At 36.4% G+C, this 72,089-nt stretch overlaps 1 protein-coding gene across 1 annotated transcript; it reads left to right on the top strand.

Annotated features, from left to right (window-relative positions):
• Nucleotides 1-24,114: 24,114 nt before the first annotated feature.
• On the top strand, nt 24,115-63,531 carry LOC147582055 (uncharacterized). Its single transcript, XM_086702984.1, is given in 8 exon segments — nt 24,115-24,248; nt 24,250-24,288; nt 33,778-34,532; nt 34,963-35,309; nt 39,372-39,408; nt 62,174-62,317; nt 62,400-62,522; nt 63,380-63,531. Coding segments are annotated over 8 exon segments (1,731 nt in total).
• The last annotated feature ends 8,558 nt before the right edge of the window (nt 63,532-72,089 follow it).

Raw genomic sequence — 72,089 nt, 5'->3', positions numbered from 1 at the left:
TTAACAATGAAACAACAGGGCTCTGGTACAATAGCAGGAAATACAACAGAAATAGCAGCAAGGTGCAAAAATCTCTCGGTGGAGTCGTGCATAGAGAAGCACAAAGTCAACATAAACAAGGACACTAGAGAAAATTGAAACTTCTGTCACCTATAGCTATAGCAAACAGTAAACACAGTGGAAATCTTCTTCATATCAATATAAAACCTCACAGTAAATGCCTATTTACCTCTAGTGATATTGCAACTTATAAGAAGTATATACACACACACACACACACACACACACACACACACACACATTTGGTCATTGCCTTCATTTCTGACACAGAGCTCCTAAAACACTTGGAGTTTCCCAAGTAATAAAAACAATGACAGATCTTGTTTTCTTTACACAGACACATACACACATACACACATACGGTCATCAAATAGCTCCAGAAGAAAGCCCCTCAGAATGGGGGCTGATTCCTCCAGGATTCAATGAAGTTCACCCTGTAACCTCAGTGGAGGGGAGAACGGTTAGAGGTTGAATCAATCACCAACCACCAATGAATTAATCAAGCATGCTTAGCAATGAAGCCTCCTTAAAACTCCAAAAGGAAAGCTTCAGAGAGCTTCTGGGTTGATGAACATGTGGAAATGAAGAGAGGGTGGCATGCCAGAAAAGGATATGGCTTCTCACCCCATAACTTGCCCTATGTATCTCTTCATATGGCTCATCTTTTGAATCCTCTAAAATCTTTTGTAATACACCAAGGATCCAGTAAGTAATAAGTAAATTGTTTTCCGGAGTTCTAGCCACTGTACAAATTAATCAAGTCCAAGGAGAGGGTTGTGGGAAACTCTGGTCAGTCTGAAGCATAGATTACCATCTGCATCCTGTATTCGTGATTGGCTTCTGCAGTGTGGGGTTGGGAACAGGGAGTGCTGTGGGACTGACGCTATTCCAGATAGTGTCATAATTAAGTTAAATTGGAGGACATCCCTGTGATGTTGCAGAACTGTTTGGTATTTAGAAAACTTGCACATCTGGTGTCAGAAGTGTGGTGCAATAGTATCAAAAGTAGGCAAGACACAGAGGAGCACAGTTTTCCTTTAGCTCTCCATTCCCATCGTCCAATACATCATGGGTGATTTTCAACAAAAAATTGTAAGTAATGCTAAAAAGCAAGGAAGAAAAATAGAGTTTGAAGAAGCAAAGTATCAGAAATAGATTAACATATGATAGATTGTGGAATTATCAGATAGGATTTTAAAACAACTATGATCTATGCTAACAGGACCTAAAGGAAAAAAATGGCAATGTGCAAGAACAAACTGGCGACGTAAGCAAAGAGCTAGAGATTCTGAGTGAAAATTCAAAAGAAAATGAGATAACTAAAAAAAATACCTCAACAGAAATGAAGAATGCTTTTGATATGTATATCAGTAGACTGGACATAGAGAAGGAAAGCATCAAGGAGCCTAAAGATAAATCAATAGAAACTCCCCCAAACTAAAATGCCAAGAGACAAAAATAAAAATAATACTAAAAAGAATATCCAGGAACTATGGAACAATTTTAAAAAGGGTAACAAACATGTAAGAGAGGCTAGCTTTCTTTTCAACACTGCATCCTTATTGCTTTAGTGAACAGAATACCCACTGCATCATCCCATCAAAAAGAGTAGTTGGATGGGTTTTGTTAGTATGTTTATTCTAATAACCCTACTTATCTGATTCTTATGATTCTTTCTTCTACCATCTGCTATGCATTTCTGGCTTATCAATTTTACTGTGGAAATTTGTTTCTCCAAGATTTCAAAAGTCCTCCTAGCAGGATGTTAGTATCGCTCCCCAAATCCTTGTTGGGGTGTTAAATCCTGTGTGATAAGAGAGTGCTGCCATATAAAGAATTTATCCAATTTTATACTATTTCCCAGCATCCTCAAGATCCAATCTGATTTGTGGTCCCCTCGCTTTTGCCAGAACATTTTGGCTAGGTCCTGCTGCTTCTTCAGTGTAGAGCCTCTTTCTTCTTTCATCAGCCTGAACACTTTCTCAGCCAGATTCGATAGTGTCTTGATCCCAGTTCCTTCTTCGGTGGCCAGGAGGGCAGGTGGGACTGAAGTAGTGCAGTTTTGTTTTAAAATAGAGATTTTGTACTGTCTTTAAATTTGGGGCAGGGATGGTGCACTAATATAGAGGACTTGGCCACTTTGGTAGACCCAAAGTATTTCCAAAGAATCAAAGGATTCATGATTTTTCACTGCATCTATCTGCATGCCGCTATTGCAACTTGGACAGTTTCCACTTTTTCTTATAAAACCTTAATCTTGGCATTAACATTTTGCTGGATTTGAGAATTTAAACTGCTTTGACACTTGCTACCCTTTTTTTTAAAATTTTTTTTTTCAACGTTTATTTATTTTTGGGACAGAGAGAGACAGAGCATGAACGGGGGAGGGGCAGAGAGAGAGGGAGACACAGAATCGGAAACAGGCTCCAGGCTCTGAGCCATCAGCCCAGAGCCCGACGCGGGGCTCGAACTCACGGACCGCGAGATCGTGACCTGGCTGAAGTCGGACGCTTAACCGACTGCGCCACCCAGGCGCCCCGGTACCCTTTTAACTAAATCCTAGGACTGCTTCTTATTTTTGTTCTGCCCTCTTGCTGAAGGAGAGGATTATCTCTTTATATGCTACCAGTTACTCCCTCTGTTTTTCACATTTTGCCATGAACTGGTGATTACTTACCTTCCATCTTTCATTTTCTTGAATGAGTCCATCAACAGGCATATAATTGCATAGTCTATACAATCACTAGTTCTCTTGGACCTTTCAATGTCCTGAGATACTACACCTGACAATTCATACACTTACACTGGTGTCTCACCCTATTTTGTCCCCAGTTGCAACTTTAACCTCTGGACCATGACAACATACCTGGAGCTATCCATATTCCACGTGCCATCAAAGACCGTGTCCTCATTGTCAACCTGCTGCAAAATCCCATATTATAACTTGCTTCCTCAAATCATTCCAGATACCAACTCTCTTGGTGTGAGTTTCTCAGGAAACAGATGCTCAGGGGTTTGTATACAGTAAACTTACTTGGAAATACTCTTGGGAACAACATCCCTAAAAGAATGAGAGAAGCAGATATTGACAGGACAAGTAGAATTGTGATGCTTTTGCAACAGAAACTTTAGCCAATGTCATAAGTAGCCGTGGAACAAGGATGACCTTTCAGAGTTAGATGCAAATAAAGCCTTGAAGGCCAAGTTTTATAGGATTCTGCATTGACCAGTTACCGTGGGGGGAATGTATTCATAATGTTAATGGTCAAAGATACAGTACTCGTTTACTCTCCATTGTTAACACTCACCACTTTTTTAAGTCTACACAATTAAAAAACAATTACACGTCCTGATTTGCAATGTTTGCAGGTTTCCTTGGTGTATATATTTCTATTATTGCCAATTTTAAGCTTCCAGTGAGATGTGGGTGACCTAACACAGGGCTGGAAAGAGTTGGGCAGCAACGTACCATTATGGACACACAAGAGGTATAAAGACAAGAGCACAAGTAAGGGAAAAAAATGTAAAATAAATGGGGCGTCACGAGTTTCAAGTATCTAAAACACTAAAAAATCTAATTTACAGAGCTGTGATACATACTTTAATTTTTAAACATAACTATGTCTAAAAACTTGTTTACACATTTTCTGAATATTTACAAATCGGCTCGTGCAAGCTGCTTACTACAAGCTGGCTTGAGCAAACGCCTGCATCCCATCACTGCATTCATATTAAAATTAAAGGCAGCATATTAATTTGCACTTTCCTCAATTGACCACTCATGTTGGAAAATATTAACAAGCTGTAAATCCGTGCTATGGGGACTTTTGAACCCCTCTATGTAACTGAGTGCTTAAGTTTTTTCCTGTAGAATAAAAGTGGCCTGAGAGTCTGCTCTGAACACTAAAACTTCTGTTTAATAATAATATGTTTTATTGCCTCCTCTCCCTATTTAAAGGTAACACTTGTATGATTACCCTACTTTTTTAGCTTTGGACTCTCTCTACTTACATCTTAGCAGTAGAGGAGGACACTTGCAGTGGGTCAGGGAAAAAGGCCACCACGGTTGAAGCCTGGGAAATGGGCATGAAAAATAAGCGTCATTCCTCTTGTCTGATCTCTTTGATGCTGTAAGAGCTTACAGTAATTAAGGAACTACCAAGAATTGCACAACACATGTTGCAAACATTATTACAATGAATGTTATTATTATCCAAATTCACTCATGAGGATGTGGAAGCACCCAAAATATTAAGCAAATTGTCCAACACACATAGTTTTTTGTTGAGTAGGTGAAACCAAGATGAAACCCAAATTTTATGAATTCAGAAGTTTACCAGTTTCATCTATTAATCACCTCAACTAAATATATCTTTTATTTAGGCCTCAATCATGGAAATGAGTATGTTTGTAAAACTTTATTTCACATAATTAAAAACAACATTGAGTTAAGTGGTGATGCTTTACATAGAAGCCATTTTTAGTGTATTATAGCTGTCTTAACATTTGGTTGATAGAAATAACAGAAAAGACAGTGATCTTTTGGGCTTCTAAGTATTTACAAATAAAGCAAACAGAACAAATAGCATTTCTACAGATACTATCATGGCAATCAGAGAGGAGACACCAAAGTTAGAACTGGTAAGCTGTTTACTAACCAATGGCTAGGACATTTTAAATAGGTAGCTTAAATAAATTTTGGTTGATTCAGTAGTTTAGGCAATATTCTTGAAAGGTTGGATTAATATCATTGCTGATTTGTTCAATTGCATAAATGGTGTTGATTAATCTTGTTTAAAAAAAAAAAAAAACTTGTTATGAGGCCGGTAGAAAGAAGGGGCATATTTTTTATGAAGATGAGTAAGACAGACAACTCTTACTTAATAAGCAATTGCTAAGAATTTATTTTGCCCTTGATAGTGTATTTGTGGGCGTATTTTTAGGTACTTGTAGAAATGTATGCTTTAATTTTAAAAGTGATATATTACCCTTTGGCACATAAAGCACTACAACATTTCACCATAGTGACTGATCAACGTGGTGATGACTTTTGAAACCAGTTAGTGAATAAATGAAATTAAAGTCACACCCTAAGGAAAAGAAAAAAAAAAAAAAAAACACCTCAAGTTTAGCTTTCCAAGAATTATCTGTTGAAGATAATGAGATGTATGTGAGTATAGAAAACTAAGTAACATTGGGGATTTTTAAGAACACTGCTATTTTATTTTATTCCTTATTCATTCTATCTGTCCAACTATCTGTTTATTGATAAAATACACAGTGTTATCAATGGATCAAGTGCAAATAGATGTCATCAACAATTGTCATCATCTTAAATATATAAATAAATGTTCATAGTATATATGTTTGTATGTATGTTGTATGCACGTTCACATAGATATTTTAAAAGTAACCATTAGTACTTTTCTTATTAAAAAAATAGATTCTGTGTTAGTAGTGTATGATGAATGGTCTTCTACATTCTTGTTGCACCTGTGGCTCCCTCTTGGGTCAAGGGCTCAGATGCAGTTCCTTAAATGTGGGTTTCCATGCCTTGGATTTGATTTCCAGAAGGATTTCCTCAGACTTGATTGTACTATAGATTGTTGCCTGACCAAAAGTCACGTTAAATAAAAGGAAGGCCAGTGGCTTTATGAGAAAGACCGATTTGGAAACTCTGTTAATCTATCCAATCAAATCTCTCGTCTGGGGTTTGATTAACATAAGACATACAAGGAATTTTTTCAGGAAGTTGAGTAGAGCAAAATCCAAGCGCTACATAGAAAAAGTATTCAGAGCAAATCATTTCACAGTAGAAACCAAAAATAAAAAGAAGTGTGAGAGGAAAGGAGATAAGGTAAAAACAAAACAAAACCAACATAAGAACATGAGAAACATGCAGTAGATACCATAGCAGCCATATTGCATGAATTGAGTCTTTAGATATTTTGGTGCTGTTAGACCTGACGTAGTATCATAAATGTCTTTGCATTTCATCTTAATGCTTTTATTTTATTTGTGGAAGATTTTTCCTGCATTTTTTTTTCTTTCCTGCATAGTTTTAAAATAAAAAGCTCAGACCAGTAGAAGTAAGCTTAACATACTCCTGTTGCTCAATATCTGGGTCAAACTAAAATAATATGGATAGACATACTTAAAAAAAAAATTTAAAATGTATACATGTACATAAGAATTTATTAAGCAATTTACATCCCCTTTTTCATCTTAAAATGATTATAGAGCACCTATCTTATGTTACTCATTCTTTTTTGTTTCTGGAAACGGCTTTAAGGTTCTTTTGAGAAGTTACAAAGACCACAGTTTTCATTTTTTTTTTTTTTTTACACAGTAAAGGGCAAATAATTATGTTTCTCTCCCCCAGATATTTATATTTACAGAAACAATTTTCCACAACCTGCTATTCTTGCTGAAATTCCAGGGCTTTTTCTGTTGGAGAAAGGAAAGCCATTATAAAGGAATATTATTGAACCTCATCTCTTCTCCATGGCAAGGAAGAATGGTTCTTTTGATGAGAGAATTAAAAAGCAATGTGAAAGCAAAGAGCAGAATGAACCTTACCAATGTTAACTGGCCCAGGGAATTCAGATTTATGAATACTCTGAGGAGTTTGCAGGAGACTTAGCATTCTGCTTGTGTTCTAACCTACTCACAAGCTTACAGATTATGTACACTCCTCTTGGATTTGTGGGACCAGCACAATCCTGTGATTGTATCAAGTGACATCATGGGAAAATGATCCAAGAATGATGTTTTATAAAGCCTAGCATTTGGAAAGTGTTTATGCCCTCAGAAACCATCTAGGCCAATCTTCTCATTTTTAAGTTGGGAAACATGAGGCCCGGAAACATTCAGTAGCTTAGTTCAAGGTCACAAAGTTAGCGATCTGATTATAATCAAATCTAGGACCACAACATGATTTTTTGATTCCCGTTTCAGTTTTTATGACACTTCCCATATTTTTCCCACCATAGCATAGATTCAATCATGTCTGCCTGATGATTGAAATCTTCAAACGATATTCTCAAGGTTTGTGTTTGTACTTGATTTAAAATTCAGGCTACTGAGACTTCATAATTCTAATGATTTTATTTAATAAACACTATTTTGGTAATGAGTACTATGTTATAATGCATTACTTCATGCAATTCTATAAAGACAAACAAGAACTCTAAGAAGCAACTATTACCACTTATCCCATTCTACAGAAGAAATTGAGTTTTAAGGAATTTAAATAAATTACCCTTAGTAACAGAGCTTAACAAGCTGGAAAATTGAAGGCGTCTATCGATCTGCTTCATGAGAACTATCTCAGTTGATATGCAGTTGCTACTTGGTTATATTTCTTCACATAATCCACTTTCACTGGCTTAGACTTAAAATATTGCCTTTTTAGTGGATTGACCATCATTCCTTATTCTGAATGTTTCTGTCCTTTGTACTTTTCTACTGCTTGCATTTGAGGGTGGTTTAGAACAAGAGAACAATAAAAAGTCTCTGCTAAAACTAATCCTTATTAGCACGAAGCTTTAGTATCTCTCAGTGTGGTCTTTCCTCTTTTGTGAAAGATCTGGTACCTCAAAGTGTTGGGGAGGGTTATAGAATCTTTTATGTAATTAATAGTATGCCTGTGAGGAATAAATATAGAGTTTGGAATATAAATTCACACAATATGCTGGAGAAGTGATAACTTGATGTGTTCCAATGCATAAATTCTCCAAAAGGACTGAAAGATAAAATTTATGACAAGAAGGAGAAAGAGTTTCTTTTCAGAGTTTATAGTATTGCTTCTCCTTTTCTGCAAATACAATTACATGAATAAATAAATAAAAACAAAAACTCAGTGAAAATATGGCACATTATTTTATTTTGTCAATCATGTATTCAATATTTTCTGAGCTCCAATGTATGAGGAACCTTAGGCTGAATGCTGTGGGATATCCGAGGTAGTGGTGTTCTGTGCAATGAATTTAAGAGATTATAAATGGGAATTGTAGCACAGACAGTGGTGATATGTGTAACAAGAGGGATGTAATATTTACTGCTCCCCACTAGAGAAGCATTACTGTAGATAGAGCAGATAGTTGACCATTAAAATCAACCACAATTTGAAGCATCCTTCCGTTGTACATGTAGCCTCTTAAAGTCCGAAGGTAAAGATAATAAAACAAGTAAAACGGAATGAAATTACATATAACCATGATTTGTATAGATATTTGGAATGATTTTTTTTCTCCATCCGTCTTCTTCTATTCTACTTTCTAAAATGATGCATTTCTCATCTAAGTGATGTTAAAATGAATAACACCTAATAATAACTTAAGAAGAGTTGGAATACTTTATTCATAATGTAGCTAAACATGCTGGATTTACTAGTTTATTCATGTAACTGATTTGTGTGGCCTGTAACTTTGAGGCGATTCACACAATAACAGTCAAAATAAAATAATTGTCCTCATAAATACTTAAAATGATGCCAGTATTTTGGTAAAAAATTAGATTACTATGCACTGATAATACAATTCTTACTTACCATCCTATAGTATTTTGATATTCTTGAAATACAGGAAAAAATGTGATTTCTAGAAATGGAAGGAAAAACGTTGCCTGTATTTTTTTAGAATTATTAAAAATTATGATTAGTGTAAATTAGTTGGCTGTGTCTACATAGAATACCTACTGCTGCACATATTTTGTTCCAAATATTGTTTGCAGTGATAAACATATTTAAACAAAATTTATGTGGGTGAGCTTTTCTAAATTCAAAAAATCTAATTTTGTATTAATATTATAAAGCATCTCTCCATTGATACTTTTGTATTTTATCTCTCAATTTACATCAACAGGTTATCAAGTAGGATACTTTAAAGCAAAGAAAAATGGTAGTTTATCAATGTGAACATATTAACACTTCAAATGTGTTCTACATGTTCTATCAACCATTATTCTTTCAATTATTTTTTCCCATTTAGAAATACATGCCAGTTGTCATTTTGTCTCAGATAAAATCTCTTCTTTCAAACAGTGTTCTGTTGTTTGTCATAATTACCCTTAGGGATTCTAATCAAAGGGGGATATCATGAGAAATAAAGCATGCATTAGAACCACACATGTTATTCAGTGTTCAGACTCCTGAATAAGGAACACCAAGCAGAGATATAATTAAGCACAGTAACAGCTGCGTTCATGACATAGGAAGAAAGATGAAAAAATAATCCTCATTATTCATTTAACTTTCTTTTTCTTAGACCAAATATAAATGTAATTAGAATTCTGTGATGTATCTTAATTTTAGAAATACCTTGAAATTTGATGTCAGCATAGCACCTAAAAAGATAGAGTTATACAAATCAGGGGCACCCTGGTGGCTCTGTGGGTCAGTTATGCGTCCATCTTTGACTCAAGTTGTGATCTTATGGTTTGGGGGTTCAAGCCTCGCATCTGGCTCTCTGCTGTCAGTGAAGATCCTGCTTAAGATCCTCTGTCTCTGTCTCTCTCTCTGCCCCTCCCGCCCTCTCTTTCTCAAAAATAAATAAACATTAAAAAATTTTTTAAAAGAGTCATACAAATCAATTACACACCTGAATATATGGTACACTATATAGTTTTGAACATCCATCCATTCATTTATTCATTCATTTTTTCATTTCCTCAATTTTTCAATATTTCCCTGATCTTTTATTGAACAAAAATATACTAGGTATTGTGCTAAATAGGTACAAAAGAGGAACAAGACATGGCCTCTGAAATTAAATAAACCCATTAAGGCCAAAAATGCTACAGAGAGAGGCTAAAAAAATGGACATGACTTTCAATATTTGTTTTGTTAATTAATGTTTTATAGTTTGGCCCTGAATTAATTAAATACTTGTATGTTAACATCTAGATTTACTATCTTGTAACATCTTGTATTTGGGGTGCCAGATGAAAATGTATATTTTAGTATTGGCAATAAATATTTTAGTAGAAAATCTGCTTTTGGCCAGCACTACATGAGTAAGTAAGATAATTTCTTTGACTTTCAGTTTACTCTTCTATAAAAAAAAAAAAAAGAGTAAAGGCGAGAAAAGTCAACCATGTAGTTTTAAATAATACTCTCACTTTCCCTGAAATAAAACATACAGAAACTTTCCAACTTCTTTTTCCAGAGTATGAAAATAATAGAGAAAGTTGCAGGTGTAAATATTCTCAAATTTACCATGAATGATTTGATGTGTAGTTTTTTGTACCCCTTGAACAATGGCAGAAACCTGACTGGTGTGCTTTAAAGAATTACAGTTTTATATGGATTGGAGGCAGGGTGGGTAAAGAAACCAGAGGGGTTGATCAGCTTTGATAAGGGGTTCATATGAAAGAGTAGGAGATGATTAATTAAAGTGGACGTGAGGCTTGGAAATGAATGTGATTAGCTTTTAGAACACAGCTGAAGAATTTTAGAAGAGGTCTAGAAGAACTATAAGAATGTTAGTGAAGTCAGTGGGAGAGACCAAGAGATGACAATGGTTTAATTAATAAAACAAATTCAGATACATTATTCAGTTCAAATTCAATAACTTTTACAAAATACACAAGTCATACTTACTCATCTAAGAAAACTCTGAAATAAAAAGCATGAAAACAAGAATAAAAGAAACAGTTGTAATCCTATCCCTGAAATATGACCTCCATTATTTTTCTCATATTTCCTTTTCCATAGATATTTGTATTCAGTAGAAACACATGAGCACTTTCCCCCTATGTTTTATAAAAAAAATGGCATCAGTCTTTAGCTACAGTTTGAATTCAGATTGTTTCACTTATTTTTCTCCAACCATTGTGTGTGTGTGTGTGCGTGTGTATGTGTGCGTGCGTGGCTTAACTTTGCTGTAACTGTCCCTTAAATTCTTTATTGGAAGACAGCAATACATAGCTTTGTGATTTCTGTCAGTGTGTATAATGGAAGTTCTGATATCAATTCTTCCATAAAAAAAAAACAACTCTACATTTTAGTATCCAAATATTAACTCAGTCTGTTAACAATCTGATTTGTTTGTTAGTTTGCACTCCAAACTGACCTAAACTAATTTGATTTTCAGATTTATGAGACTATTTGAATAACCTTTGGTAGCTCCCCATGAGTTGGAGCTGAATGTTTTCTCTTCAAAGAAACTTGCTACCACAAGGTATGTTATAATAAAAAGTCTCAAATCAAATTTTGTCAGATTTTTAAGCAAGCATGTGTGCATACATGAAGACCTAGACATATCCATACAACCTTTACTGCAAACCTGGTGAAACCTCTATTCTCTGCCTTTTAGACAATCAGCTAAGTGCTTTGCCTAGATGGTCTCTTTTCAGGATTTAGTTATCTTTTGGAGAGTATCCGAGGACAGAATTATCTATTATTTGAACAAAGGAGGGGTGGGGTCATAAGCCTTGGACTCCATTCTGAAGTCAACTGTTAGGTACATTAGATTCTTTTCACTTTTCTTATCAGAATGGAAATTTCTACTAGTATTTCTCTATTATCTGAATAATATTATTACTGCTTATTTTGCAAATGAAAAATCATTTCTAATTATCATTGTGTTAATTTACAAGCTCTTTAATGTTGACTGTTTATAAAGGGAGTTCCAGTATTTATATCTTGAGTAGAATTTGGAACTAGGTCCTTTAAAATATCAGATCAGACCAGTATGGCAATGATTTGTATCTGTATCCATTTATCATTATTTATGTCTTTATATCTATATGAATACTGGGCATATACATATGCCCTTTATAGTGAAATATTTCACATGGAGTTATAGATAAAATAAGACTTATGGTTTATTTTTGGTCCTTTAGGACCTTCACTTAAAAAAGTCATTGTTGTCATTCACGTAGTCATACTCTTCCTATGATTTCCTAAGAAGATTTTAATTTGTACTATGGGAAATTCCACTCCATATGATTTTCATAAAGAATTAGCATCTTGGGGCACCTAGGTGGCTTATTTGTTTAAGCATCCGATTTTGGCTCAGGTAAAGATCTCACCATTCGTGAGCCCAAGCCCCACATTGAGCTCTGTGCTAACGGCTCAGATCCTGGAGCCTGTTTCAGATTCTGTGTGTCTCTCTCTGCCCCTCACCCACTTGCTCTCTCTCTCTCTCTCTCTCTCTCTCTCTCAAAACTAAATAAACATTGAAAAAAAAGAATTAACATCTTATAGCCAACCCGTCATGAACATTGTACAGCAAACCAAGATTCTTTTTTTTTTTTTTCCAACGTTTATTTATTTTTGGGACAGAGAGAGACAGAGCATGAACGGGGGAGGGGCAGAGAGAGAGGGAGACACAGAATCGGAAACAGGCTCCAGGCTCCGAGCCATCAGCCCAGAGCCTGACGCGGGGCTCGAACTCACGGACTGCGAGATCGTGACCTGGCTGAAGTCGGACGCTTAACCTACTGCGCCACCCAGGCGCCCCACCAAGATTCTTATTTAGAAGAACTCTTCTCTAGCTTCTGGACCTGCTCTTGGTGAACACCCCTCAGCTGTTAGCTATTTCAAGAATTGGCTCAGTGAGGAGAGCCACCTTAGTCAAAGGCACACTGCCTTCCTGGAGGTATCCACAACTAATAAACATTAAAAGTTAAAGTCTGTCCCTCTTGCTTCTACTCAGGATAACTCTGAAGATCCATTCTAACCATAGAGCTCCTAGGGGTTGGCTGACTGTCATTGGACCTTATTGTTCAGTTTCTCCACCTGAAAAAATTCTGCCTCTTCTCTTTCCTACAGGTGTTGATCCCATGGGCAATCCATACCTTATCTTTTCTTTTCTTTCTTTCTTTCTTTCTTTCTTTCTTTCTTTCTTTCTTTCTTCCTTCCTTCCTTCCTTCCTTCCTTCCTTTCTTTCTTTCTTTTTCTTTCTTTCTTCTTTTTTTTAAATTTCTTTTACTGTTTACTTACGTGTGTGTGTGTGTGTGTGTGTGAGAGAGAGAGAGAGAGAGAAAGAGAGAGTATGAGTGGGGGAGGGGTAGACACACACACACACACACACACACAGAATCCAAAGCAGGCTCCAGGTTCTGAGCTGTCAATACAGAGCCTGACATGGGGCTCGAACTCACAAACTGTGAGATCATGACTTGAGCCCAAGTCAGAGCTCAACTGACCAAGCCACTCAGGCGCCCCCTACTTAATCTTTTCAAGTAACCCAACATGTGATCTACTCCTTTGCCATCATTACATGTTCATAAACCAATGCATGAGGTTAAAACACTCACATCACTTACAGTATATTGGTATCTGGCTTCTCTGTAGTGCTCTATATCCTTCCCCTGTACGTTACATATTTTTTCCTGAGATCAACACAGAACTTTTAGATGCTTATTTATTTATTTTGATGGGGTGGGAGGTACAGAGAAAGAATCCCAATAGGCTCCACACTGCCAGCACAGAGCCCAATGTGGGACTTAAACTCACCAACTGCAAGATCACGACCTGAGCCTAAAAAAGAGTCAGATGCTTAACCGACTGAACCACCCAGGTACCCTAACACAGAGTTGTTTTTTTTTTAAAGGTTTTTTTTTTTAATGTTTTTTATTTATTTTTGAGACACAGAGAGACAGAGCATGAGCAGGGGAGCGGCAGAGAGAGAGGGAGACACAGAATCTGAAGCAGGCTCCAAGCTCCGAGCTGTCAGCACAGAGCCCGACGCAGGGCTTGAACTCATGGAGTGTGAAATCATGACCTGAGCTGAAGTCAGACGCTTAACCGACTGAGCCACCCAGGCGCTCCCTAACACAGAGTTTTTTATTTTTTTTATTTATTTTTTTTTTTAATTTTTTTTTTCAACGTTTATTTATTTTTGGGACAGAGAGAGACAGACCATGAACGGGGGAGGGGCAGAGAGAGAGGGAGACACAGAATCGGAAACAGGCTCCAGGCTCTGAGCCATCAGCCCAGAGCCCGACGCGGGGCTCGAACTCCCGGACCGCGAGATCGTGACCTGGCTGAAGTCGGACGCTCAACCGACTGCGCCACCCAGGCGTCCCAACACAGAGTTTTTTAAAAGCTGGGGTAAAATGATTTTTACAGCCCCTGGTGGCTTAATATAAGCTTATTTATTGCTTATACCCAGACATGAATTTTTAATTGCATGCTAATATTAGTATTATTATTTCTATTTTGGACATATGCAGAGAGGTTAAAAATTTCTTACAGGTCATCCAGTAAGTTAATATCCGGGCTGGAATAAACAGTATGAAATGCTGTGGAATCAAGGTGGAATTGGAGTAAACTTAGGAATTTTTTTCAAACTAGCAATATCACATAAATGCCCAAATTTTTGTTAAATTATTACAAATTAAATACAAATTCCCCAAATGTTTAAAGCACACCTTTCTTGGAAATATCACATAAACCTACAGATCTTGAAGGGTATAAAATTTTCCACTTAAACATTAAAATTTCATCTGTGTTATCATTCTCTTTGCATTTGCCATCCTTAACAGGATTATTAATTTTATTTCATTTTACTTTATTTTTTAAGGACTTTGATATTTTAACTAAACAAGCAGAAAGTCCTTTTAGCTGAGGATACAACTTTATGTTACTTAGACAGTGTTATCTGCACAAATACTACTTTTGTTCAGTTTTTTGCTCTTGCAACAAACCTATTTTGCTAGATTTTATGTCTGTCTGGAAGAGAATCTTAGTTGGTATGTCTAATCTACTGTAGAGAACAATGAATTTTTATAATGCAATATTAATATTAATAATGTATCAAAAACAAGAGATGTACCGGGAAAGAATAAGTAAAGCAGAATCTGCTCAAGCAGCATAGACCATAGAACAAATTGAAAGTTCATCTGGGGTCAGTCAAGGAGAATAGCACCAGTCCGAGAGCATGTTCAGGAAGAAAAACCAAAATGGGTACCCTGCCAGAGCAACCACCAATGTGCCACTAGGACCCTAGGTTTTGCTTTTTTTCTCCTGTTTTAGAAAATTAAGGTATACGATATTTCTGAAAAACTTTGAAATAAAACAACTTAATTGAAATCATAGTAGAATTCAGCATAAAATACTGCAGAATATAAAATACACACACACACACGCGCGCGCGCACACATGCATACACACACCACAGGACTGCAAGCTTTGAAGCTTTGAGTACACAGTATAAATTATAAACCAAAGAAAAACATTTTAGTTTGGTGTAGAATACCTTAATAATTAAGAAATAATAAAATCAATTCAATAGAAGTATTTGTGTGCATAGGCACACACACACATACACCACACTACCACAATATACAACATATAATATACATGAATATATGTATGTGTATGTGTGTGTGTACATTTGTATGTGTTTAAGATACTAAAAGTTTTCAAAAAGCATGAATTTTTTCACATAATTTTGGAATTAACTAATAGATACAAAGCATTGGTAGAGATTATTATCTTTATTAGTGATATATATTAGTTTGAAATATATGGCTCAACGGACACTAAATAAATTTTCTAACCCATTAAAAAACTGGTGGACAGCAGACCAGGCCGTCTATTGCATACAGGTTGATTTTCTGAAAGAAAATGAGAACGGAGCTGATTGATCTGAGCATGCTTACTCTCACAGAGTTTGAGTCTAAGGAAGTTTCTTTAAATGGAACATAAGGAGTCAAGTAGAATTGTTTGTGTTTGTGTGTATGAATCTGCACCTATTTTTTAGACATAAAACTCCTCCTAATGTTTTCAGCATTCTCCTTTCTGTTTCAAAATTTCTTATTAATGTGGTTTGGTATAGCCTAATATGAAGGCTTTGTCAGAAACCATATGCTTGTATATATATTATTTTATGAACCATCTAATATCTTGTGGTCTCTTTTTAGTGTTAATGATGTGAATTCACAGTATTCTTCAATGATGTTACAAACCACTCTTCTCACTTATAAGCAGATTAAAAGTTAAAAGAATTTCAGTGAGCCACATAACAGTCTTTGTTCATTACCACAGATTTTAAAATGCAAAATAATTTTTGAACAAAAGAAATTGAAAAGATAAAACCTGATTAATTTACACAGCAGGCTCCAGCAAACTGTGACTATTTCAACATCAATATATTTATTTATTCCTCAACAATTATTGATTCTCTGCTCTAGGCCAGATACTTTAGTAATTACTAAGACATAAGAATAAAGTATATAGTGAGATATGTTATAGAAATAAAGGATTATAATATAACCTGGTAAATATTGAGAAGAATGCTTATTTTCCTCCTATGTTATAAAAAAAGCCACCTGGGTGGCTCAGTCAGTTGACCATTCGACTCTTGATTTCAAGTCAGGTCATGATCCCAAGGTCATGGGATTGAGCCCTGGGTCAGGCTCCATGCTGAGTGTGAAACCTCCTTAAGCTTCTCTCTCTTCCTTTGCCCCTATCTTCCACTTACACTTTGTCTCTCTCTAAAGATAACAATAAATAAGAAAAATAAAAGGAATGTAATCTACTTCATTCTGAACAAGGAGAATTTTGAAAAGAACATAATCATAGTCTTTTCAGCCCTCACTCTTCCACAAAGTAAGAGCAATGTAATCTGAATGGTTAGAATCTAGGGTGTTAACTGGGACGCGTGTTTATCAGCAGATAGGATCACTGACTTGTAAGGTCATGGGTTCTATTACATTAACTCTCCTGCCAGAAACTGGATGCTAATCAAATGTTCAATACTCCAAGGCACTGAATAGTGGCTAACTGGATTGAATCTACCATGCAGATCAACTTTGCCCCACTTCTCATGGTCTACTTTTTATGCGTAGAGAAAGAGGCTTTAACACTCTGTGGTCTTTGACCTGTTTTATTAAGAAGCACTGTAGGTTAGGGGATATTGGAAATTTGCCTGTGCAATAACAGAGCCAGTAGTTTGGATTATTGGATTTCATCTTTTTTTTCCTCTTTATATTTTATTAGTGGGAAGAAAGCATGATTCACAAGGAAAAAAAATGTGTGGTAAAGGATGCTAACTAGACTTATTGTGATGATCATTTTGTGATATGTAAAAATGTTGAATTATGTTGTACATCTGAAACTAATAAAACTAATAAGATGTTATAGGTCAGTTATATCTCAAAAGAAAAAGAAAGGAGCAGGAGTGATTTGGATCTCAAATTATAATATACTATGAGACGAACTTGAGAGGGTAAGGGTAATATTTCAACGTTGTGTCTGTTACTTTAAATAAGGAGATTATTTTTAATGAAGAATCTCAGGTTTGAGAGCCAGAGGTATCTGGAAATGGTTGCAGACCTTGAATGGTAGGCAAAGTATTTTTAATTGTAATAATAGGAATTAATATTCATAAAGTACTTATAATGGGCCAGTTTTTATGCTAAATGTTTTACATGGAATATCTCATTTACTCCTCACAGCACCTGAATAAGGATAGTAATATTAGCAGTGACATTTTAGTGAATGTTTCAAATGTCTTGACTATTCCAAGTGATATACATAAACTATCACATTTATTTCCCAGAAGAACCCTGTGAAGTATGCACATACTATTATTATCTCCATCTAACATATGAGTCACTGGAGGCATAAGATATTAAATAAATTGCCAAACATCACGCATATATTACTTCTAATATGTTCTGGTACTGAAGGTTCTATTGTAGAATACGATTATTTACAACCTCTCATGAACAGAAAATTGTAGCACGATAGATACTTAGCTTTAGAAATGTCAGTGAGAAAACCAGAAAGTACCAGCAAATGAAGAAAAGCAGGAAACTACTTGGAGAACTTGAAGGCCAAACTAGTCTTATGTGAAAGGAAACAGAAATGGAACCAGAATAATATATCTGGAACTAACAGCTTTCAAATGTGGAACAAGGAAAGAGGAAGATATTTTATTCATGACAAAATCAGTGAGGATTTCTTGGGCTCAGAGAAATCTAACAGAGGGAAAAAGGAAGATCTCAGAGGGTAAACAAAAATGTTTCCCTAGAGGGAAATTCTCTCCAAAAATTTACTGAGAGACTATTTCTTAAAGTTAAGATAGGAAGTCAATAGCAGAGAAGCAACTAAAGAAATTCTCTGACGTGACTGGGATAGTTACATTTGGTATTTATATCAGATCTGAATGGATCTGTGTAGAGAAGACTGGGAATTCTGGTTAGCATCTCTAAGACAACAATCAGTAAATACAGAAGTTGTTGACAAAACTCAGATTTAAAGAGCACAGGGTGAACCAGCAACTATATAACAAGTTCCAAAACTAAGTTAAAATTTGGATTGACTGAAGTGTTCCCACTGTAGACATATACTGCAAAGTCAGTTTATAGCAATAAGATTTGACTAACAGACATTTTGTGTTGCTTTGATTTCATATTTTACATTACAGAAGAATTTATCAGGCGCTTTTTGACTTCATGTATTATTGCAGCTTGTGTTTTTCTTCTCCTAAAAAAATAAGAAAGATATTTAAAAAAATTTTTTTTAACGTTTTATTTATTTTTGAGACAGAGAGAGACAGAGCATGAACAGGGGAGGGTCAGCGAGAGGGAGACACAGAATCTGAAACAGGCTCCAGGCTCCGAGCTGTCAGCACAGAGCCCGACGCGGGGCTTGAACTCACTGACCATGAGATCATGACCTGAGTCGAAGTCAGCCGCTTAACCGACTGAGCCACCCAGGCGCCCCAAGAAAGATATTTTCTTATTTAAGAGTTCTGTATAATGGACAAATACATAGATTAATGTGGGTCTAAGGGGAAGAGAGGCCAGTACTCAAAGAGGAAAGGTTGAACAAATGAATCTGATAAAAGAATATAGATAATAGAGGCCTCAAAACTATCAGATATAACTGTCCTACATCTGTACAGATGTTACCCAGAGAAATAGAATCAGCAGGTATATCAGTAGGTGTATACCTACCTATTTATATATATATAATATATATAATATAATATATATTATTATAACATTATAATATATATTATATATAATATTATATAATACAATATATAATATATAATACATGTGTACTTGTATTAACATATGATAAATATTTTATTTATAATATATTTACATACATATTTATAACAATACATATTAAAGGAGATTTATTACAACAAATTAGCTCATGCAATTATGGAGGCTGAGAAGTCCCACAGCCTGCTGAGCAAGCTAGAGACCCAGGAAAGCTAGTGATATAATTCAGTCCAAGTCCAAAGTCCTGAAGACCAGGGGAGACAATGGTTCAATCTCAGTCTAAAAGCCAAGAAGATGAGATGAAAAGTGCAAACTTAAGCAGGAGGGCAGGAAGTTTCCTCTGCTTTTTGTTCTATTGAGACTCTCAAAACAATGGGGGACACCCACCCAATTGGAGAGGGACATCTATTTTACTAAGTCACCAATTCAAATGCCTATATCCAGAAACATCCTCACAAACACACTCAGAAATGTTTGATCAGGAGCACCTCATGTGTAGTCAAGTCGCTACCTAAAATTATCCAGTATTAGTTATTAGTATTAGTGTTATTACTGTTAGTTGCTGCTGTAGTAATAACAGCAATAATTGACTAACAAGCTATTCCAAATCTCAGTTGTTTTCAATATAATCCTTCATTCTGCTGATGTGGTTCAGTTGACCTAGGACTGGTTTGACTGGGTTATGCTGCTTTGCACTGTAATCCATTGTCTCCCAGTAGGCTGCAACTGGTTTTGCTCTGGGCTCCAGACTGAAGGGGATGTGGCTATCTTGGGCATATGCTTCTCATAGCGGAAAACAAAATCACAAACTTATTCAAGAGCTTTGTTTGGAAAACCTGTATTAACATTGCATTAATCAAAGCAAGTCAAATATTCAAGCCCCAAATCAACAGTACAGGGATGTACTCTGTACTCTGAGTGGGAGACGGAGACAAATGGATTATTTGTCAAGCAACAATCCCAACTGTTTTGGGACAATAATTGTCCTGCTCAGACTAGAGATTAAATTTCAAGGATTCTAAGACCATGACTTATTTATTTATTTACTTATTTATTTATTTATTTATTTATTTTAGATTGAATAAACTTTCTGATTAGAGGAACCCATCTCTCAGAAGACAGTCCATGGAGCTAGAATGAATCATACACTTGAAAAGAGTTGCAGACAGAAGCAATAGAAGACTCACTGATAATATTAACCAATGAATGTGTTCAAGACTAGTTAATTCTTGCATCTCTTAGTTCTAGTAAATCCCAGATCCATGAACATCATACTGTACTTTGAGTGTGATAACAGGCTAGTTCTGTGGACTTTAAAATTTCCTCATGTGCTTCAGTTAGCTTAACAGAACTTATCCTGCTGACAAAGAGGATATAGCTTGAGTGAAAGAGAGGGAGACACAGGGAGTAATGAAAATATACAATTAAGAGAAAACAGTGTAGATGAGAAATGAGGCATCGTTGGGATGGCATGGACTGTTTCTGGGAACCTATACTTTTTAAAGATCTGAAGAAACTCAGTACAAACATATACCTACTTAATAGGAACTTATTTATATACTTGCTTATATTAAAAATAACTTTCACTCATTAAATACACATGTGAAGAGTGGAGAGAGAATCCAAAGAGAGGAATAAAATGGTATTTGTAGCATATGTCATCAAAAAAAAAAAAGAAACAAACAAAAGAAAGAAAGAAAGAAAATAAGCAAGAAAGAAAGAAAGAAAATAAGCAAGAAAGAAAATAAAGAAAAATAGAAGGAAAGAAAGAATTAATACCTAGAATATATTGGAATATCACCTTTATGGGAAAAAAAAAGAAACTAAACAACCAAAGAGAAAGATAAAAAAAGAAAAAAAAAAAAAATCCAACCTGTGTTTTATACACACACATGAGTATGCATACACTTAAGAAAGTAAATAACAATTGAAAACATATCAGTTCATTAGCAATTCTAAAAATGAAAACTAAATCTCAGTGAAATACCATGTTACACTGATCAGATTGAGAAAAATGTAAATGCCTGACAAAGCCAAATTCTGGCAAAATGTTAACTAATTGGAAATTTGCTACATTATTGTGAGAATTTTTGCAACCATTTTGGAAAATTATGTGGCATTATCTAGGAAATTTGAAAATGAACATAATACGTAGCCTGGAAATTCCATTCCTAGGTATATGCCATAGAGCTGTACTGTCCCTACAACATCCAGGAGCCACATGTGGTGATTTAAATTTAAATTTAAATAAAATCAAGCTAAAAATTCAGTTATATTAACCACATTTCAAGTATTAGATGTTCCTATATGACATATGATGAATGGATACCATTTTGGACTGCACGGACAAGGACATTTTCATCATTCATATCACTAAGAGACATAAAAATAACCTTTACAATATTATTTGTGATATCCATAAACTGAAATGTCCAACAATTTTAGAATGGATAAGATAGTTGTGCTATATGCATGCAATTCTATACTGCAAGGAAAATGAAAAATTAGAGCTATTCCCAACAGACTGGTTAAATATTAAATGAATACACTTGATAATGATTCCATTTATGTAAAAGTCAACCAAAATGCAAAACTAAGAACCAAAATTGCATTATATCAATTGCAGTGGCACACATAGATAGAAAATGTTAATGAAAATCAAGGAAATCACACACCTAGGTATGTGGACACATACACACATATGCATACACAGAGGGTGGGGGTCAGAGAATGAATGAATATGAGAAGGGTCCATATTATCCTAAATTTTCCAGACTCAGAACTATTAGACAACCATCTGGGATAAGGATGGAGGGAAAAATGAGAAGTTTTCATCAGATGTATATTTAAGGAAAGAAAAGGATATTCAAATAAAAACATCCATCAGGAAGTTTTGAAATCACAAAGACTGGTCTGGGCTGAAATCGTAGATTTAAGAATCAGCCACATAGGGATAACAGTTGAAGCTGAGAGATTAGGTAAAAGTCTTAAGAACCAGGCTACATGGGGAACCAAATGGAAAAGAAGAGAAAAGGAGAAGAAAAGAAGGAAAGATAAATCTTCTTTAATGGACTTGTAGCAGTTTGCCCAAAGCAATTTACCCTGTGTGTATTCTGTGCACAAATGCTGTAGATTTCCCATATTGCAGCAGAATAAATTCATCTGAATTTCCCCTGATTCTGAAAAGAAATCCTGGCATTAAACCTCTGCATGTTCAACTTTTACCTATTTTAGAGACAAGAAAACAAAACAAAATAAAACCTCCTTGTTTCTGAAATGTCAGCTAAAACTTCATTTCTTGCGGTAAGACTTTGTTGCCCAGGCCCCCCTGACCTAAATCAGGTACATTGATAAACTCACTGTCTACTTTCTCTTTGTACCAATGAGCACAGACTGAAATCTTAAATCTATAGTTTGCATATGGCTGCTTTATTATAATTACCTTCTCCATTAAATTCTACCAAAGTGAGAAACATGTCATTTTAATTCACCATTTTATTTCTAGTTCACATGCATAAGAGTTGAGAACATGTATTTATGGAACACCTGACTGAATAAATGAATGAATGAATGAATGAATCAATCAATCAATTAGAACCTTGTTCATTTGCACTAGCCTTGCATCTCTGTGCATCATGTGTATAAATTAAGGGCAGGGATGGGATGAAGTAGACATTTCCTTTATTCTGAGGTCTTTTAGACATTTTCCATAATCATATACATGAAACGTAAAACTCCCCCTTTTACAGGACAGATCACAGGATCGTAAATAAACAAATATCAAAAAGAAGAAAACTAAGTTTAGCTGAACTTGTAAGCTATCAAGAAATTGAAGTCAACAACCCTGTCTCTTGTTTCTTTGCCCCCTTCTCCACATTTCAAGGGTGAAATATTCAGTCTCCAGGTTTCTTGAATACTTTTCCACCCATTGGTTTTCGTAAAATATTGCATAGTGCTTTCAAGTAAATTTATTTCAAAGTGCTATCAGTCCTAAAGACATTTTATCTTGTATCTTTAATTGTGTAATGGATATGCTAAAACTATCAAGCATCCAAGATAAGCAGGCTTTAAGTTCACACAAAGGATTCTTTCTCTACAAAGTGGGAAAGGTGATATAGATACATTTGAATTCATTCATTATTTTGTCTAAATGGATTCCGAAAAGAATAGACACTGGTCTTAGAATTTTGGAAATGTTCTTCATTTTTTTTCTTCCCTTTGTATTTTCAGGGTAACCGTTGTTAAATGGTTTGCTAAGCCCTAATCATTAAAGACTTTACACAGTTAAATTTGAGGATTAGGTATTTACCAGTTCCCAGATTTAGATATTAATCCAGGAGGTACATGAGTTGAAATTGGCATATACGTGCTTTCTACTCTACCAGATGTTCTGAGAAATCTTTGGAAACTTAGGGATTACTACCAGCATATTGATTTGGTGGAACTCATTTGGCTAGATCTTTCAGAATGAATGGATTCACTCAGCAATACTTGACACAAAGAAATATAGAAACATTCATATAGATGTACCCTGCCTGTCTTTTAAGGCATTTTGACTTCAATTCTTCTAAGATGAGATGATTTTGAGTAGGACATTTCTGACTTTAATTTTGGGATAAAAAGTGCTCAGAATAAGCTTTTTTCTTTGAGATTATATAAATTCAACTTAAAAAGTTTCATAACTATCACCAATTTGATGGAAAAACATTTAAACTTTTGTAAAAGTCTGAGTAAGATTACATCTGGATGGGTAGGCTTTTTTTTTTTTTTTTTTTTTGCAGGAACATTCCAGGTTTCTACAAATTCTAATAAACCTTGAACTGTCAAATAAAGTTGACTAATAAAAGAGTCAATTAGGTTATGGAAATAAAAATAACATTTAAGACAGAATAATCAGTTGTTGTATTTGTTGTGAGGATTCAGAAAGATTTGTGGACATTTTCTTAGATACTGCCTAAGACAATGAAGCTAAATAAGACATTGCAATTTTACATCCTCAAGAGGAATCATATCACTCAATGACGTTTTCCTAATTGTTGGCCAACTAGATGGGGCGTCCTGAGCCAGAGGTCCTGTGCTGAGATGCTTCAAAGCTTTGTTAAAAATGTTTGAGTCTTCATGAAGTCCTATTATACCCAAATTTACCAGGAGATTTGGATAGGAATGGGGTTGATGGGCTTCATCATTTATAAAATCAGGAGTGATGATAAAAGAAGTAAAAACTTCGAGTCCTGCACCTGTTCATGGTCATCCTTAGCCAGTTTTACTTTGGAGTACACATCGCCTGGAACATCAGTCTGGCTGTAAACCTCAGCAAGCTCTGTTAGATAGGAACATGGAGCATCGCTGTGCCCTTGTAGATGTATTGCTTTCATTTTGGCATGTATAAACGTACCCAGGAAGTGAAAAGAAGAAAGAGAAAGAAAGAAAGAAAGAAAGAAAGAAAGAAAGAAAGAAAGAAAGAAAGAAAGAAAGAAAGAGAGAGAGAAAGGAAGGAAGGAAGGAAGGAAGGAAGGAAGGAAGGAAGGAAGGAAGAAAAGGAATCATATCAAAATTGTGGGCAATAGCCTGGAGAGTTTGCTTCTAGAAGTCCTATTTAAAGTATCAGATCCAGGGGCGCCTGGGTGGCGCAGTCGGTTAAGCGTCTGACTTCAGCCAGGTCACGATCTCGCGGTCCGTGAGTTTGAGCCCCGCGTCGGGCTCTGGGCTGATGGCTCAGAGCCTGGAGCCTGTTTCCGATTCTGTGTCTCCCTCTCTCTTTGCCCCTCCCCCATTCATGCTCTGTCTCTCTCTGTCCCAAAAATAAATAAAAAACTTTGGAAAAAAATTTAAACTATTGGATCCAGTTTTAGGTCATTTTAATACTGAAATCTCTCATTGCATGGTTTCCAGTGGCAACAGGAAATTTCAAGAGAACAGGAGACCTGTTTCTGTACTTATTTGGGCATTTTCCTAAGCGCAGATAACTTTGTCCGACCTGAAGTGTTATGCCAGAACCAGAAGTGAATGTAATACAGGGTTTATTTAGTAATCCTGCTGTTTGATAATTCTTTATGCATTTTGCTTGTATATTTATTTCTAACTTATCTATCTCTAAAAATTGCTTGAGCCAAGATAAACTTAAAAAACAACTTTATAAAAAAGAACCCTGGAGGACAGCCTAAGAAACTGAGGTAAAAGGTTTATTCTGAGCTTGCTGGTATAAAAGTTAAGATAAAAAAAAAAAAAAAAAAAAAAAATATATATATATATATATATATATATATATATATATAGGTTTATATAACAAAAGGAAGTCTATTAGCTACTCAGATGAGATCATTATTTTCCAGAGATGTCAAGGAAAAAGTCTCAAATAAATGTTTACATACAAATTTTATTAGTGTGTTTAATAATGTTGTTATGTGAGTTCATCAATATGTTAGGTTCAATGAAACTGATTTGCAATTTATTGTGGAGGTCTCTATGCTTTTTCATTATAAAGTTCATTGGATGAAAGGAAAACAGGCATTATACTCCTTTATTCTGTCTCCAGACCACAAAACATGTTGGCGAATATTAAGTACATACCTAGAGCCTAAAATTATAGAGTGAAAGAGATGATTAAAGGCCATAAGTGTTCATTTCCTTGTTATACTAGGTGTCGAAAACACTTCACATAATACTTGGGATTATTCCTTATGGATATGTTAAATTATTGGCTATGTAGGAAATTTCCATTGGGTCTACTAGGAGATACCTATTAACAGAAAGTAAATCATGATTGCAGTAATAGTAAGTTTTCTAAATTTTACTTATAAGAAGTAATAAAAAAAAAAAAAAAAAGAAAGAAAGATCAGTTTGGAATTGTTAACAGAAAACCCCATAGTAGCCTTTTGAAAATTTCAAGGAATTTTCCTTTTAATGTTAGTAACTGAACTGGAACACTCATCAGTTTAGTTTCTTTAGGTACTTGTCATATACTTTTTAGTACTATAGGATTGTCAATGATACAGTTGTTTTTTTTTATGAATAAAGTTTATTTTTTAGATAAGTTTTAGATTTACAGAAAAAACCGAGCAGATAGTAAAGGCTGTCCATAAACTTCCCCACCTCCCCGAGTAAAATTTCTACTATCATTCACATATTAGTGTGGCATATTTATGACAATTAATGAACTAATGTTGATATATTATTAACAAAAATACATAGTCTGTTCAGAATCCCTTAGGTTTTATCTAATGTCCTTTTTGCTCCAGGAACCCATCCATGCTACCATATTTTGATTCATAAACTGGTGCTCTTTGGGGAAAATAAACTGTTGCTCTTTCATTAGCTTTTCATTTAAGGGATTATCTGATATATTTATTCATTTTTGTATTACTCATTACTCTTCATTTATGTTTGGGAAAAAAATATGTAATTCTTATTCAATTTACATGACTTTGTGGGAATGCCCTAAGTATGTTTCACTTATATACCTGCTATTTTTTCCTATCTTTTATCGTTTTATTAAGTACCATTAATTGTGGTGAAATGGTAGGTAATGGTTTTAATATGTTACGTGCATTTGTCTTTCTGATGTGCTTTCATTGTCTGTTGGGAAGCTCTTCTGTTCCTTTCTTTCTGCAGTATTTTTATGTTATCTGACATCATATATGTGTGTGTGTGTGTGTGTGTGTGTGTGTGTGTGTGTGTATTTATTTATTTATTTATTATGTGAAAGTAGTTTTCCCAAACTTATGAAGGTTGCACAAATTCAGAATAGCTAACTCCTTCCTCCTTCATTTCCTCCTCCGGCTTCTGTTCCTCCTCATTTGTCTTTTCAAAGCTTCCTCTTTTGTGGTTTTCATATATATGGCAATTTTCTTTTCTTTCTAAGGTTTCTTGGTTATGTATCCTTCTCCTACTTTTCTTCCTTCCTTTTTTCCTCTTTTATTTGGACCTTAAAATTTCCCCATTCCTATCATCTTTATCCTGATTAGTATTTATTCCCTTACCAGAAATTTCTTTTCAGTGCAAGGCCTTGTTAGGAAAGAGAATATAGTTGGTTGATTTTAAGGATTCACGGCGGTTAGACTCAACATTTTGGGGAGGTTCTTATGAAGGCAAAATGATAATAATAATAATAATATTAATAGCAATAACAACAATGTATTTCAAGTCTGGAAGTGGATCCTAAATAGAAACTCATTCTTCTGACTTTATGAATTAATAATAAGAGATTTTAGCAAGTTGTGTACTAGATAAGATTAAAAAGTAAGTAAGATTTGGAGCACCTGGGTGTCTCAGTGGGTTAAGCATCCTACTTCGGCTCAAGTCATGTTCTCACAGTTTATGAGTTTGAGCTCCCCATCAGGCTCTGTGCTGACAGCTCAGCGCCTGAAGCCTACTTCGTATTCTCTCTCCCTCTCTCTCAAACAGGATAGTTACAGACATTTGTATATGTGATTCAGACATTTCCAGTGAAACAAAGTCTATCACATAAGAGAGATGCTCTCTCTCTAAAAAGTAAATAAACATAGGGGCGCCTGGGTGGCGCAGTCGGTTAAGCGTCCGACTTCAGCCAGGTCACGATCTCGCGGTCCATGAGTTCGAGCCCCGCGTCGGGCTCTGGGCTGATGGCTCGGAGCCTGGAGCCTGTTTCCGATTCTGTGTCTCCCTCTCTCTCTGCCCCTCCCCCGTTCATGCTCTGTCTCTCTCTGTCCCAAAGGTGAATAAACGTGAAAAAAAAAAATTAAAAAAAAAAAAAAAAAAAAAAAAAGTAAATAAACATAAAAAAAACTTAAAAAAAAGAAGTAAGATTTACTTAAAATCCTCTACTCATGAATATAAGATAAAGAATTCTATTAATGTCAACACAGGGGCGCCTGGGTGGCTCAGTCGGTTAAATGTCCGACTTCAGCTCAGGTCACGATCTCGTGGTCCATTTCCAGCCCTGCTTTGGGTTCTGGGCTGATGGCTCAGAGCCTGGAGCCTGATTCCGATTCTGTGTGTGTCTCTCTTTCTGCCCCTCCCCCGTTCATGCTCTGTCTCTCTCTGTCTCAAAATAAAATAAACTTAAAAAAAAAAAAAGCTGCTGAGGATTCAACTCAGTTAAAAAAAAAGTCAACACAATATATTAAATTCGTAGTAACAAATTTAATTTAAGGTCACCACAGCTAAGTGATAAAACATAATCTTACCATAGAATATTAAGTTATCTGAACTAATGGAATAAAGACATTTCTTATTGAATGGATAGGATATAGCATTTATTTTTTAAATGTAAATTTAGTATAACTGCAATCAAATTAAATATACCATAATTAAATAAAATATCCTAGTTTTTTCATACAAAAAATAAATCAGAGTTTACAGAATAGCCATTAAAAGTGTTAAAACAAATAGACTAGTCAGAGTATAAGATTTACCACATATTAAAATATAAAGTCATTGAAAAGAAAACAATGCAGTCTTATTATAGAAATGGACAAATATGGGGTGCCTGAGCGGCTCAGTTGGTTAAGCATCTGACTTCAGCTCAGGTCACAATCTCGCAGTCTGTGAGTTTGAGCCCCGTTTCGGGCTCTGTGCTGACAGCTCAGAGCCTGGAGCCTGCTTCTGATACTGTGTCTCCCTCCCTCATTTGCTCACTCTCTCTCTCAAAAAATAAACTTCTCTTAAAAAAGAAATGGACAAATATACTTGCAGAACAGGAAAGACACACACACACACACACACACACACACACACACACACACACGGGGGGCAGGGAGTGAGAGAATTTATATAAATATATATAAATAGAATTAATTATTTTTTTAAATCATGAAACTGTCACAATCACATTTTAATATGCCACATTTTTTTACAGAATTTCTGCAAAAGAATAAAATATATTAAGTTGTTGTTTTCAGCTATTACCAAAAAAAATCTCTTTGAAAAGTTTTCATTTTAGAGAGAAGGACAATTCAAATTAGAGGGACAATTCTTTTAATTTTTATATTAAATAGTAAGAAAACAAGAAAAAATTTAGCAAAGTTAAGTTTTAATTTCAAATATCAATCAGATTAACTATCAAACTTTTTTTATAGATCCTGGGCTACTAAAACTCTTGCACTTTCTAGATAGATTTCCGTAAGTTTCAAAGGAATCTAGGAAAATCAATATTGTTAATTGAATCCAATGTTGCTTCCCAAAATATTATAGTACTATTGTAAAGATTGGAAGGGATAATGAATATTTCTTTGTCAAAAAAACATTGTCTGCCTCCTTATATTATTTTAAGATTACCAACTTTGGCCATATACTTTCCATAAGGAAGTTCTAGTTCTTACATAGTACATTTCAAGCTAGGCAATAACCATTTCACATTCTATGGCAAAATTTCAAACAGGATAGTTACAAACATTTGTGTATGTGGTTCAGACATTTCCAGTGAAATGAAGTCTATCACATAATTTAAGGAAGATGGGAGTTCATCCATTGTAATATTGGAGAGGAAGATGAATTAACATTGTTAGATAATTTATTCAGTGAATGGAAACACTTAAAAATGCAATTTTGGAGAAACAAAGATACATTTTGCTTTTTTTTTTAGTATAAGCTTAACATGCATAAATATTGCATATTTGGAAAGCAGCAAAATACCATGTTCAGAAAATTGTAAGTCTTTTCTATTATTTTAATCATGGTAGTACTCAGTCTGTGTCTGGTCTGAAACAATGCTATCATTCTTAGCAATAATTAGGTAAAGGTTGATCAACTAAATGGACATAATACTTTTTGGAGAAAGTAATGTGAAAAACAGGAAGAAAAAGATATTTCTCTGATGATTTAGCAGAATATAGCTATAGGCTAAACAGTAACTTGTGTTCTATTGGAATGGCTAAAAACATAGATTCACATATAGAGAAGCTGAAGGTGACTGTGATTCGCCCTGTCTTTTACTCTTCATGTCAAATACTCATTTGCTAGAAGTGTATTTGGTATTGTCGTGCAGAGTCTTGCACCGAATTCTAAAGGAGGCAATCTTGTTCTTGAGACATACCCACTGCATTGTTTCCTCTGTTTTCACTCACAGGCACTATAACAGAAAGTAGAGATTAAAAACTGTGTCACACTTATATGGCAATTTATCAGAACCCTTCATTTCTCCATTTTTTTATTACCAAGTCCAGAAGTGAAATCACATTAAATGGCATTAACTCAGGTCAATTCATTAACTTGGGAGGCTTAACAAACAGCAACATGTTCTTAACGTACAGAAAGAGGAATGCCCACTTTAGCCATTCCAGATTATATAGTCTTTACACCCCATAGGTATGAAACGATATATACAAACAACAAGCTAGAACATATTGCAGACGGTGGCTTTCTTCAGAGCACGGAAAAATAACAAAGACCTTTCCTGTTCCCATATTTCCACTTGCAGAATAATAGGTAAGGGAAGCTTTTGTGTAATAATCTATGACTCTGGGATAGCTGGGATTGTATTTGCGCTTCTTTCCTCTCTTTACTCTTATTCAAAGGCCAATAGTTAGCAGATTTGATTTGAGCTGTAGGGCCTTAGTAATAAAATGTCTTTGGCTGGTGCCCCTTTTGACATTTATGACATGCCAAATCAAACTAGAGTTTATTAAAGCCTTCATGCTCACTGCTTTTATTTTATTCATTTTCTCCATTTTTATAATTTCAGTATTTACAAAAGGCACTTATTTAGTAGAGTGTCTTGATCCATATCTCAACTGCTCAATTTCGTTTTTAACTTCTGACTCGATGTGTTTTTATGGTGTAGATACAGGTGACACATCACAAGAAGTTTGCCACCCCCACTAGGATTTTCAATTTTATGTGATTTTGATAAACCAGAATTACTTTCTGTTATTCTGAAACTGCCCAGCCATTCAACCTCCCAGGGATTTTGCCAAAGAAAAGAGTCACTTTGCAGCTTTCTGCTCTTGTAACCAGGGAGAATGATTCTAACACAACAGGAATATATGCTGCTATTGTGCTTTTGACCAAATCAGCCCTCTCTCTCCTCCTTCCCTCCCTCCCTCTTTCACTCTTTCATTCCATGAATTATGGTTTCACATTTCCCATTATATGTTAGAATTTTTTCACAGGATGCCCTACAAACCTGACACAATCTTCTCCAAGCAATCTAAATTGAAACTCGTTTTGAAACATTCCGGGGTGCCTGGGTGGCTCAGTTGGCTGGGCATCTGACTTTGGCTCAGGTCATGATCTCAGGGTTTGTGAGTTCGAACCCTGTGTGGGGCTCTGTGCTGACAGCTCAGAGCCTGGAGCCTTTTTGGATTCTGTGTCTCCTTCTCGCTCTGCCCCTCCCCTGCTCTCACTCTGCCTGTCTCTCTCTCTCTCAAAATAAATAAACATTAAAAAAAATTCAAAAACATTCCTTAGTCTTTTCCTAATCCTGTGGATTTTTGTTTCTGTTGACGGAAAACATGCCCATAGATCAAAATCTCAATGCTAACCTTGACTCTCTCTATTACACAGACTTTGAAAAATCATCTCTGACCTTATCTTCCAACCTCTCCATCCCAATGCCTTCTCACAGCATGAATTTTACCCAATGAAACTTTACTACATATGATATAGTTATATGGGCACAAAGACAAATAGGGAATTTTTAATAAGATAGGAGGCTTGAATACAAATTATGTTTTTTGTTCCCATTGTATTAAGTACATTTACTTTATTTTATGTGGAAGGATTTCCACATTTCTTTTATTTATTCATGTAACAAATAGCTATTTAGTAGATTGCTATTTACTAAACTTACGGTTTACTCTGAGACAATCAACGAAGAGCAAATTGGCCAGATTACTGCCTTCATGGATCTTACAGATAATGGGAAGAAAGACATTAAACAATATTACAAAATTACAAAAGAATAGTAATTGCTGGAAAGTTACAGTATAGGATGTAGCACATGTGACATTAACATTGGTTCTCATTTTGGAAGAAATGGCTAAATTAAGGCCTGTGTGATTACACTGCAGTGTTAACCAGGCAAAATCATTTATATGAAGGCCTCAAGGCAAGAAAATTCTTGGTATCAATCGTCACTGATCACTGATGGCTGCAAATGGAATGAGGGTTGGAAGTTTTGTTTCGGTTTCATTTTGTGTCCTTGGAGTTTTGAGCATTCTTGTGAGTACAGATCCTCTTAGATGATCTTATCCGAAAAAAAAAACTGTAGTCCATCACAAAAAAAGCAAAACAACAACAACAACAACAACAACAACAACAACAAAACAAACAGCCCCCCCAAAACAATTCATTAATCTGAAAGGGCGGGCCTACGCCAGCCGACTCCATCTTGTTCTGTGTCCTTCACCTTGACCACACCTCCTCCCCTTGAGTAACCCCCCCTCACCTGCCTAACAGGACTCGACCCTTCCCCAGGACCCTTCCCCAGCCAATCGGCTGAGGCCATAGCCATTACCTCACCAACTGCCCCCAGGCCCCAATAAAACCTTTGTCCTTTTGAAACTCGCTCTTTCCCTGGTATCTCACCGCTGCGTCGGTGCAGGTAGGGGATTGAGCTCGAGCTAGCTCGAATAAAGGCTCTTTGCTTTTGCATCGGACTCGGCTCCCTAGTGGTCTTTGGGGATCATGAATTCTGGGCATAACATTTGGGGGCTCGTCCGGGATCCCCAAGAACCCCGAGGGACCCCCGACCCGGAGAGCCTGACTGGCCATGGTTAGTGTCTGTTTGTTCTGTCTTTTCTGTGTGAGCTCATTTCTGGAATTCTGGTAGTGCCCGACGCGGTCTAAGTGGACGCACTGGAGGACCACGGGCCGGGAGTTTCGGAAGACGTTCCGATTCTCCCTTCTGGAGGGACGTGGAATCCCCTCAAAGGTCTGAGACGAAGCGGGTCGCTCCCGCTGGTCGGCGTGAGGCCGTCGTCTTTGGAGGGACGTGGAATCCCCTCATCGGTTTTGGAGGGACGTGGAATCCCCTCAAAGGTCTAAGCTAGCTTGCAGTTTTGCTTCCATGGAGTTGGAAGACTTTCTAGGGGCCCTCTGTTTGTCTGTTTTTGTGTTTCTCTGTTTTGTTCTGTGGACTTACTGGACGGACGTTATGGGACAGACTCAGACTACTCCTCTAAGTATTATGATTGATCACTTTAAGGATGTGAGGGGAAGAGCTAACAACCTCAGTGTGGAAGTCCGAAAGGGTCGGTTGCAGTTTTTTTGTTCTAGCGAGTGGCCAACTTTCAATGTCGGATGGCCACCAGAGGGGACCTTCGACCTCCCTACCATCCACCAAGCCAGGAGTATCATCTCTCAGCCTAAGGCGGGCCATCTTGATCAGCTCCCTTACATTATCACTTGGCAGGACCTTGTAGAAGACCCACCCTCTTGGTTTAAGCCCTTCCTAACCCTGCTCCCTCCGGAGCCAAAACCCATTCTTGCTTTGCAGGAGACAGAGAAGAGGAAAAGTCTTACCTAGCCTTCAGCACCCCTCTTCCCTGTCCTACAGGGGGGTACTGAAGAAGAATTAATTTTTCCTCCCCCGTATAACCCCTCTAGGATGCTGGAAGAACACCATCCTCCCCCTCCGGGGGAGGCAGACGCTGTTACGAGAGCGGGAGGCGGAAACGCTCCAGGGGGAAGCCCGCCCTTTACCAGACAAAGGGCTCAGAGGGGGCAATCCGCCTCCGCCGCCGACTCCACTATTCTGCCCCTGCGAGCCACCGGACCCCCAGACGCGGAGGGGAATCAGCCTCATCACTATTGGCCTTTCGCCACTAGTGACCTCTACAATTGGAAAGCTCAGAATCCTAAGTTTTCTGAGGAACCGGCAGGGCTTATTGATTTATTAGACTCTGTTCTTTTTACCCATCAGCCCACGTGGGATGATTGCCAGCAGCTTTTGCAGGTCCTGTTCACGACTGAAGAAAGAGAAAGAATCCTCAGTGGGGCCCGGAAACTAGTTCCAGGCGCAGACGGGAATCCCACCACCAACCAGGCTCAGATAGATGCCTCCTTCCCCTTAACTCGGCCCCAGTGGGATTTCAACATGGCAGAAGGTAAGGAGAGGCTCCGGGTCTACCGCCAGACTCTAATGGGGGGTCTCCGAATGGCTGCTAGAAAGCCAACCAATTTGGCCAAGGTAGGAAATGTACAACAGGGAAAAGATGAATCTCTGGCTGCCTTTTTAGAACGGATCATGGAGGCATTCCGTACCTATACCCCCATGGATCCAGAGGCTCCGGAAAGCAAGGCAGCTGTTATCATGGCCTTTGTAAACCAATCGGCCAAAGACATTAGGAGAAAATTACAGAAAATAGATAGACTAGGAGAAAAAAGTCTGCAGGACTTACTGGTGGTAGCCGAAAAGGTATATAATAACCGGGAGCCTCCTGAGGACAAGCAGGCTCGCGCCATGGCGGCTGCCAGCAGTAAGCAGACTCGAGACCTGGCCAGAATACTACTAGCTACCACTGCTGACTTCCCCGAGGAACGAGACCGCCGTCTCCGGCAGCTGGCAGACGACGCAAGAAAAGGTAAAGGAACCACCAAGGGGGGGGAAGCAGAGGCTGCAGAAGGATCAGTGTGCATACTGCAAGGAGATAGGGCATTGGGCCCGAGATTGTCCAAAAAGGGCCGGCGGGAAGGGAAGCAAGACTGATCGAGTAAAAGTCCTAGAGCTAGATGAACTAAGTGATTAGGGGAGTCGGGGTTCGGACCCTCTCCCCGAACCCAGGGTAACTCTTAAAGTGGAGGGGACCCCTATTGACTTCCTTGTCGACACCGGAGCACAACATTTGGTCCTCCGCACCCCACAAGGAAAACTAGCCAGCAAGAAGTCCTGGGTACAAGGGGCAACTGGTATGAGCCAATATTCATGGACTACCCGAAGAACAGTAGATTTGGGAACGGGCCGGGTATCCCACTCCTTTATGGCAATACCAGAATGCCCCTACCCACTGTTAGGACGGGACTTACTGACCAAGATTGGAGCTCAGATAACTTTCAGACAAGGGGGGCCTCAGGTCACCGATGGCAAGGGCCACCCCATCCAGGTCCTGACCATGAAACTGGAGGATGAATACCTCCTCCACCAGGAGGCGCTCCTGAGAGAGGATAATATAGACAGATGGCTACGAGAATTCCCCTCGGTTTGGGCAGAGACAGGGGGGATGGGACTAGCCGCTCACAGGACCCCAGTCCTGGTAGAGCTCAAGCCAGGAGAGAGTCCGGTAAGGATCAAACAATACCCCATGTCTCAGGAGGCCCGGAAGGGGATCCAGCCACACATCCGGAGACTACGAAGCCTAGGGGTACTAGTTCCTTGCCAGTCTGCCTGGAACACCCCCTTACTGCCGGTCAAAAAGCCTCACACAAATGACTACCGACCGGTACAAGACCTCCGGGAAGTAAATAAGAGGGTCGCGGACATACACCCAACTGTTCCCAACCCATATACTCTCTTGAGCTCCTTAGCGCCCTCTAGGGTCTGGTATACTGTACTAGATTTAAAGGACGCCTTCTTCAGTCTGCCGCTGGCACCCCAGAGCCAACCCTTCTTCGCCTTCGAGTGGCATGATCCGGAGGAGGGCTACAATGGGCAACTCACCTGGACACGGCTACCTCAGGGATTCAAAAATTCACCCACCATCTTCGACGAGGCACTACACAAGGACCTGGTATTTACAGACACCTTCTCTGGCTGGGTGGAGGCATACCCAACCAAGCATGAAACGGCTCAGACGGTGGCTAAGAAGCTACTAGAAGACATCTTACTCAGGTATGGTTTTCCTGCCATGGTAGGATCAGACAATGGACCAGCTTTTATCTCGCAGGTAACACAGGCAGTAGCCAAGGCGGTGGGGGCAAACTGGAAATTACATTGTGTTTATAGGCCCCGGAGCTCAGGACAGGTAGAAAGAATGAATAGAACCCTAAAAGAGACCCTTACCAAATTAACCATGGAGACTGGCGGGGACTGGGTGACTCTCCTACCGTACGCCCTTTACCGGGTTAGAAACACTCCTTACACTCTGGGTTTTACTCCCTATGAGATTATGTTTGGCAGGCCACCCCCTGTTATTCCCAGCCTTCGAGCTGAACTTATTGCTGAGTTTAAAGATCAAGAACTTTTTCTTTCCTTGAGCGGGCTCCAGAGGGCGCACGAGGACATTTGGCCGCGCCTCCGTGCCATCTACGAGGCTGGCCCGATCGCGACACCTCATCAGTACAGGCCGGGAGACTGGGTCTACGTCAAGAGGCACCACCGAGAGACTCTCGAGCCGCGCTGGAAGGGACCCTACATCGTGGTGTTGACAACCCCCACCGCTCTCAAGGTAGACGGCATCGTGACCTGGGTCCATCACACCCACGCTCAGCCAGCGGACCCCTCCTCGATCCGGAAGGACGTTGTCACGCGATGGGCCATCAGTCGGGACCAACACAGCCCGCTCAACCTCAAGCTACAGCGCATTTGACCTACCTAATATTGGTAACTCTGTTAACTGCTTGTCATTGCTCATGCTGCCGGGAGTCCCCACGCCCCCCAAAACATCACCTGGCAGATCATAGACACCAGCTTGGGGACAATACTTAATCAGACGTCCCAGAGCCACCCCAGGGACACTTGGTTCCCAGAACTTTGCATAAACCTCCAAACTCTGTTCCCCTTGTCACCATAAATGCGGCCGGTCCCATGATTGGGTCCCTAAGCTACATGACAAGGGGGGAATGAAAGGGCGGGCCTACGCCAGCCGACTCCATCTTGTTCTGTGTCCTTCACCTTGACCACACCTCCTCCCCTTGAGTAACCCCCCCTCACCTGCCTAACAGGACTCGACCCTTCCCCAGGACCCTTCCCCAGCCAATCGGCTGAGGCCATAGCCATTACCTCACCAACTGCCCCCAGGCCCCAATAAAACCTTTGTCCTTTTGAAACTCGCTCTTTCCCTGGTATCTCACCGCTGCGTCGGTGCAGGTAGGGGATTGAGCTCGAGCTAGCTCGAATAAAGGCTCTTTGCTTTTGCATCGGACTCGGCTCCCTAGTGGTCTTTGGGGATCATGAATTCTGGGCATAACAAATCTAAGGAAAAATATCTTACTTAAAAATACAGTGGTAATGGTACTTTAAAATTTTAAATCCTATTGAATAATTCAATGTAAATTTACAAAGATTTTGCTAAATATATACCTATCTGAATCCTGACACTATTGCAGAGAATCTTTTGGAGTACCTAAACGTATGTACGATGAGACTAGTTTGCAGTACGTGAAGACACTTTACAAACATAAATTTGGAAAAGAGACTTCATGGACCTGTGCTTTCAAAATAACTAGTTTTATGTGTCTACCTCCATAAAACAACTGATGGCTCAGTGCTAAATATAAATCTCAAGTTTCTTGAATTTCTTTTGTCAGAATAGCTAGTGTAAATGACCCACTAAATACAACCCCTGGAAAAAAAATTATAGATTGCATACTCACACTGGTAAGCGCAGTGTTTGTTTAGTAATGGAGCCATGTTGATTAACTATTATGACTAATATTTTTGGGAATCAAATTGTTTAAGTGGATCATTGGGTTCTCTGCAATGTGAAATTCTAACCGAGACATGAAATGCCTACTCTACCCTTAGGTTTTATTATTGCCTTAAAAATGATTGTTGTGATAGATGATGACTCTTAAACTTCTGTAAATTTGATGTGATTTTATGTATTGATGATTCCTTTTGACATCCCTAATTCTGCTGAGTCTCAGGATCGTTTATATCTGTTTTCTAAAAATCTGTAAATTATTTTTAGTTACATATATTTCATCTACAATTCCATGCTTTTTAATATACCTTTTTATGCATATCAAAAATTTCAGATTTCTGTCTCTACTTATAAATATTTTTAACTCCTTAAATGTGAGTGCATTATACAAACACTGTATGTATAAAAATAAACAGATATGGCATTTATCAACACTTTATTTCCAAACACTAGGCTTAGTATACTTTAGGGGCATGTACATTCCCATTAGATGTCAGAAGCAATTGAATCCAAATCACAATAAAAATACATAGAATAAGTTCCAGATCTTGTGTGTGTGTAGTTGGATGTTTTTATTGGAGCTGAATATTTAAGGACTTAAATGGAATCAGTTTGCAATTTTTTAAATGCAACAATTTAATAATGTGTTTGTCTTAATGTGTAATTCCAGTTATAAGATTAATGTATACAAATAAACTTGAGAAATTCTGGCCTTTAGTTCTAGCTTCAGTTTTATTTATCAAAAGATTGGAATTCTTTTGTGCTTTTTTTTTTTTTTTTTATGTTTAAGGAGAGACTGAGGAGGAAGCTATGTCTTAGCTATGTCCTTTTTTTCTTTGCTCATGCAATTATCCAGAAGGATACAATGCCCACAGATCTGTGGAGTGCTGAACCATCAGTATTTTTGTCTTTTATGCATGATCAATTACATAAGCTAGCATAACATAAGCTCCCACAGAATTAGCAGGTTCTGCAAAAGTGCATGATTCACTATACAGAGTGGTGTATTAAGTTTGAAGCCGGTCTGCCCTTCATCCTGGATTTGTCCTTCTGGTTCTTTGTATAATCTAGGACAGCTCGTAACATGCATTTGCTGGAACATTCACAGTTATGGGAAGGAACTGCTCTTGTGGATGCTTTATATACTATATGAACGTTTTATAGCATAAATCTTCTAGATTTGCAAGATTAAACTAACTCATCATTTAGTAATTATGTGTATTTTCACTGTTGCTATTAATTTCATTTTTATGATCATGAATATGCATTTAAATAGCATAGCCTAAATTCTCAGAATTTCTTCTAATATAGTGCCTATGGATTCTCATCCTTATCACAAGGCCTACGGGTTACCAAAACTACCTTTCAGTATCAAATTAAAGCTGTATACTGCTATCACATTTGTTAGTATAAAGTGTAAACAAGACCATAGTTAAGGAAGATTGTTACTACCCCCCCACCCCCCCACCCCCCCTCCCCCCCTCCCCCCACCCCCCCCCACCCCTGCACCGCATTCGCCTTTTATGTGCTTCCCAAGATTCCCATTGATTGCAGCATAGAAATCTCACCTCCTCAAGTGACAAAGCCATTCATTATCTGGTCTTTATCTTCCTATCTTATCTTTGGCACCTTCTGCCTTATATTAGAATCTAAATAGGCCTAAACTACATATGTTTTCCCAAAGATTCCATCATATTTCCTGTTTGCTGATGCATTTTTATCTCACTGGAATGTCTTTTGCTTCCGCTTTATTTTCTGCCTCAATTGTCAGATGTCATCTCCAAGATTTCTACTTGACCGCTTTGCCTGAGTCAAATGTCCTTTCTCTATTCTCTTTTATAGGAGCTTTTGCTACAGAATGTTAAATTCATCTTCTTAAGTGAAAATCCAGAGATAACATTATTATTCCATTTACCAAAATCAATTTTGAAGCAAATATTCCCTACAGGGATCTACTATATAGACTTCGTGTAGACGGGGATGATTCTTTATTTATTCTGGTATAATCCTACATTGAGTAGCTACCTAATAAATGACTCTGAATTGAAATGAATTGACTGATTGTGAGACATTAGTCAACTAATGCCTTTGAGCATGTGGAAGAAATAAATATACTGTTACAAACCCATAATTAATTAAAATGTTCTACTAATTGAATTGTCTGGTAAACTGAGGTTAACTAAACAACTCATTGCTTTGGTCTTCCTAATGAAATTTTTCTAAAATATACACAATTCTTTTGGATGCTTTAGTGTATGTGTATTATGGACCTAATAATACCTTTCTGTTGACTTATTGTTGATGTTCTGTCATTCATGTCTACACAACTTTGATTACATGCTGACTTGAGTTGTTTGTTTTGTTCTTAATTTTATTGGTCCAACGGATTGAAGATATTGAAGGGAATGAAAATTTTCCTATATTAATCCTTCATTTAGTCAGCAGTCTTAGTCAAGAATGGCTCACTACAATGTCCATATTTTAAAGAAGAGAAGTAAGAGAGTAAAAAGAGGGCATGTCCTGTGAGCAAATGATTAGGGACAAAATCAGAAGAGTCATATTTTATCATAATTACTGCTCTGCCCATATTTAACAGGAAGGGATTATACAGGATGCATTCTCCAGGAGGGTGGGAATCGTGGCAACCATGTAGAATACTGCCTACCTCACTTTTCATAAAGCTTTACCATAATTATAGACTATAAAGGAGATTAAACTAAGTGTTTATTCCACTTAGGGCAAAAAAATTAGCAATTCATTTTAACATATGCCTACCCAACTACATTTTTGTGATGGTCATTTTTCTCTTAAATTTTATATCTCACACGTAAATTCAAGTATTTATTTATTTATTTTTAAAGTTTAAAGAGTTTTTGCAATTCCAATTACTTCGATTTTCTGAAAAGAAACTAAAGGTACTAGTGACTTTGGTGACATTTAATTTAATATTGAAAGGGAGGTAGATTTTCTTCAACTCACTATTTCTTTCAAAAGGGCAAAATCACCTGAGACATATCTAATTTTCAATTTAAAATATCATTCTTAGCAAACAGCTCTGATGCTTTCAGTGGATAGGATGTTTTATAAATCACTTGAGTCATTGAAAAAATTTCACCAAGTCCTGACAGTCCTTTTTTATGTCCTATTCTCAAATAATGCAATTCTTTTCAAGTATTTTAAATGGCTCTGAAGCTAATAATCATGTAGAATGCCCTCCTTTTTTTTTAAACCTAAAGAATTATTTTAAAAGGAATAACACAGGTCAGTTGTATTTAAATATTTTGCCGTGTATATATGTTTTCTAACTCTAAAGCAGATGGTACCATTTTATTTATTTTGTTATATCAACTGAGTATTTGTAGAGTGCCAATGTCTGATTTCAAAGTCAAATGGAAACTTAGTGAACATTTCAGATTAGAACCTCTATATTTGTTAATTCTTTTTTTTTTTTTTCAACGTTTATTTATTTTTGGGACAGAGAGAGACAGAGCATGAACGGGGGAGGGGCAGAGAGAGAGGGAGACACAGAGTTGGAAACAGGCTCCAGGCTCTGAGCCATCAGCCCAGAGCCCGACGCGGGGCTGGAACTCACGGACCGCGAGATCGTGACCTGGCTGAAGTCGGACGCTTAACCGACTGCGCCACCCAGGCGCCCCTATATTTGTTAATTCTATAAGTAGTTTTATTTTTATCTCCTTTCCCCAGAAATCTTCAAAAGATGTGGGAATGATAACATATAAAATACAAGCCATTACTCAAGTGTTCACCTAAGCAGAAAAGAATCCTTTTGAAATTTGAATTACAATAATTTTAGCTCCAATACTGCAAAGAGTATATACACAAACACTACCATTCAGAAAGAGCAGTCAGTGATGTCTGCATGGGATGAGGAACACTATATTTTACTGGATAATGCCTTCTAAAAAAAATTAAAAAAAAAAAAGAGGAATCTGGATGGTCATAAGGGCATTTTCTAAGACAACACACATAGCTGGCCTGCATCCTACGGATTTTTAATGCAAGCATCAGTCATTTTAGACCTACCTGGAATTTGATGGTGCTACATGTATTAAATTTAGCCCATTAACTATGACTTATGGACTAAATAGTCTGAGCACATGGACTGGGTATTCTTAACATTAACTTAATGCTAAATTATGTCTGTTTAGCCAAACTTTGTGGGGAAGATTTAGATTATCTAAGCACGTGACTAGAAAAATTGAGTAAGCCCACAATTATTGACACCTATAAGCCAGCACTGTATTAATGCCTTCCATGCATTGTCTCATTAATGCACAAAACTCCATGAGGGAAATAGTGTTATTATTCTCATTTTGTAGATAAGGACTACAGTTACAAAAAAGCATTTAGCTACTGTTATAGGTGGAATTTGAACTCTGAACCATCTGCTTTTTAAGAACGTTCCTGGATCTACTACAATTAGCACATTTGTGAGAAGCAACAAATAAGTGAAAATCCAGAGACAACATTATTATTCCATTTACCAAAATCAGTTTTGAAACTAATATTCCCTACAGGGGTGAATTTTCCTTCAGGATACAGAGGAAGCATCAGGCATCATGGGGACCATATAACTTTTCCCAATTAATACATAGAATGAAGATTACACCAGATTTTCCTTCAGCTGGATCAGAATGGATCTTTGAATCTTGCAAGACCTATACCTTCAGAGAAGAATAGAACCATATGTTTGGTTTGTTCTGAATTACCTATCCAATATAGGGTCTTACTTTTTGGAGTTTCATTCAACCAGGTTAAAGTTGCTTACCAACTTTTTCACACCTTCAATCCATAGTAGGGTTGCCCAAAATAATATTCCAATATTTGGAGTAGTCAAGTGTGGTGCTGTATTGTACTCTCCCCTTTGAATATTTAAAAACCTAGCAGACCCCATAGAGTATATTTATGTGTAGATTTCATTTCAATGTAAAACATACAGAACACCAATAGAAGTAGAATCCAGGTAATCATCAGAGGTCTCAGAGACAGTCTTTGTGCATTTGAATTTAAGAGTCTCTGGCTAAACTGCCAAGTTTGTATGAGGAATCGTAGCTTCCAGGGAGCACCCTGGAAAAAAACTTTAGGTAGTTCCTCACATGGTCAAGCCAGGCGCGTCAAACTGTTTGAACCAGTTGAGCTCTCAATAAAGAAGCTAATCTTGTGTAGGACAAGATCACTAGGAAAATTTTGGGCTTTACACAGCACATCATAAAACCTATTCCCTTTATCTTAGACAAGAGTCAAAAAGCCAGGCATCTCCAGATATAAAGATAGACCTTTGCCTTTCCAGCTATAAATCAGCTCTCCTTACGTGCCCAGTCCTATATTCTGAAAGCATTTGTTAAATCTCATTGGTTAAGTTTGGGATATTTCTGAGGTCGTGTACATTTAATAATGTCTACATTTAAGACCCTTTAGAACCAGCCTGAATTTGAAAAGCCTAGGGTCGCACAGTTAACAGAGGTGCATAGACATGAGAATGGTTCTTGTCTACCTGATGGGCCTAATTGATATTTGCTCATCGTATTTCAAACATGGATCACACACATGTGCTCTATGGTGATTCTAAGATGCAATATGTAAAAAAAAAAAAATGCAATATGTAGACTCTAGGTCTAATAAACTTACCAGATATTTATCTGATCCTAATTAAGCATAAGGATTAGGCATAATGTCTTTAAAGACATATTGGAATAAAAAACATTTGAATCCCTAAATTGTATATCTGAAACTAATATTGCAGTGTTTGTTAACTAACAGGAATTTAAATAAAACAAACAAAAAAAGTGGAAAATACATTTGACTGAAATGCTGAATCTCTTCTTCCACTCCCCAAGAAAAATTCCAGACTAAGCTCAAACATTTAACATGCACTCGTTTCTTGCTTTGTGTATATTATTCTTGCATTTCCAACTTGAATTTAAATCTAATAAGAATGAAATTGTCATGTGGTCATGTTGACCAAAACCTAGCACAAATCTAAAATTCAACAGTAAATATTCAAAAGGAGTCTAAATGAGTACCTTTCCCCAAATGTGATGCTAATCATACCAGGTCAAAACAGATAGTAATCTCATTGCTATTTGAATAAAATTTAATTAGACATCAGTCTTCACAAACTAATAATAGGCTGACATACAGTTAAACTGGAGTTCACGAACATTGGAGAAAGGAGTTACAAATATTGAGAGGGAGAGAACTAGACTAAAGTCCAGTGTGTGATACATATTGAAGGGATCTGCACAAACCTGTAGGCTGTAATAGAATTTCTAGATATGGAATCAGATATAGATATTTGTGTGTGTGCCCTTTTCTAGCTCTGTCTAGAGCACTTGGAAGTAGAGAAACACTGATACATTGAAATTACCGAGCCCACAAATCTTGTTTTCTAACATAGCATTTTCTAGTGTTCCTTGGAGAATGGCTACTATGAAAAATGCATACAAACAAATACAGATTCATATTTAAAAAGGAAGAAATAAAGGATCAGAGAGGCTATATTACTTCCATAAAGTCACAAGTAAGTGCACAGATTTCTGGTTCAAAGAGAAACACTGCATTAGACATGTTTGGGTTAAGATCCCCAAATCCTGAGGTGCCTGGGTGGCTCAGTTGGTTAAGCATCCCACTTCGGTTCAGGTCTTGATCTTGCAGTCTGTGAGTTCAGCCCCGTTTCAGGCTCTGCACAGACCACTCAGAGCCTGGAACTTGCTTCAGATTCTGTGACTCCCTCTCTCTCTGTCCCTCAAGCACTCATGCCCTGTCTCTCTCTCTCTCAAAATCAATAAACATTTAAAAAAAAAAAAAAAAAAGATCCTAACATCCTTCACTTACCAGATTTGTGACCTTGGGCAAATCTGTCAACCACTAGGCCTTAATTTCTTTGGAAGTAAATCTGTATAATAATAGTAATAAGGACTTCCTGAAAGGGTTGTTGTGAGGAACTAAATGAGATAATGTACAAAACCCTCTCTATACTGTCATTACTATTGGTGTTTACTTTCTGTTGCTATCAATTTTTTATCGCGATGACTATTATAGGCAATCATGTCTATCTGCCTTCACAATATATGTACTTTTGGAAGAAAGACATAGAACTAAAGCAAGTATGTTACTGATGATGAAAACTATGTCAGAAAATGGGTTTTAAAACTTCATGGTGTATTTGTGAGTCAGTGAAGAAAGTGGTCTAAAGAGTACAGAATGTAGAAGATTGGGGAAGAGTGGGAAGCATGGTTTCACAGAGATGTCAGGACCACATTCTACTGCTCTGTGATATTGAAATGCATATGACCTTTTTTTCATTATTTTTTGAGTATAATAGATGCACAGTGTTACATTAGTTTCAGGCATACAACATAGTGATCGCGTAAGACTTTTCTTTGATAGAACATTTTTTTGGAAATTTGGCTTTGCCTCAGTGTGCAGTTTGTTTTAATGTAGGAGAGAAAAAGGAATTGTCTTTATGCTGTACACGGATAAAGGATAGTCACTGAATAGTTAATATGCCTAAATTGCATTGGGAAGAAAATAACATCATAAATTGAAAATAATTGGAGATGAATTCAAATATGAACTAGGAACATGTCATAATTATGGAATATATAAATTTAATTGATTCTAACTTAATATAGTAATGTAATAAATGATTTCACAAAGACACTCTGTAGGGAATGATTTTAATTGATACATATCTAATTCGTAATTATTAAAAATCCATAGTTTCATATAAATAATATAAATAATTGATGTGTTAAAACTATTATGTTTCTCCTACTAGGTATGTTTAATTGTTTCCTTTGGAACCTCCATCCTGTTAATTTACTCACCTATTTCTTTTGGTGGCAATGCAAGTATCAGTCCACAAAGACAAGCCAAGTGATCAAAAATTGATGTAATTATTTTTAAAAAAGTAAAAATGACAAAACAATATTCATTTGTATTCTGTATTTCATCATTTTCCCTCTTCATTTTCTGCTGGCACAATGCAAAGTCCAAAAATATTAGGACAGGGGAAAAAGAGGAAGTAAAGGTTAGAAATAATGAGCAAAATGGACAATCACTCCTAGATAATTGACAGTGAACTCCGTATCTCTGAAAGTAAGGGGCAACATCATTATCCCTACATTCCTGCAAAAACATGTGTGGGTCACTAAGCAGTATTGCTACCCTTACTTATTAAAGCATAAACCACTGGTATCTAGAAGAGCATAGCTAACTTTGGGGGTTTAATGAAGGTTTAAATGGGAATGAAACTTGACAAACCTTGCATGTGAAACTTCACTTGACCCAGAAGCACTGTTCATTTTGCAAAGTCGACGAAAGGTAAAAGGAAAGGAAAGAATGCATTACTATCCATGAACTGGTCCATTAGTTTTCTTTTTTGCAATTCATGTTACTGTATTTCAGCCTTCTTTTTACGGTAGATGTAATGTCGAAGACATTACTGATTAAAAGTTACTGTAGTAGTCCGATCCCCGAAAAAGATCACTGTAAAGTTAGGGGAAAAACCCTAAAAGGATGAGATAGCTGTTATAATACAAACAGAACGTACTTCAAAAACATAATTTTTTCCCGTTGCAAACAAACACTGATTGACTAATATGGTTATTACTAAGTATGACTATGGTTCCTTAATGTTGAGTCATGTGTCATCTATAACGCTTCTGTGCCCTCCTCTCCTATTTTCACTCTGGTTTAGTCCTCAGAAAATGAGGTGAACCAAATTCCACAGTTCCAACTATGACCATGAATGCTATGTGAAAAGTAACATATCTTCCAGAATTTTTCACTCGCCTTCACAATGACACATACAAATAAGAACTTTAATCACCATTGATATTTTCACCTGTGAGGTGCATCTGTGTGAACTTCCAGCTAAGGAGACATAATTTATATAAAACACTAAGTCACTTCAGGTGGTCTTCTTCCTATTTTTTTCTCATGTGTAATAAGAAACTTCCAAAAATCACCTGCACTGTGAAGATATTTTGAAAGAAGGTCATTAGAGATACAAAGGGGAATTTGCCTCAATCTGTGTTGAGCTACTGAGCCAAACAATAGAAATAATTTTGAAGTAGTGTTGAAAAATTCAATCTAGGAAAATCAGTTTTGGTAATTTTGGCAGAAAAGTGAGACAAATTTCTACTTGTAAAGTGGAAATGAATATTTTGCTAGTTATCTAAAATCTTTTCCTGAGATCCAACTGTTTGTGGAAGATTCAATTCAGTCCATAAGCCCCTCTTATCCCACCCTGTAGCATCCTGTCCCATCCTGTCCTGCTTCACTCGTTAAGTAAGTAATCCAAATGCTGGGCTAGGCTTGGGAATACCTGAACAATGAATAAAGCCTTCCTTTGGAAGAACCATCTTGTCAAGTCAGCTAATAACAACAACAACAAAAGCCCCCAACAAAACAGACCATGACAAAAAAGTGGGATGACAGTGATACTCTTTTTAGCTACCTGTGTCGCGGGAACATGGGGGGGGGTGTGATTCTCAGGTGCCATAGAAAACTTTGATAGGGAAGGGGGAACCCGAAGCCTGATGGGTAAGCAGATATCAAAAAAGAGACACAAGAAAAATTGCTAGGCAGAATGGCTTGCATGCCAAAGATCTGTTACACGAGACAGCAGGGCATGTTAGGAACATTTAAACTTCTTGGCTGCAGGTCGGAGTGTTTTCACATATATTATCTTAACGTGGTCTTCAAAATAAACTCACCAGGCAGAAGGGTGTTCTCCACTTCCCGCATTTCTAATGTCACAAAATAATTCCATTAGGGATTTGAATGTTATAAAACTCAAAGGCAATGGTGGAGTTTGAATTCATTTTCTTCTACTAGAATAAAACATGCAAAACTTGGTAATAAATACTGAGACATGTAAATAAATAAAAGAGTAATAAAAGCTGACCCATAATGATGATTTTATGCCAGGTGCTGATAAGAGCTTTCTACATGTTATTCAATTCATCTGAACCTCACTACCTATGAAGTACTATAATTATCACCACTTTGTGGATTAGGATACCAAGGCACAGAGAGATGCACTGTCCCTGATTTCTTATGACTGGTAATTGGTGGAGCTAAGGCATGAATCCAAATGGTTTAGACCCAAATCCCACACTCAGCCACTTTTCACTATTTTACTGTTTTATTTCTGCGAGAAGACAATGAATACAAAGCAGTGTAAAATAATCACAATAAAGGGGGGACAATTTTTGTACAGATGTGATCTATAAGATTTAGAGAGGAGAGGCTGCTAATTTTGGGCTGAAATATCTGGTTTAGAAAGAGAGAATTAACAAAATAATTGACAATCCTGATGCTGTGGTGGTTTGCTTAGATCCTTCTTCAGAACAGAGGTACTCACTCTACCTTGCACACTGAGTGCAGCTTGCTACAGACTGGGGGTCACCTCCTCCCTCAGAAATTGCTCAGATCTGGGGGCGCCTGGGTGGCTCAGTCGGTTAAGCGTCTGACTTCGGCTCAGGTCATGATCTCGAGGTCTGTGAGTTCAAGCCCCGCGTCGGGCTCTGTGCTGACAGCTCGGAGTCTGGAGCCTGTTTCGGATTCTGTGTCTCCTTCTCTCTCTGACCCTCCCCCGTTCATGCTCTGTCTCTCTCTGTCTCAAAGATAAATAAACGTTTGAAAGAAAATTAAAAAAAAAATTGCTTGTATCTGAAGGGAACTGCTTCACCTGAAAGTATAGCTTTGGAACCCAAAAACAATGACTGATTGATGAGGCATACAGACAAGTTAAGTAACTTACCTAATGTCGCAAGGATCCGAGTGGAGATTGTGATCCATACTTGTTTGATTCAATGTCTAAGACATTCTCTTTTCACAACATTTCCTCCTATATCTATACTTTACAGAGCAAAGTAGGTATTTTATAGGGACTGAAAAATTTATTTGTGTCTACTTCAAACAATCTTTAGAGCCCTGCCATTTCAATGTGCCCTCATAAATAAGTTTGCTTTAATATTTTTAACATAGACCAAAATATAAAAGAAACTAGGAGCAATATAAAAAGAGCAAACTATTTGACATTGAAACATGGGATTATAAATGGTATCCTGTATTGTATATTTAATATATGTACATAAAAGCTAAATATATATTGTAGCCTAAGAATATGTGCTTTCTACTATGGAATATAAAATACAGTAAATCTGTGTGTCCTAGAGATGAGACACATCATTCTTGTTGATTCTAAACATCTAAGCTGCACTTTGTAAATAGTAGGACTCAGTGGCACTCCAATCTAGGTTTTTATGTGTCATTGCATCTTTTACGGTTGCTGAAAGAGTTGGGATGTCTGTTATCTGAAAGACTGTGTATAACGGAAAGTATATCGGTTGCATTTCAACTGACTGTAATAGAAAATCTTTAGAATATTTCTAGGTCTTTACACTTAAGGTTTTTTTTCCAGAATTTTACCCATAGTGGATTCAAGACATTTCCATGTTATATTCAACAACTAGTTAGGCTCAATAAGGTAATAGTTAGAGCAATTGAAACCCATGTGGTGTGTTTCTTGCTGACAGTATGAATTCTGGCTTGAGGGCATGTGTCTCTTAAGCCACATGTTCTGATCAAAGTGGTATTCACTGCAGTCATGATGGGAATCCCTGTTTATAGAATTGCTGCCTTGTGCAATATTTGCCTAGGTCAAAGATGATTAAAAGAGCTAATGTCAATGAAGGTTACCTTTCAAGGCCCACTGAAATAGAACTGTGCACGTGGTAGTGCATTGCCCCTCCGTCAAGGGCACTGAAGCACTGGGCTAAATATCTATAGCTAGATGTATAAGTCGTAAAATAGCCAATCTCCCTGATTCAAGTTTGGCTTCTAAGGAACATCTTTATCAGCCAAGTAGTACAGTGAACACAACTTGTACAATACTCATTAACTGCCCCCAGATATCAGTCAATTTTGGAAACTTAATTGGCAAGTCACATATTTATCTGACATATTTGTTATATTAAAAGGTGAATAAATAACAACCCCCAAAATTCTTATACTTTTAAAAAATTGTCTAGTAGTAAAAATTATGTTTGCAATCATGTCATATTTAGCTATATAACCTAAGAAAAAATTGCATGTATCATGGTCCTTGGAATAAAATTATGTTGTTGAAAGCTTTATTCTTCTTATTTGTAGAGATGATAAAACATATGCCTGCAGTCTTTTAGACTTTTAGACAAAAAGGTTGGTCTTTTAGACAAAGTTATATAAATAATTATTCTTGCTTTAATACTGAGTTTTATTCTTGTGACTGCATATCCTTAAAGGAAATACCACCATGACATAATTATATCAGTTAGAGTTTCCTTATCAGCGATAGTGTAGCTGTTAATATCAATCAACCAATATATATGCAGTTTGCACTGACCTTCATTAGATTGTTATTAGTGCATATGTTGGAAATAAGCATCATTAAGTTATAGGCACACATAAAATATACAATATATTCTATATCTTTGTTATAGTGACACAAGACTCTAGGTAATGCAATGCATTATGTGACTATTTAGCTAAAAAGTAACAGTAGCTAGCATTCTTTGAAATGCTTACAATGTGGCAGGCCCTGATATTTTATATAAATTAACTTGATTTATCTTCAACATCTATAAGCTGAATACTATCATTTCCTACTTTTGTAACCAAGAAGACTGAGACTTAATTGCTATGCCCTAAAGATTAAGTGAAAACTAATAAGTGATGGAGAAAGGGTTAGAAGGTGACATTATCCCACAATTCTAGACCAGAATCTAGACCCTGTATTACAGTCCTTTGTTGATCCTCAATCTTGGAAGCAGGGGACTGGCTGAAGTTTTGGTGCTATCTCTCATAGATCCTGCTAGAGCTACCTTGGCTAGTCAGTTAGCTTATTCAGTCTAGATTTATTTTATTTTATTTTATTTTATTTTATTTTATTTTATTTATTTTATTTTATTTTATTTTTGGTCTAGATTTAAATAGATGTCAAGTAAAGGGATTAAATTGGATACTTTACCACGTTTCTTTCTCTTACAAGATTTTAGAATTTAGAACATAAATCTCTCTAATTATGTAATAATCTATGCCAATGGCTAAAAATGCCAACAAAATCTCTATACATTCTAGACATTCATGTAGCCATACCTATCCAATATCGATATAGCCAATATATATGAAGAGCATTAGCTATGAGTTATCACTTGCCAGAAGTTGTTAAAATTAATAAGATAAAGATAGAATGAAGAAGTGTGGAGCGGGGATGAGGGCTGTAATTTTAAACAGTGTAGTTAGAGAAGGCTGAACTGTGAAAGTGCTATTTGAGGACAAACCTGAAGGAAAAGGAAGGAAGCAAGACATGGAAAATATCTACAATGAAGTATGTTAGTGGAGGGGAGAAGAACTCAAATGGCCCAGGGCAGGGGTATGTGTTGTGCACTGCCATAACACTGAGAAAGCCAATGTAGCTACAATGGAAGGAATGAGCATAGCAAAAGTTGGATTTAGGGAATTCACTGGGGACCAGATTGGATAAAGGTTTATAAGGCAATAAGATTGAAGCCGTTGGTTCTGAAATGCTTAGCAGAAGAATAGAATCTCCTGACTTCAGTTTTGAAATTACCACTCCGAGTGTTTTGTCAAGAATCGATGAAGACTTTCTGGAGGCAGGACAACCATACATCAAACATAGCAATATCCTGAGAGTTTTTAATGGTCAAACACTGGCCTAGACTATCAGAAATAAACCCTTGGCTTGTATAAGAATATGGATTGTTGAGACATCACAGACAAATGCATCGCCTTCACTGTAATAAATATGATTTGTGTCAAGTATGCAATATCAATGTGTAGATATCACATTCCTTTATATTTTGACACGTTGCTTGCAGAATCCTTAAGATACTGTATATTTTCAAATGTCTATTTAGAAAAAATATCAATGGCTATTATAGCTTTCTTAAAGTATAAAACACAAATGTTTGATTTCACTATATGAGAGGATACTTCAATTCATACTCCTATAAAAATGCCTTGGACTAATCAGAGCAGAGGGGAATTCCAACAGTAGATGGGCCATTTCAAAAACAATGTTGAAGGTAGATCAATTGAAAAAGGGAGGCAGCAGTGATTAGTGCTGATCGTGTCTAATAAATTAAGTCATTTTTATTCATGAAAGAAATCTAAGTGGAGAAGAGAGGTAGATGTAACACAGGTCAAAAATTTAAGGAAGTTTATATACAGGGAGTGAGTATGTAAAGGAAAAAAAATCAGCTTTGCTTGTGAACGAACTCTGCCTTTAGCCTTGTTAGCTCATGAGCCACCTTTGCTTTCTTTTTGACACCATCATTTAATTGCAACAAATCAAATTTGTCGGATAGCACTGCCTGACAGGAACCATAAGTAACTGCCAGGATGCCCAGCGGCAGCTGTGGCCTCCCCTATAGCACACAGTTGTGCTGTGTCATTTGAATTTGAGCTTCAGTGCATCTTTAAAACATTTCTTCTACATAACCTGATTAAAGTGGTGCCCCGTCTGTTCACTTGACTGCCAATGCCTAAGAATCCTACTGCTGACACAGTCCACAAATTTTAACGCCTGCGGGAATATTTTCCAGAAAGAAATACTTGGCAAAATAGACGTTTCTCACAGCCTCGTTTTATTAGCCCCCAGTATTTGATCGCCAATATCTAAGCACCTCTGTCGACTCATTTTGGTTCTTATGAAGCTGTTATTCAAGGAAACATTCCGATAATTTCTTTGTCATAGCCCCTCCTCTGCTCTAATGCATGGCTTGTAATATTTTGATTCACACTCTTTGTATGGTCTTCTGAAGGGTCCTCTAGCAGCCACATGGACTTCCATTTTATATTCTCAACAAGGCTGTCAACTGCCTTGAGGAAGATTGAAATATTCACAAAATATTTGGATAGTTGGGTATATACTGGGGAAACTTGGGAAATGGGTTTGTCATATATCATCTACTTTCTCACAGACGGGAACCACAATTGGTATAGATAGCCTCATACATTTAAAATGTTTTACATGGGGAGTTCATGTTTTCTAGGCCATAATATTTCAGTTTCCCTGTTTCTTGTGTTAGTGTTGGTAATTCTCTCTATTACCATTCATTCTGGCAATAACTAGCCCTTAAATTCCTGTGCCTCCCCCTACTATTTTGTTGTTGTTGTTTCATTCCAAATTATTCTCCTCTTCAGTATGCTGCACAATTTAACAAGTTTTTCTTTTAAATTTAAGCTCTCATTCAGATTACTTCCATCACTTCAAATAACACACTAAATTATTTTTTTCCTGACAAATAAAGTGTTCTATTTCTTTGCAAAATAGCACATCATCAAACAGTGAACATGTGTTCTTGGAGGCTAAATACGATTGCTTGGATCATAACGGCTCCTTTTGAGGATTTTCTTTGGTGTATAAAGCTGAAATAATTTTTTAAAGCTGCTTCTCTTTTAAAATCCTTGTTTTTGTATCCAATCTGAAGGTTCAGGCATTAAGTAGGCTTTGTTTTAGAAGAAATATTTCAAAAGCTTTTTGAGGCAAGAAAAACTATTTAGAAAAGTTAAGTGACATGTCTAAATTAAATGACACATTTAGTAAATATTGAAGGCAACAAAATAGGCAAAACCATCAATACCTGTTTTAACATAATTACTTGTAGATCAACAGAAAAAAAAAATAGTATTAGCACCTAAGCATAGCCATATTTGGAAAACGGTTTGGCAAAGTAGTTGAAAAATAGTCTACTGGATAGGGACAAATAACCTTTCATGTCTGGGTCTTGTAGGAGGAAGATGTATATGAAAATACCCATAGGAGTACCATTCGAAGATAAAATCCTTCTTAAGGACTACTAGAACTTCACTGAAGATAGGCATATGCATTTATTTGAATAAGATAAATAATCATTTCATCTGCTACAACTAAAAAAAAAAAGTGGCAAATGCTTTGCTAAGAATGATGCAGTACAGTTGATTTAACACTGTCTCAGATCTGGGTAACCAAATTGTTAAATTGGAAAAGATGCATTTGAGTTTGATTTGAGAAGTTGCTAACTTGAGTGCTTTCTACCAGTCAAACCTTGGTCAATCTACTAACAAAAATCTGTATTTATATTACTCATCGGTAGGTCAGACTCAGCCAAACAACTCACTTTTGCTTTCCAATTAATATTCCCCACTGAGTGGCAGACTTTTCTTAAACACAGAGCAATCATTACGATCCTGCAAAATAAACAAAGCACAGACAGTAGCAGATACTTGCAGTAAAATAAATGACACAGGATTAGTATCATAAATATAAAAAAAACACATAATTAATACTAAAAAGTAAAAAAAAAACAAAAAATAATATAAATTCATGGAAGAAGTTTGGGTGGGAAAATAAATAAATAAATAAATAAATAAATAAATAAATACACAAATCAATCAATCAATCTGGATCTGACTACTTTTCAGAGAAATGCAAATTATCCATAAGATTAATTAAAATGGTATCTTAACATTAACCACAAATATTGCAATAATTTAACTTGCAGAAATATTCTAACATAAAGATATAGGAAGCATGTTCATAGTGGTGATGGTTAAAATATTTAAAAACTGGGGGGAAAACAACTGTCCTTCAGTAGAGAAATAGACAAACAAGTTTGTAATTTGCTTATAAAATGTAGAATTACATAGCAGTTGAATAAATAAAGTGGAGCTACAGGTCTCAGAATATTTTTAAAAGTTAAATGTTGGAAAAAAATTTAGGAAGAGTATTATATTGAATGATAATGTTGAAGTGACATGTCATTGTAATTTTCATTTGCATATCCTTGGTAATTAATGCTGTTGAGCATCTTTTCATTTACCTGTTGGTCATGTGTATGTCTTCTTTGGAAAAAATATCTATTCAAATATTCTGCCCGTTTTTTAAATCAGATGATGATAATGATGATTGCCATTTGTTTCAATTCTTTATGTATTTTGGATATTAAACCCATGGGGGATATGTGGATTGCAAATATTTTCTCCCATTCTGTAGGTCACCTCTTCAACCTGTTGATTGTTTCTTTTGTTGTGTGGAAGCTTTTAAGCTTGATATAGTTCCAGTTGTTGGTTTTAATTTTTGCTTTTGATGTTATATCCAAAAAAATCATCGCCAAGACCAATGCCAAGGAGTTTTCTCCCCCTGTTTTCTTCTAGGAGTTTTATAGTTTCAGGTCTTAGATTTAAATCTTTAATCCATTTCAAGTTAATTTTGGTGAGTGGTATAAGATAGGGGTCTTATTCTATATTTTTTCATGTGAATATCTACTTTTCCAAAACTGAAAAATTATCTTTTCCCGATTGAGTATTCTTGGCTTCCTGTCAAAATTTGGTTGACTGTATAAACATCGATTTATATCTGGGCGCTCTATTCTGTTGGTTGATGTTATTTTTATGCCAGTACCATTTTTTTAAATTATTTTTTAAGTTTATTTTTTATTTTTGAGAGAGTGACAGAGTGTGAGTGGGGGAGGGGCAGTGACAGAGAAAAAGAGAGAGAGAGAGAGAGAGAGAGAGAGAATCTGAAGCAGGTTCCAGGCTCTGAGCTGTCAACAAGAGCCCAATGTGGGGCTTGTACTCACGAAACGTGAGATCATAACCTGAGCTGAAGTTGGTAGCTTAATCCACTGAGCCACCCAGGCACCCCTGTTTTGATTACTATAGCTCTGTACTACCGTTTAAAATCAGGAATGTGATGCCTCTAGCTTTGCTTTTTATTTGTTTATTTCTCAACATTGTTTTGGCTCTTTGGGATCTTTTGTGGCTCCACATGAATTTTATATATATTTTCTTCTATATGTGTGAAAAATGCCATTGGAATTTTGATGAGAATCACATTGAATCTAGATCGCTTCAGGTATATCTGCTCCTTTCTTATGAATTTTCTGTCTGGATTATTTATCCAGTGTTGAGGGTGGCATATTGAATTTTCCTAGTATTAACTTATTGCTGTCCATTTCTCCCTCAGGTCTATTAATATTTGCATTAAATATTTAGGTGTTCCAATGCTGGGTATGTGTATATTTACAATTGCTATATCCTCTTACTGAATTGATTCCTTTAATACTTTGTAGTCACCTTCTTTGTCTTTTGTAACTGACCTTGACTGAAAGTCTACTTTCCCTGATATAAGCATAGCTGCCCTTGTTGTCTTGTGGTTACCATTTGCCTAGAAAGTCTTTTTGTAACTCCTCATTTTCAACCTATATGTGCCCTGAACATGAAAGTAAATCTTTTGTAGGCTGTCAAAATTGTTAGATATTGGTGTTTTGTTTTGTTTTTAGACATTTAGGGAGTTTGTGTTTTTTGATTGAAAAATTTAGTTCACTTTGACTTAAATTCATTATTGATAGGTAATAAGGATATACTAGCATGATTTCATTAATTGTTTTCTTTAAAAGTTCCTGAATTCTTTTCTTCCTCTCTTATTGTCTTCCTTTGTTTGTGTTTTTCCTCCCCCGCCCTCAATGGTATTCTTTGATTCCTTTCTATTTACCTTTTAGGTAACTAGTATCTGTTTTCTTTGCTGTTATCATGAAGCTTACATAAAACTGAAGGTTGTCTATTTTAAGCTGATAACAATTGAACTTCAATTGCAAACAAAAACTCTAAACTTTTAGCTCTCCTCCTCCCACATTTAATGCCATGATGTTACACTATATCTTTTTATATTGTATCATATTATTGTATTTATATTATACAGTGTATTTATATTGTATATATTCTATTGTATATATATTGTATATTTATATTGTATTATATTATATATTATACATTCATTAAAAATTATGGAAGTATAGTCCCTTTAAATATTGTTTTTCAACTTTTATAACTAGATGTAAAAGTAATTTATACAGCATTTTTTGCAGTATTAGGATAATCTGAATTTGTATATTTCTTTTTTTTATTTTTTTTAATTTATTTTTATTTTTTTATTTTTTTTAATTTTTTTTAATTTTTTTTATTTTTTTTATTTTTTTTAATTTATTTTTATTTTTTTTTAAATTTTTTTTCAACGTTTTTTATTTATTTTTGGGACAGAGAGAGACAGAGCATGAATGGGGGAGGGGCAGAGAGAGAGGAAGACACAGAATCGGAAACAGGATCCAGGCTCCGAGCCATCAGCCCGGAGCCCGACGCGGGGCTCGAACTCACGGACCGCGAGATCGTGACCTGGCTGAAGTCGGACGCCTAACCGACTGCGCCACCCAGGCGCCCCTGTATATTTCTTTTTTTAAAGTTCTTCTTTAAATACAGTTAGTTAACATACAGTGTATTATTACTTTAAAGTATAGAGTTTAGTGATTCATCATTTACATACAATACCCAGAGCTCATCACAAGTGCCCTCCAAATACCCATCAGGTATTTATCATGCCCTCATTCACCAGGCCTCCAGTACCCTCATCTTGCTCTCCATTGTGGAGTCTCTTTCCTCATTTACCTCTATTGCCCCCCATGTTCATCTGTTTTACTTCTTTTTTTCTTAACATTTATTCATTTTTGAGAGACAGAGAGAGAGAGAGAGACAGAGCGCAAGTAGAGGTGGAGCAGAGAGAGAGGGAGACACAGAATCCGAAGCAGGTTCCAGGCTCTGAGCTGCCAGCACAAAGTCCAATGCAGGGCTCAAACCCACAAACTGTGAGGTCATGACCTGAGCTGAAGTAGGACGCTTAAACGACTGAGGCACCTGGGCGCCCCTCATCTGTTTCATTTCTTAAATTACACGTATAAGTGAAATCATATGATATTTGTCTTTTCTCTGACTTATTTCACTTAGCATAAAACTCTTTAGCTCCATCCATGTTGTTTCAAATGGCAAGATTTCACTTGTTTTATGGCTGAATAATATTCCATTGCATTTATATACACACACACACACACACAGATGCACACAGACACACACACACACACACACACACACACACACACAACTACCACCACCACCACCTCTTTATTCATTCATCAGTCCATGGACATTAGGCTCTTTACATAACTTGGCTATTGTTTATAATCCTGGTGTAAATGTCGGGGCACATGTATCCCTTCAAACCAGTGTTCTTGTGTCCTTTGGGCACATACTTAGTAGCACAATTGCTGGATCATAGGGCAGTTCTATTTTTAACTTCTTTGGAAACTCCATACTGTTTTCCAGAGTGGCTGCACCAGTTTACATTCCCATCAACAGTGTAAAAGGGTCTCTCTTTCTCCACATTCTCACCAACACCTATTGTTTCCTGTGTTATTAATTTTAGCCATTTTGACTTGTGTGAGGTGATATCTCATTGTAGTTTTGATTTCTATTTCCCTGATGATGAGTGATATTAAGTATCTTTTCTTGTGTCTGTTGGCCATCTGGATGTCTTCTCTGGAGAAATGTGTATTCATGTCTTCTGCCTATGATAATTTTTTATTTGGATTATTTGTTATTTGGGTATTGAGTTGTATCAGTTCTTTAAATATTTTGGATATTAAACCTTATTGGATATGTCATTGGCAAATATATTTTCTCATTTAGTAGGTTGCCTTCTAGTTTTGTTGATTGTTTCCTTCTTGTGCAGAAATTTTTTTTTTTTTCATGTAATCCCAAGAGTTTATTTTTGCTTTTGTTTCCCTGACCTCAGGAGACATATTTAGTAAGAAGTTGCTACAGCCTGTGTGAAAGAGGTTACTGCCTGTGTTCTCCTGTAGGATTTTGAAGGTTTCCTGTTTCAGAGGCTTAGGTCTTTCATCCATTTTGAATTTGTGTCTGTGTGTGTGTATGGTGTAAACAAATGATTCAGTTTCATTCTTCTGCATGTTGCTGTCCAGTTTTCCCAACACCATTTGTTGATGAGATTTTTTTCCATTGGATATTCTTTCCTGCTTTGTCAAAGATTAGTTAACCATGTAGTGTGGGTTCTTTTCTGGGTTTTCTATTATGTTCCATTGATCTATGAGTCTGGTTTTGTGTCAGTACCACACTTTCTTGATTACCTGATTTTTATATAACTTGAACTCTGGAATTGTTATGCCTCTAGCTTTGCTTTTCTTTTTCAAGTTTACATAGGCTGTTTGGGGTCTTTTATGGTTGCATACAAATTTTAGGGTTGTTTGTTCTAGCTTTGTGAAAAATGCAGCTGTTATTTTGATAGGAATTACATTAAAAGTGTAGATTGCTATGGGTAGTATAGACATTTTAACAATATTTTTTCTTCCAATCCATGAGCATGGAACACTTTCCTTTTCTTTGTGTCATCTTTAATTTCTTCCATCGGTGTTTTATACTTTTCAGAGTCAGGTCTTTCACCTCTTTGGTTAAGTTTATTTGTAGGTATCTTATGGTTTTGGTGCAATTGTAAATGGGATTGATTCTTTGAATTCTCTTTCTGTTGCTTCATATTGGTGTATAGAAATGCCACTGATTTCTGTACATGGATTTGCATCTTGCAACTTTACTGAATTTGTGTATCAGTTCTAGCAATTTTTTGGGGGGAGGCTTCTGGGTTTTCTTTTTTCTTTTAATATAATTTATTGTCAAGTTAGCTAACATAAAGTGTATACATTGTGCTCTTGGCTCAGGAGTAGATTCCCGTGATTCACCACTTATATACAACACCCAGTGTTCATCCCAACTAGTGCCCTCCTCAATGCCCATCACCCATTTGCCCCTCTATCCCTCCATCAACCCTCAGTCTGTTCTCTGTATTTAAGAGTTTATTATGGTTTGCCTCTCTCTCTGTCTGTAACTATTGTTTCCCTTCCCTTCCTCCATGATTTTCTGTTAAGTTTCTAAAATTCCACATATGAGTGAAATCATGTGATATCAGTCTTTCTCTGACTGACTTTTTTCACTTAGCGTAATAGCCTCCAGTTCCATCCACGTTGCTGCAGATGGTATGATTTCATTATTTTTCATTGCTGAGTATTCCTTTCTCCCTCTCTCTCTCTCTCTCTCTCTCTATATATATATATATATACACACACACACACATACATACCACGGATTCTTTGTCTATTCCTCAGTTGATGGACATTCGTGCTCTTTCCATAATTTGGCTATTGTTGAGAGTGCTACTATAAACATTGGGGTACATGTGCCCCTATGAATCAGCATTCCTGTATCTTTTGGGATAAATTCCTAGTAGTGCTATTGCTCAGTCATAGGGTAATTCCTTTTTTTTTTTTTTTTTAATATTTTTGAGGAACCTCCACACTGTTTCCCAGAGTAGCTGCTCCAGTTTGCATTCCCACCAATAGTGCGAGAGGGTTCCCCTTTCTCCACATCCTTGCCAACATCTACTGTTTCCTGCATTGTTCATTTTAGCTACTCTGACTAGTGAATTTTCTATATAGAATATTGTTTTGTCCACAAAAATGAAAGTTTAATTTCTTCCTTGCTGATTTGGAAGGCTTTTATATCTTTTGGTTTTCTGATTGCTGAAGCTAGGACTTCTGGTACTTTGGTAAACAACTGTCGTGGAAGTGGACATCCTTGTCTTGTTCCTGACATAAAGGAAAGGTCTCAGTTTTCCCCAATGATAATGATATGAGCAGTGGGGTTTTCATATATGGTTTTCATTATGTTGAGGTATGTTCCTCTTATCCCTACTTTGTTGAGGGTTTTTATCAAGATTGTCTGACATATTGGCATATAATTTTTCATAATATTCACTTATAACTGTTTGTATTTCTGTTGTGTTGGTTGTTGTTTTCCCTCTCTCATGTGTGATTTTTATCTATTTGGGTCTTTTTTACTTTTGTTAAATTTGGCCAGGGGGTTGTCAATTTTATTACTTTTTTTTGTTTTTTCATGAAAGTGTTTTTAGTATTAATTTTTGAGAGAGAGAGACAGAATGTGAGCAAGAGAGGGGCAGAGAGAGGGAGTCAAAGCAGGCTCCAGGCTCTGAGCTATCAGCACAGAGCCCAATGTGGGGCTTGAACCCATGAACTGTGAGATTGTGACCTGAGCTGAAGTCAGACACTTGACCAACTAAGTCGCCCAGGTGCTCCTATTAATTTTTTTCAAAGAACCAGCTCTTGGTTTCACTGAACTGTTCTTCTACACTGGGGTTTTTAGGGGTTGTTTTGTTTGGTTTTGTTTGGTTGGTTGGTTTTGGTTTTTTGTTTTTGTGTTTTTTTTTGTTTGTTTGTTTTCTTCGGATTCTGTATAATTTATTTCTGCTCTAATCTTTATTATTTCCCTTCTTTGGCTGGCTTTAGCCTTTGTTTGTTGTTCTTTGTCTAGCTGTTTTAGGTGTAAGATTAGGTTATTTATTTACTAGGTGTAAGATTAGGCTATTTATTTGCTTTTTAAGGTCGGGCTGATTTGCTATATGCTTCCCTTTATGACTCCTTTTCCTGCATCCCAAATGTTTTTGACCGTTGTGTGCTCATTTTCATTTGTTTCCATGCATATTTTTAAATTTATCCTTTAATTTCTTTATTGACCCATTCATTCTTTAGTAACATATTGTTTAATCTCCATGTATTCGTGGTCTTTCCAAATTTTTTCTTGTGCTTGACTTCAAGTGCCATAGCAGTGTGGTCAGAAAATATGCAGGGTATGGCCTCAATCTTTTTGTGCTTCTTGAGGACGGATTTGTAACCTGCTTTGTGACCCATTCTGGAGAATACCCCACATGCACTTGAAAAGAATGTGTATTCTGCTGCTTTTGGATGAAATGTTCTGAATATATCTGTTAAGTCCATTTGGTCCAATGTGTCATTCAAAGCCACTGTTTCCTTGTTGAATCTCTGCTTAGATGATCTGTCCATTGTTGTAAGTGGGGTTAAAGTCCCCAGCTATTATTGTAATGTTATCACTGAGTTCTTTTATGTTTGCGATTAATTGTTTTATATATTCAGGTGTTTCAAATTGGGGGCATACCTATTTACAGTTGTTAGATCTTCTTATAAGATAGGCCCTCTTATTATGATATAGTGTCTTTCATCTCCTGTTACAGTCTTTGGTCTAAAATCTAGTTTTCCTGATAAAAGTATTGCTATTGCAGCTTTCTTTTGACCTCCATTTGCATGATAGATGTTTCTCCATCCCCTCATTTTCAATCCACAGCTGTTTTCAGGTATTATTTCCTCAAATAAACCTCTGCCCCCTTTTCTCTCTCTCCTTCTTCTGGGACTCTTATGATATTAATGTCATTACATTTGATGGAGTTACTGAGTTACCTAAGTCTACTTTTGTGATCCATAATTCTTCTTTCTCTTTTGTTCAGCTTCATCATTTTCCATAATTCTATCTTCTTTATCACTTATTTGTTTCTCTGGTTCTTTCATCCTTGTGGTCATTATAATCAGTCAGGTTTGAATCTTAGTTGTTGTATTTTTCATTTCTCACTGATTGTTTTTTTTAACTCTTTTATCTCTTCAGTAAGGGTCTCTCTGATGTCTTTCATGCTTTCTCAACTCAATGAGTATCCTCACGATTGTTGTCTTAAATTCTCTATCAGGTGACGGAGAATATTTGTTTCAATTAGATACCTATCTAGGACCTTTTATTGTTCTTTCTTTTGGGATGAATTCCTCCTTTTTGGCATTTTGTTTAAGTCTCTATTTTATTCTCTGTATTAGAAAAGCCTGTTATTTCTCCTGATCCTGAGAGTAATGGCTTTATGAAAAAGAGATCATATAGTTTCCAGGGCCTGATGCTTCAGGAAGTGTCTCTGGTGTGTGCGGTGTGCACTATGCTGTTGTGTCTGTTGCTCTGTCCCTCAGGTCAGTCATCTGCAGAGGTTCTTCTTGCCTGCAGTGGGCAGTGCCAGCCAAAACTTGTGACTTTTAAAACTCCAAACTTTAGGGACCTGCTATGGTGGGGACCTGTTCTGGTCTTCTGGTGGAGGTTCTCTCTGCACTAGAACAGATGCAGGTTTGATGGGAAGGGCAGTTGTGCCAGAGCTCATGGGTGTGGGATTTGGAGCAAGTAGGCTAAACAGCCAGTGTCTGGGTTAGCCACCCTCAGCAGGTGCCTCTGTGCCTATGCAGAGGGGTGGGGAAGGGAAATGCCCACTGGCTCTTGTGTCCCTGAAGAGGCATCTCTTAAAACACCACCTCTCACAGATGTGCTCCAAGAAGAGGGAACAGTTTCTCCCTGCAAACCTTAGGTGATCTCAGATCATGCCATCTGCCCCAGGATGGCTTGCTTGCTTTCTTTCTAGGAGTAGAACAATGACCTCAGGCTTCTATTTCAGCCATGCCTGCTGACCTCTAAAACTCTAGTCTTTGAACCCTGCTGGTTGCAAAAACTCGTGAAAATCAGCCCCTCTCATTTTCCCAGCCAGTGACTTTGGGGAAAAGTTCTCCTTGTTGGTATCCCTCTAAGCTCTACTTTCTTTTGCTTTGCTCTGTAGCCAGAGGTGCCTACCCTCTGTAGCACCCATGATCTGTGACCTGTTTCTCCCCCAAATCACATCTCCATACTTCCTACCATCTTCGATGTGGCCTCTTCTCTCCTTCTAATTGTGCAGTTTGTTCTGTCAATCCTCAGGTCAATTTCTTAGGTATTCAGAATGATTTGATAGTTATCTAGCTGGCTTTACAGGATGAGGAAAACCTAAGGTCTTCTGACTATGCTGCCATTTTAGCTCCCTTCATGGTATATTTCTCTTCACCAGTAGGTTTTACACTTATACATTCATGTTATTACTTGACATCCTTTCATGTCAACTTGAACAATTTCCTTTAGCATTTCTTGTAAGGCAAGTCTAATGGTTATGAACCCCCTTATTTCCATCATAATCTGGGGATTAAGTTTGCGTGATTTCTTTATTATTATTGTAGAATTCAGCTCCCCAGTGTCCGTAGGCCTCCTTCCCACCACAGGCTGGGTGGGAGCTGGGAGATCAGCTATTAGCCCCCAAGTAGAAGGCAATGCTGAGAGGATCCAGGCCCACATCTATGCAAAACAAGTAAACAAATTGCAGAGGGGATGAAGAGATTATTTTAAATTTGTTAAGGTATGTTTTGTGGCTCAGATGGGGTCTATCTTAGGGAAGGTTCCATGTGAGTGTGAGAAGTTCATGTAATCTGTTTTTTGGATGGAGTATTTTGTAAAATACATTAGACTTGATTTTCTTTTTGATTGTAAGAGCTTAGATGTTGTCATTCTTGTCATTGCAACAAGTGAAAAGATGAACACACTAAAAATCAACAACTCTTAGTACATACATCAAAGAATTGAGTACCCAAGACAAACTACTGTCTTCCCTGAAAACTGAAGAGAAAGGCAGAAACAAAACATTCCAATTTACTGGGAACAGAAGCACAGAAGCAGAGCATGTAGCTGGAGCCAATATTAGAATGAACATTTTAAACTGCAATTGATGAATTGCAGAAGGTTCAATGTGTACCAATTTGAGCACTAATAATTGTAAAAGGACCCAGTCTTAGGAAATATCAAATAAGTTCTTGGGTTTTACTTCCAGGAACTCTAGCAGATTCTCACTGTGAAGATCCCTGTGTGTTTCCAGCAGGAGTTGGGACAAGTAACGATTTTGAAATACACCTACATTTTTCATTAACAAAACATGTCCTAAAGAGAATCTATTTTATCAAAACTTAACTGACTGGGGCTTTACTAAAGCCTAACTGACCCACTTATAAATGGGCAACAGGGTTTATATTAAATAAGCTACCATTTAGAGAAACTCCAAGAGTCGTAGAGCGTAGACTCAAAGTACCCAACTCAAAGGAAGGGGAACATAAGTACTAGACCGTTCTAACTGCCCATTGTTGTTTAATAAAACTACTCCCAAACTCATTAACTTAATGCAATCATTTTACTTTTTAACAGACTTACTGAGATTTGATTGACATGTAATAAACTATATAACATTTAAAACATGCAATTTGATATGTTTTGACATATGTATATCCTGTGAAAACATCATTGAAATTAAGAAAACAGACAGATCCACTCATTGGGATGAGCCCTGTGTATGATATATAAGTGATGAATCACTAAATTCTTCTCCTGAAATCAATATCATACCATATGTTAACTAAATAGAATTAAAATACAATCTTGGAAAAAAAAGAAAACACAACTTTTACTTTTGATGTTTTTTGTACCACTTTTTAATTTTCAAAAAAATTTTTAATGTTTATTTATTTTAGAGAGAGTGAGAGACAGACAGAGAGCAAGCAAGGGAGGAGCAAAGAAAGAGGAAGACACAGAATCTGAAGCAGGCTGCAGGCTCTGAACTGTCAGCAAAGAGCCCGACACAGGACTCAAACACAGGAACCATGAGACCATGACCTGAGCCAAAGTTGGATGCTTAAACGACTAAGCCACCCAAATGCCCATTAATTTTCAAATGCTAAACCAACTTTTCTATATTATTGGATACCATTGGAGGAAATATTATTCACAGTTTTTGCATCTCTACTAACAATAGATGTTGATCTGTAGTTTTCTTTTTTTGGCAAAGTCTTTTTCCCCTGCTTTTATTATGAAGATAATGCTGGCCTCACAGAATCGATTGGAAATATTCTCTATTTTTGAATTTATTTGGAAGAATTTGTGCAGAATTGAAATTTTTTCTTTCTTATGTGTTTGGTAAAATTTAACAGTGAAGCCATCAGAGCCTAGAATTTTCTTTCTGTTTAGGTTTTTTCCCCTACATATTCAATATCTAATATCTAATAAATTGATATTAGACTATTAAGATTATTCTCTCTTGAGTTTTTATAGTTTGTATCTTTCAAGAAATTTGACTATTTCATCAAATTTGTTGAATTCATTTGCATAAAAGTATTTATAATTTCCCTGTATTTGAAGAATTATAGAACACACAGTGGCTCAAAGGGAGTAAACATTGAAGCATGAAGACTAATTGGATACTTATATCCAGTTAAAAGTTAGTGATGAATTGGGCTAAGGGGAAAGGGCACTTGGGTGGCTTAGTGTTACCATCTAATACCATGATTAGTTATAAAGAAAAATTATTGGGAAATATATATTTAGTTGTGGGGTACCTGGTGGCTCAATTGGTTAAGTGTCCCACTTCAGCTCAGGTCATGATCTCACAGTTCTTGAGTTCAGGACCCATGTCAGGCTCTGGGCTGACAGTGCAAAGCCTGCTTCAGATTCTCTGTCTCCCTCTCTCTCTGCCCCTCACCTACTCGCACCCTGTCTCTCTCAAAAATAAATAAATAAACATTTTAAAAAAAGAAATAAATAAGTTGCATTAGTATTCTCTCTTGAAGAAAGGAGGACATCTGTTCGGTGGATATTTTATAATACATTATTTTAAGCATATTATATGCCAACTGTTATATTCATTGTTCTTTTTTACTTAAAAATTATTAAGTTTTATTAAAATATATGAGGACTTAATGCAGATTTTAGCTAATGATGTAGAATATTCTTTTAAGATTTAGTTGTTGTCATCTTACATTTATAACTTGGATCCTCTAGGAAGAAAACACAAACTGTATTAAGAAGTACAACAGATTCGTTGAGATTCATTGGGACAATCCCTGTAAAAGATAAGGGAATTCCCACAGAATGTGGGAATAGGCAGGGGAAGACTTCTGACTATAATAGAGGTCTGACATCTGTGAAAGAAGAGTATGAAGGAAAAAGTGTTGACTAGGAAGACGCCCAGATGGTGGGGGCTCTTGAGAAAATCCTCGCTAACCCAAGAGGAATCTTCAATGCTAAGATGTCTTTTAAATACTTCCACATGGTCTGGAATGTTGAACCCTTGTATCATGATGATGCTCAATCATTGGATGTGGTATAGAAATTCTGTCATGTGCCATCGCACAGATACATGGCCTCAAAGCACCTGCAGAGACTGTCAGCTAACTTTCCTGCTTCTAGCAGCCTTCCTTCCTCTTGAATAGAGTTCAGAAAGGCACACGATAAATGGCTGACCTCTAACTTTTTTTTTTTAACATTTATCTTTTTTTGAGAGACAGTGAGAGCATGAGCAAGGCAGAGAAAGGGAGACACAGAATCCGAAGCAGGCCACAGGGGGCTGGAACTCACCGTGAGCTCATGACCTGAAGCTGAAGTCTGATGCTTAACCAACTGAGCCACCCAGGTGCCCCTGACATTTTCTAATACTGAGAAATTAAATTATTATGGAAAATTCTAAGTTATATTTCCTTAACAAAGAGACTAAAAAATATTTTCCAAAGTGTGTCACATTACATATTGTGCCATGGATTAATGACATGGATTAAAATATTATATGAGTCCTTATTAACTACTTACTGATTTTTTCTACTAGATTTCTCTGTATTTATAGAATATATAAATCTTCCATAAGTTCTAGTATTACTAAAAATAGCAATAGACATTTGTTATTCATGGGACCCTATTTACCAACCTCAGTTCTCTTCAAAGGGAAAAGTTTTGAGACTTTTGTGTATTATAAACAACATATATTGTGATTATTCACCCTAGTTAACTAAAATTCACAACGTCCTTATCATCATCAGACCCTAAGAATTTTGCTACAACATCGATTAAGAGAATTTTACCTTTGTATTTGTCAAAACGACTCAGTAACACTAAAAAAAGAATAATGTGGTTTCAATAACATCCAAAATGCTAGGTTTTGCAAGGCAGTGTTGGCAAATACAAAGTATTTTGGATTAAATGCCTAAGTTTGAGAAGACAAAAAAGTTAAGAATGAATTTTTTGAGTAAGAAGTAACACTTAACATTTACCAAAAAATTTATATCTGGAAATTAAAGAATTACTAAAATATTGTTTCATAATAAAATTAATATACACATCCATGTACATATACGTAGTATATACATACATAAGTATGGATACATACATATTCAGTTACAAATGATGCATTCATTCCCCACCCTGGTAAGGTGTGCTGACTTCAGGAGGGCTGGTTCACATATGCTGAAACGAAACGCTAAGGTTTTTATTGGGTTTATAACTATTTTCAACAGGGGGGATAACCATAAGTAAATTAGATTTTTAAAAATCATATATCTATTCTCATATTGGCCTAGTTTTGAAAATGGTTTACTTTTGTTTTATGATTGTTCTTTTTTTTTTAATTTTTTTTTAACGTTTATTTATTTTTGAGACAGAGAGAGACAGAGCATGAACGGGGGAGGGTCAGAGAGAGAGGGAGACACAGAATCTGAAACAGGCTCCAGGCTCTGAGCTGTCAGCACAGAGCCCAATGCGGGGCTCGAACTCATGGACAGTGAGATCGTGACCTGAGCCAAAGTCGGCTGCTTAACCAACTGAGCCAACCAGGAGCCCCTATGATTGTTCTTTAATTGTCGATGTCTCTCCATATTTTGATTAAAGTTTCTCAGATCCCTAGCTGCTAATTAATGGGCTCTTGAACGGAAATGCAAGATGCTTTTCTTTTATCCCCGGTTTCTGTCAAGTGGTAACTCATCTTTTAAATAAACAATGAAATGCACTGGTAGAGTGACAGTGGATATGTTTAGAGAGAAAACCTATTAACTGTTTTTTAAGCTTTATTTTTTATATCATTCTTTTTATTAAGTGTGATATTCTGAATCATATATTTTTAAGGTTTAAGTTAACTTAATTTTGTACTAATTTTTAACATTAAATGTATTATAACATTATTCAAAAATATATAAAAACATACATAAAAGGCAAAACATAACATTTTAAACACATAATTATGGAAGATATTAAAATTTGGCTTATTAGCTTGGCAGCTTTTTTTTGTTTTGTTTTGTTTTTAAATTGTGAAAAGCATAGCTCACAGCCAAGTCCCTATAGCTCATTTTTCCAGCCCCCTTATAAGTAACCTCGAATTGGTGTGAACATTTAAATATTTCAGATCGAAAATGTGACAGTTACATGTAATTGCTCACATACACATAGAAAACAATATGTAGGATCAGTTTTGTGTCTTTACAAGATGTCGAATAACGGCATTTCTTTACCTGTATAAAAACTATTTATTTTCCTTTAACATTATGTTTGGAGAATTATTACCCTTTCTAGCTCCCACTCATTAATCCATTTTAGTGTAATAAAATGGATTCTTTGTATGAATTAGCCACATTTCATTTTTCCTTTACCAACAAATTGAACTTTTAAGCTGCTCTGGTGTGTGTATGTATATGCACTGCCATGGAGACTAAAGGCCATGCTTCCTTCTGCACATATACAAGACTTTCTCTAGGGTAAATGACTGAATATAACGCTTAGCTATCCTTAACTTCATTGCATATTAACAATTTCTCCTCAGATTACACTCTCAGTAGCAAAGTGCTGATTTATTTTTTCTACTTCTCACCAACACTCTCTTATTAGCTGACTTCTTAAATCATGTAATCCTATAGATGTGAAATTATTTTTCAGGATGGTTTTAAACCACTTTTTAAAATTTAATGATTAGCTTGAGAATCTTTCATTTGCTTATTGGTTATTCAAGATTTGTCTCTATAGACTTTCTCATTTTTATTTTGGCGTGTTTTTTTCTTATTATTGATAGGTTGATGTCTTTATACATTCTAGAGTAGAATCCTTTATTGCTATGTGCATACCATGTATCATTTTTAGTCTATGATTTGTCTTTCTGTTTTGTTTATCCTACCTTTTATCATTTAAAGTTTCATATTATTGCAGACAACTTTATCAAAATTTTCTTTGTGCAGTTGTGCAAATATTGTTTTGTTGTTTTTTTTTATGTGAACATGGTTTTACTTTTATTTATTATGCTTCATTTTAATTCTACTATAGTTAACATACAATGTTATATTAGTTTCAGGTGTATAATATAGTGGTTTACCACTTCCACAGAACATACATTGAATTTATTTTATTTTATTTTATTTTATTTTATTTTATTTTATTTTACTTCACTTTTTATTTCTTTATTTTGAGAGAGAGAGAGAGAGAGAGAATGGGGGAGGGGGAAAAAGAGAGACTCCTAAGCAGGCTCTGCTCTGTCAATGCAGAGCCTGGCACAGGTCTCGATTTCACAAACCATGAGATCATGACCTGAGCTGAAATCAAGAATTGGATGCTTAACCAACTGAGTTACCCAGATGCCCCAGTGAATGAGTTTTTAAATATATATATTATTGGATTTGGTAAATATTGTTAAACCCATGAGAATGTAAGCTACATGAAAGAGGGATGTTCACCCGTAATGTTCACTATGGGATTCTTAACACCTAGAAGAATTTATGGTGAATGAAAATAATTTAATAAAAACGTGCTTAATTAAAACCTCAAGCAAATTTTTCATTATCTTAGAGTCATTAAGAAATGTTTCTACTAATAAATACTTTAAAAGTATTATTTTAAGACAGAGCTGCCCTGCTTCCTGATGAACCTCTGCCTGCCACTTTAGCCTTGTCTTTGTTTTCATTCTTTTCCTTCCTCCTCATCCGACACCCTAAGGTCCGCGCAGCTCCTAGGTCCCCGTGCTTCTTTGCCACTATGCGTTTGTATATCCCGTCATAGCTGCCTCAAGATCCTTCTTGCATTCTCCCGCCAGTTCCCCGGGCACATGCCTTCTGCCGCCAGACTTTGCGACCCTCGGCCTGGCCCAGCCGCGCGCACGGCCTCTCTCTCTCTCTCTGCTCTGAGTTTCAGCCCTTGCTTCATTGATGCTATTGCTACTTGATTACTCGCCTAGGTTGGGGAATCATCCTGGGAAGAATTTGAACTTTGATCCACCGTGCTGGGCACTCGTAGGTGCTCCATAAACTTCTCGCACAAAAAAAATAAATAAATAAAAAATAAATAAATAAATAAATAAATAAATAAATAAATAAAAGTATTATTTTATATCTATAACTTTAATATGTTTTAAATTAAAATTAAAGGTGATAAAAATAGTGTCTAATAGTATTTTTACTCATTCTTGTGTGTAATATATATATATACACACATGTGTGTGTATGTGTCAATTCTTATAAAATATAGAAACTTTTTTCCAACGTAGTTCAATATCTTTCTTCCATTTGGTCTTAATGATTTTCATATATATATTACATCCATATATAGACTCAACAATTCAGTATTAAATATTTGTTTTATACCATCTAATAACTCTGCAAGAACCTAAAGGAAAACATTTATGCATTATTTTATATTTACCACTTTTTGGTTATTTTTTTTTCTTCCTGAGGATTTGTATTACTTCTAGTGTCATTTTATTTCTGCTTGAAAAATTTCATGTACGCTAGTAACAAATTATTTCAGTCTTCATGTTTCTGGGTATGTTTTCATTTCATCTCATTTTAAGAAGAACAGTTTTGCTGGAAATAGAACTCTTGTTTGTAGGTTTATTTTTTTTTCTTCCCTTCAACATTTTGAATATATGTTATTTCATTGTATTCAGGTTTCCACTGTTTAATATGAGAAGTCTGTGTTATTTGAATAGCTCTTACTCTGTACATAGTAAATAATTTTCCTCTAACTTCTTGTAATATTATTTTACTGTCTTTGTTTTCAAAAGTCTGACTGTAATGTGGCTAGTTGTATGTCTTGTTTATCCTTTTTGTATGTCATTGAACTTGTGGATATGTGGATAATTGTTTTTCATCAAATTTAGGAAAACCTTTGACCATTCTATCTTTAAATAGTTTTTCCGTTTATTTGTATTCTACTCCTGGAAGTCACATTACATATATATTAGTATGCTTGATGTTGCCCACAGGTCTCTGTGTTTCTGTACATTTTCTTCTATATATTTTTTTTTCATTCTTCAAGTTGAATAACTTTTATTTACTTGTCATTAAATGTACTTATTTTTTCACGTGTACAATTTGTTGTGGAGTACTTCTAGTGAATGTAATTTTAATTACTAGTTTTTTCAACTTTAGACTATTTGGTTATTTTATATATTTTTTATTGTTTTGCTGATATTTCCCATCTATTTGATGGATCATTATCATCATGCTTTCTTTAATTGTTTAAACATGTATTTTTTTCCCTAGTAGTTTGAAGATATTTTAATAGCTGCTTGAAAGTTACTGCCTGCTAAATTCAACAACCTAGCACACTCAGAGATAGTTTCTATCGATGGTTTTCCTTTCCAACTATAAATTATTTTTCTCTTTGTTTGCTCTTAATTTAAAAAAAAATCTAGACATTTAGATATGATATTGTTCAATTCTAGATTCTGAAGTTTCCTTCTGAAGGTTGTTTCTCTTTTTATTTTCTTTGTTTTAATATTTGCTTTGTAAGTTGTTAGACTGACAAGTATAATCCAACTTCCTTTTGGTGTGTTACACTAATATCTCTGCTTATTTTTTTTTATTTTTATTTTTTAAGTCTGATTCCTAGTGGTTGTTTCTATATATTCATAGTTGAATGGTCAGCCAAAGATTATTCAGACTGGGTTTGAACATCTTGTGCTAGTAAGTCTTCCTTCTACCTTATATTGATAGATGTATGTGTGGGATATGGATTCTGGAGGCTTTAAAACCGAGGCAAATTTCATATTTACCTTGGCTTTTTTTTTTTCTTGGCCCTTTTATCTTTCCTATACACATGCTCACAGCC

This window comes from Puma concolor, chromosome B1 (genome assembly GCF_028749965.1).
Source record: "Puma concolor isolate L17-30 chromosome B1, mPumCon1.1.hap2, whole genome shotgun sequence".
NCBI lineage: Eukaryota > Metazoa > Chordata > Mammalia > Carnivora > Felidae > Puma > Puma concolor.
This window is presented reverse-complemented; position numbering and strand designations above follow the sequence as displayed.